Genomic DNA, 60,948 nt, shown 5'->3' with positions numbered 1-60,948 from the left:
CCCTTCTTCAAAAGTAAATCCCATTGATTTCAACTGCTAACACCACATGCACCACATTACCTTTGAGGAAACCCCATTGAACAGAGAGAGTGTTACTTCTGAGTAAACACATATAGAACAATGCCCATACACATGCAAAACATGGAAGGGGGAAGGTAGGTTTTTGGACAGGATGAATGGAGGGGGAATTGTCCAACTTACAACAACCAATAAACTGTAGGGGGAGGTACAAAGGAGATCAGTGGGTGAGGCCACGGTGAAAACAACAAGGTGTGAGTGAACCTCAGCGGGGTAATGGCAATGCGCTACAGGAGAGGCGTAAAGAGCCTTGCGACATACAAATGCACAAGTGTAAGTTTGCAAATTTTCATATGGTATATAAGCACTATATAAACGAAGTGGGATAATTCGAGGGAGAACCACAATAAAAGGGTACATGGGATGAAGGCTAAAGACTCATTCTTCCTGGCTGGCGTCCTTTTTCCTCCTTGCTCCGGAGAACTCTGTGCATGAAAGATCCTCTGGTTCAGACGCAGAGCACAAGGGCACCCTAAGGAAGGAGAGAAAGGGGGTGGTTTCTTTTAAGCATGCTCTTTCAACACTTCACTTTGAAGTGAAGGCAGTGCATGTGAAGATTGAGGGAGGAGCAGGTGAGAGAAGCCATTACTGGTTCAATGCCCACTAGGTAAGGTGAGACATGAAGAGGTGTACAAAATGATGCCTGGTGTGGAGAAGGTGGCTAGGGAGACATTTTCTCCCTCTTGCATAATACTAGATCTCCCACTAGGTCAGGCCCGTTGCTCAGGTTAACCTCCCTCTTTACCCCTCTTAGACCTAACAGATCTTCTTTCTCTTCCCCTCCCTTTCCTCCCCTTCTTCATTCACCCCTCCCTTCATCTATAATTAGGGTTGCCATACATCCTGGAAAACCAGGAATGTCCCGGTTTCCAATGGAAGGAAGGAAAGGAACTTCTCATGCAAGCACTGTGTCATTACTGACACTTGGAGGGACACCAGCTGTCACTGATGTTTTCTTGGCAGGCCTTATAGCGGGGTGGTTTGCCATTGCCTTCCCCGGCCATTATTCCCTTTCCCCCAGCTAGCTGGGTACTCATTTTACCGACCTTGGGAGGATGGAAGGCTGAGTCGACCCGAGCCGGCTGCCTGAAACCAGCTTCCGCTGGGATGGAACTCAGGCTGTGGGGAGAGTTTCAGCTGCAGAAACTGCTGCTTTACCGCTCTGTGCCACTTCCAAAATGTCCCGGCTAGTCAGTCAAGAATCCCGGATTCCTGTTCCAGCCAGCCAGAGAAATTCCAACCTCTGAAATGGTGCCTTGAGCCTGCTCAGTGGAGTGTAAGTCTCCATACTGAAGTCTCCTCTAGCTTTTGAGAACTAGTAGAGAAATGTAATTTAGTGTCTTTGTTTCCTGTTTGTTTGCTTAAACTGTTCTTTGCTTATTATTTATTTGCAGGTGCTTAAGTGCTTTAGGCTGCAATCCTATGCATACTTACCTGGGAATAAGTCCTATATAACTTAATAGGATTTGTTTCTGAGTAGACACACATAGGATTGAAGTGTTAGATAACTAAAGCTTAGATACATAGCTTTCTTTCTTTCCCTAGACCTTTATATATTGCTCAGTTTTTTTAAAAAAAAATCCTAGCACCCCACCAAAAAAATTGTCCCGGTTTTGTGGATTCAGAATATGGCAACCTTATGTACAATAGAATTTTTTAAAAAAATAAAATGGGAAACTAAGGGCCTTGCTAGACCTCAGTGAGAATCCAGGGGAGAGAAGGGGAGACCTCGCTTTATGAATAATGCAAGATCTCGCCCTTATTCAGATGCGAGCTGTGACAAGCTCTGGAGGAGAGCCGTCTTGGCCGCCATATTATTATTATTATTATTGTTAAAGCGGCAGGACACAGGAAAGGTAAGTAAGGTTGTTGCTGTTTTTAATTCTCCTTCCTCCACCCACCCACCCCAGCCCCGTTCTCCCGTTCTCCTCCCCCCCGGCCCACGATCTCCAATCCCCCCCTGATGTCCCCCCCCACCCGCAATTCCCCCCCCAATGTCCCCTGGGCCGTGATTCCCCCCGATCTCCCCAGCATCCGTTTCTTGCCCCCCATGTCCCCACTGCAGCCCATCCGCCGCTTTTCCCAGCTACTCGGGAGTAAATCCAGTAGCCGGGAAAAGCGGTGGACCTGGCAACACGCCCGCGGTCCCAGCCTCAGCCCAACCTGAGGCCAGGACCGCGGGAAGAACCATGCTACAAGCAGTGCCTGGGCGGCTTGAGGCCTGGCTGAGGCCAGGTTCCCCTGTGTGTCATCTGGACGCACAGGGACGAGCATGGGCCTCGCACCGCGCTAACCCCTGGTCTAGCCAGGCCCTAAGAAGGGAGAAAGAAAAGGACAAAATGGAAGGAAATCATCCGTGCAGGTGCCCAAGTTGCAACCTGGCTTCACACTGACCCACTGGGTTTATTATGTCATTCCTGTTGCCAGACTCCAATTGGGGAATAAGGCAGGGAGGGAGGCAGGGAGGGAGGGGACTTGGCCAAGGCCACCCTTTGATTCTATGGCCAAGATGAGACTTGAACTCAGCCCTCCAAGGGCCCAAGCCCCTGATCTGCCCACTGTAACGATATCTGCCTGGCTCACTCCCACCCTCAAAGGAAACCAAACGATGGATTTTTGTCTGTTGTTTCTGTTGCTTCGCTGGGCCTGGTTCTAGAGGGGAGGGGGATTATAATGCTGACCTACTCTACAGGATTGCTATAAAAAGATGACTAGCATTATTGTTGTTGTTGTTGTTGTTGTTGAAGTACAGTAACTCATAGAAAGGTGGGTTACACACTGCTGACATCTTACCTCCACCACTGAAGCACTTGCATTGACCCATCCAGTGCCTAGGATGGAAGGCACTGGGATTCCATCACGAAGGCGCCCTGGAAGAAAGAAATCCAATGGTTTGGGACTGATTGGAAGAGACGTTTTTCTGCAGGTGGAGGCTGATTCTGCTCTTGAGGGCCTGGGCGTCTCCCCTGAATCAGTTTCTGATCCTGGAGAACAGACTATGTTGACAAGAACACTTCCTGCACTCTTTGTAGAAATCTACACTACTTTATCTATAACGGTACATTTGGCTCTGATAACATCTCTTCATTGGCTTCCAATTCACTTCAGAATCCAATATAAACTTCTGTTGACCTACAAAGCTTTTCACTGTCTAGCTCCTTCCTATCTCTCCTCTCTCATCTCACACTATTGCCCCGCTCGTGCTCTTCGCTCCTCTGATGCCATGTTTCTCGCCTGCCCAAGGGTCTCTACTTCCCTTGCTCGGCTTCGTCCATTTTCTTCTGCTGCCCCTTACGCCTGGAACGCTCTTCCAGAACATTTGAGAACTACAAGTTCAATCGCAGCTTTTAAAGCTCAGCTAAAAACTTTTCTTTTTCCTAAAGCTTTTAAAACTTGATTTTGTTCTGACTTTATACTGTTAGTTTTACCCTACCCAGTGCCTGTTTACCCTACCCTGTGCCTGTTTGCATTCTCTTCCCCTCCTTATTGTTTTATTATGATTTTATTAGAATGTAAGCCTATGCGGCAGGGTCTTGCTATTTACTGTTTTACTCTGTACAGCACCATGTACATTGATGGTGCTATATAAATAAATAAATTAATAATAATAATAATAATAACATCATAGAATCATACAATAGCAGAATTGGAAGTGGCCTACAAGGCCATCGAGTCCAACTCCCTGCTCAATGCAGGAATCCACCCTAAAGCATCCCTGACAGATGGTTGTCCAGCTGCCTCTTGAAGGCCTCTAGGGTGGGAGAGCCCACAACCTCCCTAGGGAACTGATTCCATTGTCGTACTGCTCTAACAGTCAGGAAGTTTTTCCTGATGTCCACCTGGAATCTGGCTTCCTTTAACTTGAGCCCGTTATTCGGTGTCCTGCACTCTGGGAGGATCGAGAAGAGATCCTGGCCCTCCTCTGTGTGACAACCTTTTAAGTATTTGAAGAGTGCTATCATGTCTCCCTTCAATCTTCTCTTCTCCAGGCTAAACATGCCCAGTTGTTTCAGTCTCTCCTCGTAGGGCTTTGTTTCCAGACCCCTGATCATCCTGGTTGCCCTCCTCTGTGATATAAATAATAGTTAACCGTTCTCTATCAGAACACAAGCAGTAAGGTAACCTTTGCCTTGTCAAACATGCAACCTAAGCGAAGAGACCATATACACAGCTGAGGTCGAGAGGTAAGCACGTTATCTGGGAAGACCCAGCTCAGTCAACAGACAAATACACAATGAGTTTCTGCTAAGAGTAGTATTTGCAATGCTATGAGCTTCCTGTGGAAATATACCAAACCATGGCACTGTATGACTTAATACGTAACTTGTTTGCAATACAGTATAAAAGTCCTGGATGAGAAACATTCAGGACTGCTGCTGCTATTCCTAAATTTGAAGCAGGCAGTCTTTTCGCTGCGGAAATAAAGCCAAGGCTTTGATCTTACCCCGTGTCTATTTGTTATTTGGTTCCGGCGGCTAGACACGATCCTAGAGAGAGAGCTCAATTTGAGGGCTCTTACCACATCTGAACACGCTCCAGCTTGTCTACGTCCTTCTTGAATTGTGGAGCCCAGAACTGGACGCAATACTCTAGATGAGGCCTAACCAGGGCCGAATAGAGAGGAACCAGGACCTCACGGGATTTGGAAGCTAGACTTCTATTAATGCAGCCCAAAATAGCATTTGCCTTTCTTGCAGCCATATCACATTCATTCTTCAGATCCTTGAATCCTTGTTTGTTTGTTTGTTTGGAGCAGAAGGGGGATCTCCAGATGTTTTGGACTGCAACTCCCAGAAGCCCCCGTCAGCATGGCTAGTGTCCAAAATATCTAGAGATCTACTTTCTACTCACATGCTTTGGAATATCAAACTAAATTCCAAAGTAGTTTGCACTACATAAAAACAGCAGCAAAATACAGTGCATTAAATCTAATCATAAAAACAGAAGAACGTACTGATAAAACATCAACCAATAACCTTTTAAATGCCTATATCAACAAAAAGGATTTTCTCCGGCACCTAAAAGATAATACAGCTATTCCTAATGGCATTTCCTTGAGGACAGCATATCACAACTGGGGCACCACAGTCCTTTCCCTTGCTGATATCTACCTCACCTCTGATGAGGGAGGGGGAACGCAAGGGCATGTGAAGGGCATCCTAAAATACAGACCTGAGCCAGTGAGCTGAGGTTCATCTGCTCCAGCATCCTGCCTCATGGAAGCCCAGAACCAGGGCAGCTCATACTGGGTTCCATCACACCAATGATTCCATGCATTCTCACCATGCCTGGTGAGTGGATTTGCAGCACGGTACTCACATGACGCCGTGCCTGTCCTGCTGACACCCCGCCTCTTCCCCCACCTTTTCCATCTTTTCCCTGAATGCCTAAAATCTGGATTATTTTCCCTAAGCACATTAAATGTGCCCTTAAGCCTCCGTGTAGTGCTGTACTCTCACGTTTTCCTTTGCTGGGGGCGTGTGCTCTGACGGGAGCCTTGCTGTTGGCTTGGATGGATTTGCATCAAGTCCTGGCTGGGAAAAGTGATCTCTCCCAGCAGCTGGCTCCAAGCCTGAATAGAAAACCCCAACCTTGCATCCCAGGCTCAAAAGCATTTTTAAAAAAATTGTACAATGCCTGAATCTCTGCAGAGACAGGATTGTGCTCCTTCGATGCTAAAGGGTTGTTCCATTTTTGCCAGTCAGAAAGGCGGTCTGGTTGAAGTACTCAGCTGACAGGACCTGTCTTGTGAAACAGGGGTGGGGAGCAACCAATGAACTGGAGGGAGAAAGAGAAAGGGCAGGGTGGAGTGGAAGAGCAAAGGAGCGATAGAGCAGTGTATTCAGGTGAAAGGGACCATAAGCTTGACGTGCTTATGCATCGGAGGTAAAAAACATGGAGGCAAAGTGGGGGGGGGGGATTACGCGTGGTGGAGCCCAGTGTCCTCGCCTCACCAGCTCTTGCCATCCAGCCACTAGCAGCCAGTGGCAGACAGCCACAGAACATGGAAGGATCTCCAACTATCCTCTCCTCCCTTGCAGCCTCTGAACATGGAGATCCCTTTGAATCTGATGGATTTAGAAGAACCCTCTTCTGGTTCTCTTACCATTGAGAAGAGACAATATTCTTTCTTCCAGCAGGCTATTGCAGTGGGGCACAAAACTGGGTCCCTGGAGGAGGAGAAGGAGGAGATGAAAGGCAGACATCCATAAGCGGTGGCCATCACTCCAGAATAAGAATCATTGGGAGCAGGGCCGGTGCCAGACTATTTTGCACCCTAGGCAAGGCCAGCTACTTGCACCCCCCCCTAAATTGTGCGGAAGTCCGAACGTGTGCGCCGAGTGGAGAGCTGGGACCGGCTCACTTCGATTTGGGACCGAGCCGTCTGGAATTCACCAGGACTTACTTCCGTGCGAACGCAACCCGCTTTGCAGCCTGGCATCCCAATCCCCTCTGCACGTTTACTCGGGGGAATAAGGCTTCCGAGTAAGGAGGCATAGGCGGATTGGGCTGCACTGGTACCTCCCGTTGCAACGCTTTCTCAGATGCAAGTCCCGTTGATCTGTGGGCGCAGGATTGGGAAGCAAGAGAGTTTGCCTTGCGAGGAGTCCACAAGTCCCTAGCTTTCCTGGGGGAAGGGAGAGGGAGTCCCGCTTGCTTTCCTGCCTGGACATCGCGGCCCGTTTGAGGAGAGAGGTGAGGCGACCCAGTGCCCTTTCCTCGGGAGTAAGGCAGAAGCTGGCTTGGGCCAGGGTCGAGCTCGCCACGTGCTTTTTCTTCTTCTGGCGGCAGCCTCCCGGCTCTGGGAGGGTGGCTTCCAGGTGGCTAGAGCAGCTCTGGGAGGGCGGCTTCTGGGAGGAAGTGTGAACATGGAGCCGGCCCCCCACCCCAGCGTCCCTGGCTTCATTTCAGCTGGGCAGGCGCGGGGCGCCATCTCGCCCACCCAGGCTCAGCTGAATCCTCGGGCTGGGCTGGCTCACAGCCAACACGTGTGAGTGCTGCGCTGTGCAGAGCCCCTCTTAGCTTGGCGCTCTAGGCAGCCGCCTGAGTGACCTCTATGGTAGCACCGGCCCTGATTGGGAGGGAAATGATGCCACGGGAAAGGTCAGCTACCTTAGAGATGCCAACGCTTGAAGAATCCAGCTGCTGATCTTGGCTGAGGGGCAGGAAAAGACAAGATTGGGTCATCAAGAATATGACAGAGCCCTCCCTCCTCCCAATTCAAAATGTGCCTGGAAGCCGTTCTGAGCAAGGGTGACGAATTTAGGCGGCTGATAATCTTGCCAAGGTTAATTCTCAAGTTACTAGCCCTCACTAGTGGTTACATATTAAAAAAAAAATCTAGTGGGCACTGGGTATGTGGAAGCTTGACTTTTAATACTTGGACTGCCTGTGTAATATTTCTATATAGAGACATTGGTGTCGTTGCCTTTGTCTATCCCTGGCAATTATGGCAAGCAACAGGTCCAAGTTGCAACTGAACGTTCTCCTAATGCTGCCTAGTATAGCTACCCACAGTAGTTTTTCTACTGGGACCATGATGTTCTTGGAAGAGATGTTAAACATCCCCTTCCTCCCAGCTGAGAGAGGGGGATTAGATAAGGGAGAAAAGTCTCCATTGGAGTCCCTTTTTTTAAACACCCACCCAGACCCACAGAGGGGGTGGAATTTGGGGAGAATCATAGAATCATAGAATAGCAGAGCTGGAAGGGGCCTACAAGGCCATCGAGTCCAACTCCCTGCTCAATGCAGGAATCCACCCTAAAGCATCCCTGACAGATGCTTGTCCAGCTGCCTCTTGAATTACTCTAGTGTGGGAGAGCCCACAACCTCCCTAGGTAACTGATTCCATTGCTGTACTGCTCTAACAGTCAGGAAGTTTTTCCTGATGTCCAGCTGGAATCTGGCTTCCTGTAACTTGAGCCCATTATTCCGTGTCCTGCACTCTGGGAGGATCGAGAAGAGATCCTGGCCCTCCTCTGTGTGACAACCTTTCAAGTATTTGAAGAGTGCTATCATGTCTCCCCTCCATCTTCTCTTCTCCAGGCTAAACATGCCCAGTTCTTTCAGTCTCTCTTCATAGGGCTTTGCTTCCAGACCCCTGATCATCCTGGTTGCCCTCCTCTGAACACGCTCCAGCTTGTCTGCGTCCTTCTTGAATTGTGGAGCCCAGAACTGGACGCAATACTCTAGATGAGACCTAACCAGGTCCGAATAGAGAGGAACCAGTACCTCACATGATTTGGAAGCTATACTTCTATTAATGCAGCCCAAAATAGCATTTGCCTTTCTTGCAGCCATATCGCACTGTTGGCTCACATTCAGCTTGTGATCTACAACAATTCCAAGATCCTTCTCAGACACACACACACACACACACACTCCCAAGCTCCCATGGTCCCATATGAATCAGGGACATGTGTACTTAGACATAAGAAAAACGATCAAGCCTGGGTGATTGGGAGAAGGTTCAGTTTGGCCCTGGGGTGGAGGGATGGAGATGGTGGAGGCAGAGAAAATGCAATGGATCACTCACCTGTCCATGGATAGGGCCAGGGCCAGCCTGCCATCAAGCACAGAGAAGGCAGTGGTCAGATTCATGCTCTGCAATTACACAGTTGAGGAAGCCGAAATGGTCACAAGGGGGAGGAGGCTGGTCAGATTCCCACTTCTCCTGGAGACACCCCCTCCCAGGGGTGGTGAACGGCAGACTTGTGCCCACCAGGCAAGCATTTCTTTCAGATGATGCCACTTACGTCTCTCATGATGAGTATCGGAGAGGATGATTCATTTCCATTATTGCTGAACACCTCAGTTTGTACGGCGACCTGTGCAACGGCTTTGTCATTTGCAGCATTAACCAGGTGACCATGCAAGTGGAGAAGTTTAAGGTACAGGACTTTCTGGAGAAAGGACAGGATACATGGAAACCAAACAATATATTTAAAGGGGGTGAGGTCAAGATGTTTAAAAAACAACAACAGGTGGATTAGCCAGCTATAAGATCCCCAAGTAGGTGCCACTTACCCACTTGATTGTAGAACCCTGAAAGAGAAAGAAAGAGATTATCAGTAATGATGGCCGTAGTAAGACCTAAGGTTTATCCCAGGATCATCCCGGGTTCGTCCCTGCCTGAGCGCTGGATGCCCTGTGTGGCACTTAGATGAACAGGTTTGACCCCAGGACAATCCTGGGATAAACCTTAGGTCTAGCTACAGCCGATGCCTTGGGGGGGCTTCTACTTTCACCCTCTCTCCTGCGTTGAGTCTCCACAGCAATCCAGAGTTGGGCTGTGCTGAGGTTTTGTTTATTTGGGTGTAGGGGGGAGGTGTTTCACAGCAAAGGTTACAACGTTTTCTCAAAAAGGACACTGTTTTAAAGTGGCACTCCCTCTCCCCCCACCCCTTAAGAAGTGGCAAATATTTGTGGCTTGTTTTCACAGAGGAGGGCCTTCTCTGCTGTGGCACCCATGCCTCTTCGCGTATCCATGTTGTGTTGTTGTTGTTGGTTTTACCCTTTTAATTATTATTATTATTATTATTATTATTATTATTATTATTATTATTATTATTTCTTACCCGCCTCTCCATTTTGATCGAGGTGGGGAACAACAATAAATGATAAAATACATTAAACTGAATTACAACATAATATACATTGTTAAAAACATCCTAAACAACATCCTAAAACATCATCATCATCATATGCCGGAAAAGCGCGGAGGCATTCCAGTGGCCATTTGGGGTTCACCATCTGCCCAGACATGCCTCCGAAGCAGCTCCAGAGAAAGGCAACAGATGGCAGATGCCATCGTCACCTCGCTCCAAGTGGAAAAAGTCGGGATAAATCCATAACTTTTTTAATTCGGAGCTTCAGGGGAAAGCCGTGGGATGGCTCCGGGATGGCAGCTGCATCATACACATGACCTGCTGCCACTGTGGATCCACACCAGGTAAAACCCCTCGTCAAGACAGGCCCTTGGTTTGAATCTTTTTAGTTGGAAATGGCCTGGATCTGGGTTCCACCCTCAATGCAGGGTGGATTCCTGCATTGAGCAGGGGGTTGGACTCGATGGCCTTGTAGGCCCCTTCCAACTCTACTATTCTATGATTCTATGATTCTATGATCATATAAACAACAACAAAATGCTAACAATTGTTAAAGGACTTGGTCTGTGTCCCTTATTTGCCTGAAGCTTCATTTGACTGGAATGAGATGGAGGGCCTTCCTGGTGGGAATCTACACTGATGTTAACGTTTTGAATGGGTTACTGTGATGCACAGCATCACGTGACCCTGGGTCTCCAACGTTGCAAATGAGTTCTACTTACAGGTTCTATTTCTTAGTTCCAGCGCGGCTACAGATTCATGTGCCTCGTTCTACCGGTAATTTTCCTCTCGCAACCCAGAGCTGCTGGGTTTGCTTTGCCCACTTCCTGTTCTCCTTCCTTCGCCCCGTTTGCTATCTTATCTGCTACAGCAGATAAATCACACCAGCGTTCTACTGGGCAATCACTGACAATTGCATGCAAAGGACTCAGAAGTTTTCCACCTTAAAATCTGCTTATATTGTGAAGTACTCCCAGGCATCCTGCCTTAATTGTGCTCCTTTTGCAAAAGATTCGCCCCAGCCGCTGCTGTGGGCGCAGGAGCAGGATTTTAAACAAATGCTTACATCTGCGTAAGCTTTATAGATAAAGACACCAACATTGGCACAGTAATTCAAATACCAAATTTGAATCAAATTGGGTCATCGGTTGATTTTTTATGACTTTTTAAAAAAACATTTCCCCCCCCCCCCTTTGCAAAGGAGCTGAGGAGCGCTCAAAGGAGCACTATAGCTCCCTGCAGGAAAATTAACAAGGGTCCAAAGTCCAAAACTCATGACCAGCGGGGCTTAAATGGGGCTGTTGCTAAAACTTTTCAATTTGGTCTCCCATCCAAACTCTGACCAGACCCTGCCCTGCTCAGCTTCAGCAAAGTGGCTGGCTCCTACACATTCAGGCAATTCCCTGGGACTTGTGTTAAGATGTTTTGGGAGGGGGTTTGTGAGTGCTTATGACTATTGCCTTGCTCTGCTCTGCTCTGCCAGCTAGGAATGAGGCAGGCAGTGGACAGAGCAAACCCAGCAGCTCTCACAGAAGAGGGGGAACAACGGAAGGATGGAACCATGTGCCCTGAAGTTCCATTGCAGCGAAACGTAAGTCACGCTAGTGTGTCCCGTGATACAGAGAAACGATACAGAGAACCACGTTAGAAAGGGACACTAGCAACGGTATAAGACTAGTGTAGATCTGGCCCTGGTGGTGGCATCACCCATTTCTAGGAATTTCCATCAGGCCAAATCTCTCTTTTCATTATTGACACTGAGAGGAAATGGACCAGAATAAAGAAATAAATCTGTCACTCAGCTGCAAGATGAGAGGATGGTGGTTTTATGAATTAAAACCTGCTGTTATACTTATCTAAGAAAATGGTTATATGTACAGTGTTATAAAATTATGGATTCTATGGTTGCTGATTTATGCTCATGTTTACTCCAGGGGAGACAGAGTCTACACAGGCCTCATGGGGAGCCTCCACAGGCAGGATTAGGCCCATGTGCCAGAGGTCCCCACCCTTGCTCTAGCCATTCTCCTTACCTACCAAGCCACACAGCCCCAGAGACTACCCACCGCATCAAGGGTACAGTTGAACTCCTGAGGTTCCATATTGCCTATGACAGACATCACCATATTCAAGAACGCCGGATGGAGACTCTGAAAGTAACTATAGCTCTGAATGGAAGGCAGGTTAATGAAGACGGTGTCATTTGGGATGGAGAGGAGACCCCCTTCCGCTAACTCGAAATCAGCCTAGAAAGAAAGAGTACACGGTCAGTTATTAGATCCTCACAAAGGGAAGATCAGACACTTCTGCCTTAAAAACTGGGACCACAGCTAGACCTAAGGTTTATCCTGGGATCATCCAGGGTTCGCCCCTGCCTGAGCACTGGATCCCCTGTGTGTCACCTAGATGAACAGGTCTCACCCCTGGACGATCCAGGGATAAACCTTAGGTCTAGCTATGGCCTGGATTATGCCAATGCAAGTGTGTTGAGGAAACTAAGGCCTTAGCTAGACCTACCTGATAGTCCGCGACAGAGGAGGGAAGATCTTGCATTACAAATAACACAAGATCCCTCCTCCATTTACACGTGAGGCGCGATGGCCTCAGGAAGAGAGGCATCGTGCCCACCATTTTATTTTTATTTTTAAAGAAGATGGAGCATACAAACGCTATTGTGCTAAAGGTAGGGTTCTTTTTAAATTTAACTTAATTTCCCAGCTCCTCCCCACCCTACCCGTGATGGGCGCAGCTCCTGGCTCCGCATGAGGAATCGCGTGGAGCCGGGTCAAACCGCAGCAACGGGCCACACGTTCCATGGTATCGGGCTCAGCCTGGGACTGTGGAAAAAGCAGGCCCAAAGGGGAGGGCTCTATCCTGGGGCAAGGGAGGGATCATCCCTCCCTGATCCCAGGATCCCCTGTGTGTCCCATGATAAAGCCCAGTCTAGCTAAGGCCTAAAGAAAGGAAAGGAAAGGAACCTCTCGTGCAAACACTGAGTCATTACTGACTCTTGGAGGGACGCCAGCTTTCGCTGACGTTTTCTTGGCAGGCCTTATAGCGGGGTGGTTTGCCACTGCCTTCCCCGGCCGTTAGGCTAAGGCCTAAGAGAGATACTTATGCTAAAGGCACAGTAAAATATCAGGCTGATACTTACAGATATATCAAATTCGACAAAGGTATCAGTTATAGTTGGCAACTCTGCCAGCTGGTACTTCAGGGTCCCATATGAGCCAAAGGGAAGATCCACTACATGGAAACACAGGGAACCATCATGTCAAGCCGGGCTCAGCTCCGTCCATTCCCAACCCACCTTGTATGTTCTGCATCAGGGGTGTTCAAACCCCTGAGGGCCAAACTCCATGTTGGAGTAGCTGCATCTGGTGGTGGGTAGGGCTAAAGGAAAAAGTGATGGGGCCAAAACATACCAGTATGTTTTAGCTTAAAGCTCAATGGTCCATAACTCAACCTTAGAAGAGGCATTTCAGCCTTTACAATAGGAAAGGATTTGTACAAAATCCAGGAAAACACTAAAAACTGGTGGTCACTGGAAATGGGACAGAGATAGGGGAAGAGTGTGTGGACATTTGGGGAAGGCTGGGTTGAGATACTAAGTGGGCTGGATTCGGCCCCTGGTCCTGAGGCTGCTCAGGTGTTATGGTCCCAGCTATCATGTATCCAATGGAGTCATCCTCAGAGGAAGAGCCTGAACCATCAGAACCAGATAACCCCAGGGAACAGGTGGCTGCAGAGGACGAGCTGCCCAAGATGGTTCAGGGCCCTCAGGGGTGATTTCATCAGATTTGCATGTCAATGGGACAGAATGTCTAGGAAATAGGTGGACAACTCATGGCCCTCCAGATGTTTTGGCCTATAACTCCCATCAGCACTAGCAAGCATAGCTAATCGTTGGGAAGCATGAGAATTGCAGGCCAAAACATCTGCAGGACCATAAGGCCTTAACTAGACCTACCGTTTAATCCAGGACGGAGGAGAGAAGATCTCGTGTTGTGTTTAACGTGAGATCCCTCCTCCGTTTACACGTGAGGCGTGACAACCTCAGGAAAAGAGGCGTCACGCCCGCCATTTTAAATTATTTTTAAAGGAGACAGAGCGCATGAACACTCGTGCACTGAAGGCAAGTTTTTTTTAAAAAAAAAAAACTGCTTTCCCCACTTCCCCCATCCTAACCCAACGGGCACAGTGCTCCTGAGGAGCACTGCACCCCGTGCGCAGCTCCCAGCTCCATGCGAGTAATCACGTGGAGCTGAGTCAAACCGTGGAAATGGGCCACATGTCCCGCGGTCTTGGGCTCAGCCCGAGACCGTGGAAAAAGCGGGCCCAAAGTGTAGGGCTCTATCCCAGGGCAAGGGAGGGATGATCCCTCCCTGATCCCAGGATTCCCAGTGCGTCATCTGGACACACAGGGACAATCCCAGGGATCACCCTAGGATCAAGCCTGGTCTAGCTAAGGCCTCAGTTGCCCATTCCTGACTTAAAAGCCCCCTCAGAACTTGAGAAACATTTTGGAGAATGTGACTCATCCCTCTTAACTAAATATGAACTTTCCATGGGTAGATCTGTGTCTGTAGGAGAAAATAGAAGCATTTGGGGGGAAAGAAACAAGTGACAGTTTGAAGCCAGGAGAGAAGCTGATATAGCTGAGCTGTTAATTGTAGCTTGTAGGGAAACTCTGGGGTCTGCATGGATCTTTTTTTGGAGTTCAGCTGTGGGGCAGTTGATTTCTTGCTTGTAGGAGTGCACTTCATCTTCATCTGCACTTCATCTTCACCCAAACTCAACTTGCATATGTCAAACTCCCTTTCCAGAGGAAGCCTAATTCTGGTAACTGCTATCCCCAGAACTTCTGATTGTTCACAGAAGTGAAGAGAGAGTAACAGGATATGATTTGTGGGTGGAACTTACTGTAGTAATTAGAAGGTGCAGGAAGGAATCAGATGCAAAAATCTTACCATTTATCGTGGCCAATACAAGTTGTTTCACCCCATTCAAGACAACAGTCATTACAGGACATATCTGCAGGATAAAGAATGAGAAGCATGTTCAGAGGAGGGCAACCAGGATGATCAGGGGTCTGGAAACAAAGCCCTATGAAGAGAGACTGAAAGAACTGGGCATGTTTAGCCTGGCGAAGAGAAGATTGAGGGGAGACATGAGAGCACTCTTCAAATACTTAAAAGGTTGTCACACAGAGGAGGGCCAGGAACTCTTCTCGATCCTCCCAGAGTGCAGGATAAGGAATAACGGGCTCAAGTTACAGGAAGCCCGATTCCAGTTGGACATCAGGAAAAACTTCCTGACTGTTAGAGCAGTACGACAATGGAATCAGTTACCTAGGGAGGTTGTGGGCTCTCCCACACTAGAGGCCTTCAAGAAGCAGCTCGACAACCATCTGTCAGGGATGCTTTAGGGTGGATTCCTGCATTGAGCAGGTGGTTGGACTCAATGGCCTTGTAGGTCCCTTCCAACTCTGCTATTCTATGATTCTATGAAGAATCAGAGCCTGTAGACGACCCCTCTCACCCCATATCTTAGTTTATACTGGGTTTTCACAATATGTCCTTTAAGGTGAGAATATTCCATCATCCCTATAAGGCAATGGGTCAGGGAAGGGGACACAGGATGGAAGGTGGCTGAGGAGGTTCCAGAGAAGAGCAGGTTCAGAACCTTGGATACAACTACAGGGCCTGAAGGCTCAAATTCACCACCACGGAGAGCGGTCCTGCTCCTAGAGTCCTGACAAATCACCCCTTGGCTAGCTCAGAGCAACGGGTCGAGGTTTAAAGCCGGGCCAAGAGAGTCCTTCTGGGACCTTCTCCTCCTCAAGTGCTGCATCTGTGGCTTTGTAAATGGCCAGTGCCCTTTCCCACAGATGGATCAGACCAGTGTGGGTACATCTCGTTCAGCATCCTGTTTTCCACAGTGATGTACATCGGAATCTGAAGACTCCAAATAGCCATTACATAACATCAGTGGGAAGAAGAACGCAGCACCAACACCCAATGCTGGTGCATGCAAACATCTTTCTCTTCTTAATGTTTCCACATCCTTGGTTGCCGTGGCCTTACCTGGCGGTCTATGTTTGAAGTGATAGATTCCCGTATTGTGCTTAGCACAGATGCCGGAAGCGAACTGCAAAGTGAAACGGGAAGGACAAGACTGTTCCATTTATTATGCGTGGATCTGGTTTAGTACTCAACAAAAAGTTAAGGAGATATATATATATACAGTGAAACCATAATATTTAATATACAAAAATAAAATAAAGATTAATGATGATATTGTATTAAAAGTGCAATAACAGATTGCACAGACCAATGTACAGCTAAAATAGGGTGACCCTATGAAAAGGAGGACAGGGCTCCTGTATCTTTAACAGTTGCATAGAAAAGGGAATTTCAGCAGTTAATATTGTGGAAGAATGCTATAAATTTTGCCAGCAGGGACAGAAAGAAGGAGAAACCACAGATCAATATATTGCTGCTTTGAGGGAAATGGTTGTTTCTTGTAATTTTGGAGATATAGCAGAGGAATGATTCGGGATCAAATGGTGGAGAAGAAAATGATGCCTTGCATCAGACAACACCTGTTGCTAGAAACTGATCTTAACTTCACTCCCCTTTGAAAATACGCAGGGATTCAGCCTTTTCAAATGGCTTAGGTCATAGTGTTTAGCCCCCATATTCAGTGGAGTCATGTCTGCATCTGGCCGCCACACATAAAAGTTGAACCACTACAAAACAATGTTGCCAACTTATGGAGGCAGTCCTGGGGATGCTGTGGTCAACCGTATCAAAAGCAGGTGAGAGATCGAGAAGAATGAACCCAGTCACACTCTTCCTGCCCCTCTCCTGACAATAGTCATCTGTCAGGATGACCAAGTCCAATCCCATCCAAAAATTGGGCTTGAACCTAGAATGGAATGGTTCCAGATAATCAGTTTCATTCAAATGTGCCTGCAGCTGGGACTTTGGATGTCGCAGGAGTCCAACAGGTAAGTGTTTGTGTGTGCATATTTGTGTGGAGTCTGGCGGATTAGTCACCCCACCCCCACTTAGAATCATGGAATAGCAGAGTTGGAAGGGACCTACAAGGCCATCGAGTCCAACCCCCTGCTCAAGGCAGGAATCCACCCTAAAGCATCCCTGACAGATGGTTGTCCAGCTGCCTCTTGAAGGCCTCTAGTGTGGGAGAGCCCACAACCTCTGTAGGTCATGGGTTTCATTGTCATACTGCTCTAACAGTCAGGAAGTTTTTCCTGATGTCCAGCTGGAATCTGGCTTCCTTTAACTTGAGCCCGTTATTCCGTGTCCTGCACTCTGGGAGGATCGAGAAGAGATCCTGGCCCTCCTCTGTGGGACAACCTTTTAAGTATTTGAAGAGTGCTATCATGTCTCCCCTCAATCTTCTCTTCTCCAGGCCCAGTTCTTTCAGCCTCTCTTCATAGAGATTTGTTTCCAGACCCCGATCATCCTGGTTGCCCTCCTCTGAACACGCTCCAGCTTGTCTGCGTCCTTCTTGAATTGCGGAGCCCAGAATTGGACGCAATACTCTAGGATCTTTTACGTAAATTGCAGCCATAAAGCAGCCACTTACATAAGATTAATCTTGTTTAAGTCGCTGCTTTATGACTGTCATTTCTGTAGAAGAATGAGTGGCCATTCCCTCGAGTACCTTATCCAAAAAAGTGGTATTTATCATGGGACAAAAGTTGGAATAAATCTCTGAGTCCTGGAATGTGGTTTTCAAGAGTAATTGCATCACCACATCCTTCAAGGCAGGAGGGAACCACACCTGCATGCCGTGATCCAGTCAGTCTTCCAGTGCTAGCTCAAGGAAGTCGTGAATGGCAAGGTATGTGGCAGGTTGCACAGGTGCAAACATCTTGTATATGTCTCAGGTTCCAAAAGCTGAAACTGATCCCACAAAATAGGACAAGACAGTGCAGTGCACTGGGCACTTCAGCACACACTGCAGCAATAGTGGTGTTCAAGTCAGCAGGAAGGTGAGTGATTTTGTGCTCAAAGTGTTTGGCAGACACATCACAATGAGCCTCCAAAGTCTCCAATGCCTCATTCGTGGGAGTAGATGAAAGCAAACCCCAGACCACTCCGAGAAACTCAGCAGGACAGCTACTCAAGGATGCAATGGAGGCAGCAAACTAGCATCCCCAATATCATTCCAATCTGTCTCTTTGCCCAAACACAAGGTACAGGCCCTCATAGAGTGTCCTAGAAAAGAGGAGTTTCTTGGTGAACAGGATGGCGGTTTTATGGATTATGGCAACTGTGTTATATGGAGAGTCCAAGGATACAAAGCTGGGTCAGAAATATACCACCCAGTTCATCTACCTTGATCTTGGTGATGGACACCAGGTCAGCTTCTTCATCCACAATTAAATCATGGATTTCATAGAATCATAGAGTTGGAACAGGCCTAACAAGGCCATCGAGTCCAACCCCCTACTCAATGCAGGAATTTGTGGCCAGGCCATGAAGAACCTGTGGTAGGGGAAAGGGATCCAAGAGAGGGAAGACACAGAGCCACCTAAGTCTTCCAGCACCCTAAAATTCCCCACTCCATCACACCAAACCACCTGCTATCTACAAATACCATTATACTTCCCCCTTCCTATTTCACTGCCCTCCTACAATCACATCCTGGCTGATAAGGACTTCCTCAACACTAACAGTACAGCTCAGGTGTGCTCTGCCACCATGCAGACAACATCAATCGAAGGAGCAAGCAGATGTAAATCAAGTTGGCCAAGATACACTCAAGAAGGCCAAGGTGGCGAATTAGGGCAATAAGGTAACATGGGTCCATTAAAGATAAAGACACCCCTCCTGTGGCTAATTACTGGTTTGGCCAACCACTGAACTTTACACCCTGACTCCCACTCAGAAGAACCCCATTCACCACAGTTGGCCCCACTCAAGCTTTCACCCTAGGCAGCCACAGGTGTGTCTGATGAAAAGTCTGGCCACCCTTCAGTTCCCAGGTAACAGGAGGTGTGCCTCTAACCCCATACAGCTGAACCTGCCACCCACGGCTGGGCTGGTTCTGATCCACCTCCTTCTGGAGAAGTTCCAACCAGTCACAACAATTAGCTCCTAGCTGACGGCAGGAAACAGGTTGTCCTCAAAGTGAAGACAAACAGTGAGTGCAAAGAAAAAAAATCAAGTGGACTTCATGGTGGATGGTAATTGAGTAAGATGTAGATGTAAACTTTCAGTCTCTCTTTGCTCTATTGTTTCTTCTGCACTGCACTCTCATATTGTATAATGTCTTTTATTAAAGAATAGATAGATAGATTATCTATCTATTAGATAGATAATAGATAGATAGATAGATAGATAGATAGATAGATAGATAGATAGATAGATAATACAATGAGTCAAATACAAAAAAAAATACAAAAAAACATAGCTTTTCTACATGAGACCAGATGCATTTGAACAGAGCCAGAATCTCCTACACCAGTGTCCGGCCTCCAAAGAACTCCTCAGCATGCAAGGAACAGAGAAATTCACAACCACTGATTAACACCAACAAACAACAAAGGTTGTAACTATTACATCAGGGATATGACAGTACTCACCTTCTCAAAATGCTGATGTCAATGGCTCCAAACTGACAATCACATCCATGAATGATAACATCATAGGTACCTTCTGAAAAGTTTGCAAGTCCAGCTGTAACTTTGGACTTCAGTTCCAGTGAGATTTTGATCAAAGAAGAGGCTCCAAGCAAACTAAACACACACAAGCATGTACCAATCCACTCCATCACAATGTTCCAGTTGTGGTGCAGCTCTTACACTTCAAGAATACATAGCCAAAATTGCACCACATCAAATGGCAATAAATAGAATCACAGAATAGCAGAGTTGGAAGGGGCCTACCAGGCCATCAAGTCCAACCCCCTGCTCAATGCAGGAATCCACCCTAAAGCATCCCTGACAGATGGTTGTCCAGCTGCCTCTTGAAGGCCTCTAATGTGGGAGAGCCCACCACCTCCCTAGGGAACTGATTCCATTGTCATACTGCTCTAACAGTCAGGAAGTTTTTCCTGATGTCCAGCTGGAATCTGGCTTCCTTTAATTAGAGCCCGTTATTCCGTGTCCTGCACTCTGGGAGGATCGAGAAGAGATCCTGGCTCTCCTCTGTGTGACAACCTTTTAAGTATTTGAAGACTGCTATCATGTCTCCCCTACTTCTCTTCTCCAGGCTAAACATGCCCAGTTTTTTCAGTCTCATTAAAACACTCAGCCCTTGTTTATTTATTTATTTATTACATTTCTATACCGCCCAATAGCCGGAGCTCTCTGGGTGGTTCACAAAAATTAAAACCATTCAAAGTATAAAACAACAGTATAAAACCATAATATAAAATACAATATAAAAGCTCAACCAGATAAAAACAGAAGCAATGCAAAATTACAAATTTAAAACCATGTTATTTAAAATTTATAGATTGTTAAAATGTTGGGAGAATAAAAAGGTCTTCAGGTGGCCTGGCATTTCCCTTGTTTTCCCTCTTTCCTATGTCCTCACTATCAGTGGCAAACTACGGTTCCCATCATGCTCCCAGGGGAGATGGGAGGGCAAAGGTGAGTTAGCTGGATCAAAAGCAGCTCTTTACTACGGCTGACTTCAATACAAAACTAGAACTCTCACTGTCTTCTCTGACATCCTGTTCAGTGAATAGAGATAGGCTTCATTTAAGCATTCCAAAAGGTGAACTCCATCTCCCATGAACCCCTGAGATTTTGTGTCTTGACACCCCTTTATGCAGAGCATCCAGGCACCCGGGGTTGCACTCTCCCTAAAGGATCGGGTCCGTAGTATGGGGCTGCTCTTGGATCCAGAACTGTCACTTGAGGCACAGGTGAACTCAGTGGCAAGGAGCACCTTTTATCAGCTTAGGCTGATATACCAACTGCGCCCTTACCTGGACAGAGATAGCCTAGCTAGAGTGATCCATGCTCTGATAACCTCTCGTTTGGATTACTGCAATGCGTTATACGTGGGGCTGCCTTTGAAAACGGTCCGGAAGCTTCAGCTGGTACAAAACAGGGCAGCACAGTTACTAACAGGGACTGGCTGGCAAGATCACATTACGCCAGTCCTTTTACAACTTCATTGGCTGCCAGTCCAGGTCTGGGCCCGATTCAAAGTGCTGGTACTAACATTCAAAGCCCTAAACGGTTTGGGGCCAAGTTATCTGAAGGAACACTCCTCCCGTATGTACCTGCCCGGACCTTAAGATCATCCACAGGGCTCCTTCTCCGTGAGCCCCTGCCAAAGGAAGTGAGGCAGGTGGCTACTAGGAGGAGGGCTTTCTCCACTGTGGCACCCCGGCTGTGGAACGAGCTCCCCAGAGAGGTCTGCCTGGGGCCTACACTGTACTCCTTTCCTCGCCAGCTGAAGACCTTTTTATTTTCTCAGTATTTTAACACCTAATTTAACTTAAATTTTAACTTTGCTGTTTTAATTTCTTATTTCAATCTATATCAATTCCTGCTGTGTGGTTTTATCCTGGTTGTGCTTTTTATATTGTATTTTGTATTTGTGTTTTTAGACTGTTGGTTGTTTTATTATGCTTTTCATGGTTTTAATTTTTGTGAACCGCCCAGAGAGGTTTGGCTATTGGGCGGAATAAAAATGTGATAAATAAATAAATAAATAAAATAATCATGAATAAGGGAAGGGAAGGCAGTAAACCTATATAGAACAGTTGCTGGGGAACATGGGTGGGGGAGTGCTGTTGCACTCATGTCCTGCTCGTGTGTTCCTTGTCGACAGCTGGTCGGCCACTGTGTGAACAGAGTGCTGGACTGGATGGACCCTTGGTCTGATCCAGCATCCATCGAGGCTGGATTCTTAAAGGGAAAAAACCTGCTTCCAATCCAATCCTTGCACATAGAATCATAGAACCATAGAATAGTAGAGTTGGAAGGGACCTACAAGGCCATCTAGTCCAACCCCCTGCTCAATGCAGGAATCCACCCTAAAGCATCCCTGACAGATGGTTGTCCAGCTGCCTCTTGAATGCCTCTAGTGTGGGAGAGCCCGCCACCTCCGTAGGTCATGGGTTTCATTGTCATACTGCTCTAACAGTCAGGAAGTTTTTCCTGATGTCCAGCTGGAATCTGGCTTCCTTTAACTTGAGCCCGTTATTCCATGCCCTGCACTCTGGGATCATTGAGAAGAGATCGTGGCCCTCCTCTATGTGACAACCTTTCAAGTATTTCATAGAATCATAGAACAGCAGAGTTGGAAGGGCCTACAAGGCCATCTAGTCCAACCCCCTGCTCAATGCAGGAATCCACCCTAAAGCATCCCTGAAGCATCGCTTGTGCTCCCTACAACCTGAAATGCTCAAAGGGTAAGGCAAGAGAAGAGGTAGTGTGTTTCAGGGGGTTGAATACTGGCATTTGAGGATCCATTTTAAACATTACCTAGAGTATTTTAAACATCCCTGGAACCTTCTGGAATGGGCACAAGAAGTCAATTATTGTGGTCATAAATTACTTTTGTCTAATAAGGAAATCAACTAGCACAACTTTAGATAGCTGGACAAGATCCCACCTAGACTGGCACATTGCCTTCCTTTGCCAACATCTGCTTACTCACTTCCACTCTGGAAACTGCTGAATCACAATACTCACGCATTGCCAGTGATCTCCAGCTTTATGTCGGCAATCACATCACCACCATTTATTTCTGGCCTAAACACCAATGAGTAACCAGTAAGTTGGACACTGGCAATTTTTATCCTGAAGAGAAAGGATGGAAGACAATGAGACAGAGGAGATAGCCTAGGCAGCAGGCGTGGCTGAAACAAACTCCACAATTGTGACACAGTTTTCTAGCCAGAAGAGACGACTGAAGGGTACATTAAAATAGACACTTGCATTGAAGGAAACCCTCAGATCTTGTCCCACCAGGCCTTGAATGATGCATTAGTCATAGCATCTTGCAAGCCCCATCACTAGTACAGAGACAGGGCCTTCAAAGACCCCAAGTACAATCCAGCCATCCCCCATTTCACAATCTCTGTTCTCCACTTACCCACTGATTTTACCACCTGGACCAAGCAGACCTCCAATATTAATGTCTGGAAGCACAATGCGTTCTTTCAAGAGATTCTGGAGGAGCCCATCATGCAGTGTTCCAGATAGCATAACTGGAACAGAAACATCCATGAGATCAAGTGAAAGGAAGAGATTACTACATATGGGTGGACTTCAGCAACCAGTAAGTCAACTGCTGCAACTCCAGTGACAACATAGGAAGAGCCATGCTGGATCAGACCAGGGGGCTATCTAGTCCATTCCAGCATTCTGTTCACACACTGGCCAATCACCTAGCCATGGGAAACCTCAAGCAGGACATGAGTGCAACAGCACCCTCCCACCCACATTCCCCAGCAACTGGTGTACATGGACATACTGCTTCTGATACTGAGGCCATTGCTAGTCGAGGCCTGGTCTCCCTCCTGTGCATCCAGATGACGCACAGGGGATTCTGGGGTCAGGCCGGGCTAAGACCTCCCTTAAGCCGGGATAAGCGGATTCGCTTATGGCCCGACTTTTCTGCAGCCCCGGCCTGAGGCATCGGGGTGGGGGGGAAAGAAGGATGGGGGACAGGGCATCGGGCATCGGGGAAGGGGAAAAGAAGGATGGGGGACAGGGCATCGGGGAGGGGGGAGGACGGGCGAGTGAGCGGGCAGGGGGGCATCAGGCATTGTGTGGGGGAATCAGGGGCAGGGGGAGCGTGGACCCTATATTTATTTTTAAAAACACTTACCTTCTCTGGCAGCGTGCTCCTGCGCACATGGCCCTTTAATTAAAAAAAAATGGCGGACGCAACAGGGCTTCCCCTTGCCCCATCACGTCTTACATGTGGAAAAGGGTGACGGCGCGCACTAGCTGTAGCACGCCGTCACCCCGACTCCCGGCCGGATTATCAGGTAGGTCTAGCAAGGCCCTGAAAGTAGCACAGAGCCAGGACTAGTAGCCATCAAAAGCCTTCTGTGAATTTATCTAACATCCTTAAAGTTATCCAGATTGGGGGGGGGCATCACTACACCTTGAGGAAGTGAATTTATGCACTGGGTAAAAAAGTCCTTCCTTTTATCTGTCCTGAAACTCCCACCAATCAACTTCATGGGATGACTTCATGTGAACCGCCCAGAGAGCTTTGGCTATGGGGCGGTATACAAATGCAATAAATAAATAAATAAATAAATTTGGCTCTAGTATTTTGAGAGGGGGAGACATGATAGAGGTATACAATAATATTGCACACCTCTATCACCTCTCCACTGTTCCAAGCTAAACAGGCCTAGATGCTCTAACCTTCCCTTATAGGGGAGTTGCTCTGGGCCTGTGATCATTTTAGTTAACTTTTTCTGTACCTTTCCTAACTCAACAATATCCTTTTTTAGGTGCAGTGACATGAACTGTACACAGTATTCCAAGTTTGGTCAAACCATAGATTTTTTCTTATGAGGAGGGGATAATGTTGGCAGTCTAATTTAAAATTCCTTTCTCGATTATGTCTAACATGGAATCTGCCATCTTCATATGCATCTCCTTTCCCAGCATCTCCTCATACACAAATACGCAACCCTAAATATTTCTGGACTGTGTCGCTGAGCAGTTGACTCCCTCAGAGGTAATATTCTTCATCTAGGGACGTGAGGACGGGGCAGTGACATAATATTAAATAAGGTGACCCTATGAAAAGGAGGACAGGGCTCTTGTATCTTTAACAGTTGTAGAGAAAAGGGAATTTCAGCAGGTGTCATTTGTATATATGGAGAACCTAGTGAAATTCCCTCTTCATCACACCAGTTAAAGCTGCAGGTGCCCTGCCCTCTTTTAATCTGGTCACTCTAGTATAGCTTCTGCAGCTTTAACTGTTGTGATGAAGAGTGAATTTCATCAGGTTCTTCATATATACAAATAACACCTGCTGAAATTCCCTTTTCTATGCAACTGTTAAAGATACAGGAGCCCGGTCCTCCTTTTCATAGGGTCACCCTAATAGCCTATAATATTATCCATTAGGTTTCCTTACTATTGTGTGTTGCTGCTCGGTTGTAGATAGACCTAATTGCAGGTGTTTTTCCTTGGGAGGGGCTCAGCAGGGCACAGATGAGAAGAAGTCCCAGCATCTTCCACATCTTTCTGTTCTCACACCTGTAGGAGAAACTCTGTTTAGATGTCCTTCATTTGAGGAGTAGATATTAAACAGATTTTTGTGGGGCTTGAGCCAACATGTGATAGCCTAACTCTGCTCTTAAACTGGCAGGTTTTTCAATCATTGAATTCCCCTGGTTTTTGAAAAGAAAATTTATCATTACAGTGTTGACAATCCTACCCTCTCCCCAACGCCTTCAATCTGCTTTCTTGTAAGTGGACCTATATGATTATTATTATTTATTTATTTATTTATTTATTTATTTATTTATTTATTTATTTATATAGCACCATCAGTGTACATGGTGCTGTACAGAGTAAAACAATAAAATAGCAAAACCCTGCCGCATAGGCTTACATCCTAATAAAATCATAATAAAACAATAAGAAGGGGAAGAGAATGCACCAAACAGGCACAGAGTAGAGTAAAACTAACAGTATAAAAGTAAGATCGAAATCAAGTTTTAAAAGCTTTAGAAAAAAGAAAAGTTTTTAGCTGAGGTTTAAAAACTGCGATTAAACTTGTAGTTCGTAAATGTTCTGGAAGAGCGTTCCAGGCATAAGGGGCAGCGGAAGAGAATGGACGAAGCCGAGCAAGGGAAGTAGAGACCCTTGGGCAGGTCAGAAACATGGCATCAGAGGAGCGAAGAGCACGAGCGGGGCAATAGGGTGAGATGAGAGAGGAAAGATAGGAAGGAGCTAGACAGTGAAAAGCTTTGTAGGTCAACAGGAGAAGTTTATATTGGATTCTGAGGTGAATTGGAAGCCAATGAAGAGATTTCATAAGTGGAGTAACATGGTCAGAGCGGCGAGCCAAGAAGATGATCTTAGCAGCAGAGTGGTGAACAGAAACCAAAGAACTGATGTGAGAAGAAGGAAGGCCAGTGAGAAGAAGGTTGCAGTAGTCCAACCGAGAAATAACCAATGCATGAACAAGATCTTGGCAGAAGAGACAGACAAAAATGATCGAATCCTGGCAATATTATACAGGTCAATTCCTGACAATATTATAAATGGTATTATAAATGCTTAGCTAACGGTAATCCTGATTTTGATGTTGGGAAAACTTCCACGAATAGAGGAGGCTGTCCATCACAGACCATCACCTCCATAAAGCATCAAAAATGGAGAGGAGTGTTGGAGTTAAGAAGTTCATCCTGACTTCACTTCCTCATATGTAGAGGTTACACATGATGAGAATGACTGAACAGTGCTGGACTCTCTCACGAAGAGAGTGTTCTTTTCTACACGAAGTGTTCTTTTCTACACGAAGCTTTTAAACTGTACCTTTACCGAGGCTTCCTGCACAGCTGTTTCTTTTTATTATTACTTGCCTGGAAAAGTTATTTTCTAGGAGAATACAGGAAAGGGTTGACTCTGTCAGGGCTGGAAAATTTACTCACAGAGGGTTAAGCCCTGGAAGAAGAAGAAAAAACTGGACATTTGCACAATCTCTGGATCCTCGATTCTCTACAGGTGTTACACATCAGTACTGGAACCATTCCATTCTAGGTTCAAGCCCAATTTTTGAATGGGATTGGACTTGGTCATCCTGACAGATGACTATTGTCAGGAGAGGGGCAGGAAGAGTGTGACTGGGTTCATTCTTCTCGATCTCTCACCTGCTTTTGATACGGTTGACCACAGCATCCCCAGGACTGCCTCCATAAGTTGGCAACATTGTTTTGTAGTGGTTCAACTTTTATGTGTGGCGGCCAGATGCAGACATGACCCCACTGAATATGGGGGCTAAACACTATGACCTAAGCCATTTGAAAAGGTTGAATCCCTGCGTATTTTCAAAGGGGAGTGAAGTTAAGATCAGTTTCTAGCAACAGGTGTTGTCTGATGCAAGGCATCATTGTCTTCTCCACCAACTGATCCCGAATCATTCCTCTGCTATATCTTCAAAATTACAAGAAACAACCATTTCCCTCAAAGCAGCAATATATTGATCTGTAGTTTCTCCTTCTTTCTGTCCCCGCTGGCAAAATTTATAGCGTTCTTCCACAATATTAACTGCTGAAATTCCCTTTTCTATGCAACTGTTAAAGATACAGGAGCCCTGTCCTCCTTTTCATAGGGTCACCCTATTTTAGCTGTACATTGGTCTGTGCAATCTGTTATTGCACTTTTAATACAATATCATCATTAATCTTTATTTTATTTTTGTATATTAAATATTATGGTTTCACTGTATATATATCCTTAACTTTTTGTTGAGTACTAAACCAGATCTACACTAGTACATGAAACGTTGTTTTTATAGTCATTGAACATTTTGTTTTTGAACGATTTAAAAGGTAGCAGTTTTTAAAACGTTTACTTATTTTTCTCTTTCCTTGGGAATGCATTCCTTTTGGCCATACTAAGAAAACAAATTCGTTTGTTCTTTTTCCCCGTCTGCCAATTTCCCCTCCCACTTCCCATTCTCTCCACTGGCAAACAAACCAGGAAGCAGCCTCTCAAAACTGAAACTAAAAAAAGCCTGCAAAAAAGAGGCTTGCGGGAAAAAACGGCTCCAGGAATACAATTGGCTAATTAAGAATTGCAGGAAACCCATTTAATACGATGAAATCGGCCACATCATACCACATAGAACGACTTATTTCAGAGAAGTTCAAAATAAAAAACAGAGAACAGACAACAATAAAACGTCTCAAACTGAATGTCATGTGGCGAAATACTACCAAATCCACACTTAAAAATGGCAAGACACTTTCTAACTTGACTAGTGTAGATCCCTTCCTGGACTGTAAAATGTCAAGGCCTCCTAACTCATCTGTTAATTAAATAATTGGCTGATGAAACTGTGTGCAATACCATGTATGAAATGTATATAAAGTTGCTGTGTTACTGCTTAATCTCTGCTAAGTCAATTCCTGACAGACTCCTCTGGTCTCCTTGCCTTGTTGCTAAATTTGCATGGGTGCTTAATTTGTACATGTGCTTAAGTTCTTTTTTATCTTGATGCTTTGTCACTGGAGCTCCCTCATAAAACTGGCTACTTTTATAAGCCCTGGCTAGCTTGCCCCAACTGCTTCTGCAGCCAGTCAAAATAGAAAGACTCATTGAAAACACAAGAGAGAGCGTGACTCAACTACTGGGCAGGATCTAGACCAGTGGTTCCCAAAGTGGGCGGTATTGCCCCCTTGGGGGCGGTGGGATTGCATAGGGGGGTGTTAAGAGGCAAAGGGACGGCAGGGGGGGTGCTGGCAGGGGGTGCTAACAGGCAAAGGGGCGGCAGGGGGCCCTTCGAGGTGGTCTCTCCAGAAGGTCCTAAAACCCAGGGACCAAGCAGGAAAGAGCGGCAAATTCAGCTGCTCTCCCCACACCGCTCCTGCTCAGGAAGGACTTTCTCACTCACGCAGCCGCTCTCTCCTCCTATCTCAAGCCCACAGCAGCCCTACCAGAAGTAGGGGGTGGGGGAAGCGCCGACAGGAGGCAGCAGAGCAGGAAACAGCAGCGAATTCAGCTGCTCTCCCACTCTTCTCCTGCCTAGGAGGGCCCAGGGCTTCTTTCCTGCTGGAGCCACCACCGCCCACTCGCTCGCTCGCTCCCTCGGCCAGAGCTGCTCCCTCCTACAAGCTGCCCCGGAAGACCTCTTGCGATAGTTGCTGCACAAGGCGGGAGCAGCAGCCATGTGGCGGAGAGGAAGGAGCATGTGGATGCCAAGAACAGCAGTCAGCCGGCAGGCTGGGTGGGGAGCAGGACTGCTTGTGCTGCTGCAAGGCATCACCAGGCTCCCTTCCCCTGTCAGGAGTTGCAGATTGGGGGCATCTCCCCTCTGAGCTGCTGCCTTCCTGTCCTAATCAGCCCGGCAGCTATTGTGAGGCTTGGGGGAAGGGGGGGTTGGAGAGAGTGAGGGGGGGCTTGGAGGGAGGGGTTGGAGAGAGAGAGAGAGAGAGAGATGCTGTGTGTCTGTGTGTGTGCTCCCACCCCCCAAAAAATCTGGACTACAACAGGATTGGGAGAGAAAAGAAAAGGGGGAGGGAGAGAGAATTGCAATTTCCCAGGTCCTTCATGGCTAAAGAAGATTCAGCAGCACTTTTTTCCAGAATGCTTGCTGAAACCATTCCTATCTGCCCTTGCTTATTTCAGGGTGTCCAGCACCCTTTTTTCAAGCGTTCTTTTGGTAAACATGGTATGTGTGTATCTTGTGTCACCATAAAAACAGAGCTGCAACACAATCCTAAGTATGTCTATTCAGAAGTAAGCCCCACTGAGATCAATAGAACTTACTCTGAGGTAAATGTGCATAGGATTCAGCCTGAAAACGAAGAGAGGGTGAAGAAAAGACAGGAGAAAATGAATTGTAGAAATAGAACAGCAAGGTAACTATGGGATATTTAACCATATTTAAAGACAATAAGTACAGTAAAATTAGTGCCCCTCTACTTCAGTCCCAGCCAGATTTTCCATAAGAAAACTCTGTACCAGGTGGCAGGTAATTATTTTAAATTTTTAATTAAAATACATTATCCTTTCCTATAACAAAATGGTGCTTACTTCTAAGTAAGTGTGTTCCACTGAAGAAGGAAATCCTATTTGATTCCTGTACTCATGCTAGTGTGACATGATAAGTTAAAGGCACAATTTTATGCATGTTTAGACAGAAAAAATCCTTCAACTCCTAGAATCCCCTCTAAATGGGAAGCACCTGCCCCAGGCTTGCCGAGGGAGGGAGGGAAACGAGAGCGAACGCCTCTGTTTGCAGCCAGCATGGCAGGGCACACCAATTGGATTTTGAATAAAGTATTCAATTAATTGTTACTGTTTTGAATTTTATTGTTATTATCTTCCTTGGTGGGTCGTTGAAAACCATTATTCTGAATAATGATTTTTATAGTGTAGGGTAGGGGGGAACTGGGCATGAGTTTGTGGAACCAAGGGGGCGGTGACCTGAAAAAGTTTGGGAACCACTGATCTAGACTACTGTTTTAAATGGTTTATAACAGTAGTGACAACTGTTGGGGCCCAGGACACGTGCGCCATAGGCAGTTTCCAAACTGTTTTCAAAGTGTCATATCCTGCTTGGTGTAGGTCTGGCCCTGGTCTGCTCTAGCGACCTAGATTTCCAGCGAGTGGAAATCTAGGTCAATTTAGTCCCCTTGAGTGGAGATTTCTAATCAAGGGAGAAGACAGTAGACAATGTGTACTTGGTGGAGACAAAGGACACTGACCCTGTCCAGATGACACGCTAAGCCACAGTGGTTAAGGACCATAGAATCATAGAATAGCAGAGTTGGAAGGGGCCTACAAGGCCATCGAGTCCAACCCCCTGCTCAAGGCAGGAATCCACCCTAAAGCATCCCTGACAGATGGTTGTCCAGCTGCCTCTTGAAGCCCTCTAGTGTGGGAGAGCCCACAACCTCCCTAGGTAACTGATTCCATTGTCGTACTGCTCTAACAGTCAGGAAGTTTTTCCTGATGTCCAGCTGGAATCTGGCTTCCTTTAACTTGAGCCCGTTATTCCGTGTCCTGCACTCTGGCAGGATCGAGAAGAGATCCTGGCCCTCCTCTGTGTGACAACCTTTGAAGTATTTGAAGAGTGGTATCACGTCTCCCCTCCATCTTCTCTTCTCCAGGCTCAACATGTCCAGTTCTTTCAGTCTCTCTTCATAGGGCTTTGTTTCCAGACCCCTGATCATCCTGGTTGCCCTCCTCTGAACACGCTCCAGCTTGTCTGCATCCTTCTTGAATTGTGGAGCCCAGAACTGGACGCAATACTCTAGATGATGCCTAACCAGGGCCGAATAGAGGGGAACCAGTACCTCACGCGATTTGGAAGCTATACTTCTATTAATGCAGCCCAAAATAGCATTTGCCTTTCTTGCAGCCATGTGACTGCATCCCTTGTTGCTCCGGCCTCTTTCTTCATTGTTTCATCCGGTGTTGAAATTTAGACATTGCAGAACTGTTTTTTCATCTTATTATCGTCTGTCAAGCAAGTGCCACACACATTGTGCTTTGTAGTACCAAATACTACACCGTATCCTTGAGTGCCATCTATTGGAGATGACATCAGATCTAACTACACCACTTCCTGCAGATCTAGGCAATGAAAAATACAACTTCAGGGCCCTCAGGATTGTAACAGAGGCTACTGTCCAGCGTCTAAGTAGGGAATGATCATATAATGTATTTCCTGCAGTGGTCAGTTATTGATATAAGAGGTGCCACAAATCCCTGGCACACCTGGATCCCTGGAACACACCGGCCTGGAAGCCAGACCCTCTCCCTTGAAATCCTCCACCCCAATCACACATGTGGGAGGTTTGTGATCGAAGGAGCTCTTCGCAACCGAGCTAATTCTGTCATGATTTGGATTAGGCTCAAATTAATTCCTTAAGCTTGGGCTCATGCTGACACAAGGACCCATTGCACCCCCAAAGTTTCCTCAGGTCCTGGATTTGTCTTACTGCTGATTATTTGAAATTCTTTTAGATATACTATTATACTTAATGTTGTTCCCCGCCTCGACCCAAAGGGAGAGGTAGGTTAAAAAATTATTATTATTATTATTATTATTATTATTATTATTATTATTATTATTTTAGACTGTGTGTGTGTTCTTTCTGTTTATATGTTTGTCTATAAAAGGTTTTACATTTTGTATAAAGGCTTTTAATGGTTTTTAATCATTGTAAACTGTCAAGAGAGCTTCAGCTGTTGGGCAATATAGAGATGAAATCAAGACCATGAATATAGTGGAAAGCTTCCCCTTCCCAAAGCTTCTCATAAACTCTCCAACTCCTCCACCCACCCACCCAAATATAATGCTGAGGAAACTTTAAGTAAAGCAAGAAAATACAACTGGAGTGGAGGTGGGGAGAAGAGACTATACAAAAATAAAGTTTTGCTACACCAACGGTGGGAAAACTACGAACTTCGAGATGTTGGACCACAACTCCCAATGTCCCTGAACATTGGCCAAGTTGATGGCGCTGATGGGAGCTCCAATAACATTTGCTGAGGGAGGGGGGATGTCAGGGGTGCTGTAGGGTGGATTCCTGCATTGAGTAGGGGGTTGGACTCGATGGCCTTGTAGGCCCCTTCCAACTCTGCTATTCTATGATTCTATGACTATGATCTGCACAATGCTTTTTGAGGAAGTGTTCCCAGAAACTAGTCAGACATGATCAGAGACCGCAAAGTTCCTTTTCAACCAGGGCCTTTAAGAATCCTTTGGGATGTTCTCCACCTGTCCCTGGAGCCTTAAAAAGATCATGCTGCCTTGCCTTGTACTGAACTAATCACATTCCAAAGAACGTGGCAGTGATGAAATTATTCACACTTGGGTGTTTCCAAATGAGGCACTTATTGTGGCAACGTTGTCACACTGCCTCATTCACAGAATGACTGGGGAGTCCAGATGATGTCTTCAGTTCATAACACTCATGTGTTTATCCCAAAAAAAAGATCAGTCGGGAAAGAAAAAGGCAGAATAGCTGCCCAATGCCTTTCCATTGGCGCTGCTAGGAGCCCTCCCTCTGGAAGCACCTTGAACTCATAGATTGCAGAGACTGTGCGTGTGTGCGCCCAGTTCCACACACTAGGGATGTGCATTGCAGATGAGGTCAAGATATTCATATGGGAAGGAATCCACTGGAATCAATTTAGAACAACGAGGGAGTTAGATTGGGGGCTTCTTCATTCATTCATTTATTTCATTCATTTATTACATTTATTTTCTGCCTAATAGGAAAAGCTCTGTGGGCGGAACACAAAGGCTAATTCTTGCTGGCTGGCCTCTTTTTCCTTCTTGCTCCAGAGACCTCTGTGCATGAGAGATCCTCGGGTTCAGACACAGATCACGAGGGCACCCTAAGCAAGGAGAGAAACGGGGTGGTTTATTTTAAGCATTCACTTTCGGCACATCCACCCTCAAGAAGAATGGGAAATGCGAGAGGGAAAGGGGGTAGAACTCAGTGTGATGGAGCAACTGCATTGCAGGAGGTCTCTGCTTTGATCTCAACTCCTCCAGGTAGGGCAAGGGAAAGAATCCTGTCTGAATCCCTGGGGAGCCATGGCTGCCAGTCAGTGTCGACAATACTGGGTTAGATGGGCCAATGGTCTGACTCAATATAAGGCAGCGCCCTAAGTTCCTGTGCCCCATACAACAGTGTGTATGATCGATATCCTCCTTCGCCTTTCCTGTTGGCTAGGGTGGCCAGAGGTCTTTGCGCCCCGTTTTGATCCTGTCTTCCGGTGACATTCCTCATGTTAGCAGTGAACTCAAGGAAAGCAGGCCCTGCTGCTGAGAAGTCCGAAGGCTCCCCTGGAGTCAGGCAGAGGAAGCTGGGAAGGATGGATTTCTGCCTGTTGCCTCCCTTGCATTCTGGGCCTGCTTTCTAGACAATGTTCGGCAAGGGGACCTGGAGAAGTCCGGAGGACGTGTAGAAATCCACTTGAGGACCTGTGATGACTAAAATATTGGCATTGGGAAGCCCCTGCTTTGAATCTCATCTCTTCTTCCATGAGATCGCCGTCCTATCAGCCTCAGTTCATGTCACCCTCAAGAGGGACTTGATAATACTGACCTACATATTTTACAGGGCTTTTGTAATGGTTACAACCAGATGACATCTGCAAAGCGACAATGGTGATGATGGTGGTGATGGTGATGGAAGAAAATGGAAGAAAATTCGTCCATTTTCTTCTGCTGCCCCTTATGCCTGGAACGCTCTTCCAGAACATTTGAGAACTACAAGTTCAATCGCAGCTTTTAAAGCTCAGCTAAAAACTTTTCTTTTTCCTAAAGCTTTTAAAACTTGATTTTGTTCTGACTTTATACTGTTAGTTTTACCCTACCCAGTGCCTGTTTACCCTACCCTGTGCCTGTTTGCATTCTCTTCCCCTCCTTATTGTTTTATTATGGTTTTATTAGAATGTAAGCCTATGCGGCAGGGTCTTGCTACTCTGTACAGCACCATGTACATTGATGGTGCTATATAAATAAATAATAATAATAAAATAATAATAATGATGATAATGATGATGATTCCTCTACTGTTCTATGAGTCTATAGGTATGCTTTGAGGTGGACTCCTGCATTGAGCAGGGGGTTGTATTCGATGGCCTTATAAGCCCCTTCCAATTCAACTATTCTATGATTCGATGATGATGATGATGATGATGTAACTCAAAGGAGAAGGGCTTACTGGGCTTACTCCTTAGCAAGTGTCCTTAGTGCACACCCTCAGATCTGCAACCTTGGCACTTGAAGGGATCTTTCAAGATTGAGCCCTGAGCACCCCAAATCATAGCACCTTGAGTGATTCACTGGATTTGGCAACGGAAGACATTATTATAAGGTTAACTTTTTTTTCAAACAAACCAGCAGTTCTAATTCTTAAGTCAGGCACATTGAAAGCAATGGTTCATTGCAACTGACTTGCAGGTTGTGGGGGGTGGAGAGACGAAGTCTTGGCAGCAAAGAAAAGGAGGGAGATCAGTGGGGGGCCTGGCAGTGAAGGAGGCCGGTGGCTGAGCTTGTGAGCAAAGAGAGTCCGCTAGCAAGCTGCTCTCTGGAGACTCACAAGCCTGAGGGAGAGGAAGAAAAGGGAGCAGAGAAAAGCTGGGGAAGGGAGGTAATGAAGGGAGAGGGGGGGTCTGGCAAGCTAATGGACTTGTGGGGAAGAAGTTAGTAAGGGGGTTCTTACCTGTCTATATCTGCCCAGTCTGGGATTCAATGAAGTTGGAGGCAGTGCGGAGCCTCCAGAAAGGAGGAGGAGGAGAAAGAGGAGGCAAAGGCGATCACAAGATTACTCTTGTGAGAGGAAGTGAAGCTTCTTTGGGTCAAAGAGTCCTAAATTTGGGGTTCTCTGGGTGGTGCTTTTATGCCCAAAACTAGAGCTTAATGATTAAAATCTAGACTACGACAAGAGTCCTGGCTCTACCAAGTGTTCTCGCTGGGAATCAAATCAACAATCTTTCCTTCCTCTCAGCTCAAACTAGCAGGTAAAAAATTAACATGCTGTTGACCAGATTTTTCTGTTGACTTTCCCCTGGGCAGACAGTCCATAACTTTAAAGTAAATTGAAAACAGGATCAAAGGGGGGGGGCAAGAGGTCAAGGGATTTAAGTCTGAGAAACAACGGCCAGGCCAGAGGGATGATAGCTTTGCATCATGGACACCCTTCTTCTTTGAGTGTCAGGCCTGGCTATTAGGAGACTTCTCCTGAGCTGGGAAGAAACCTCACTTTTCTATGTCAAGACCAGCAAAACGTCGGGTTGTCTGGCAACACTTACCGCAATAATCTGGGTAGTGACGTTAATTAATGGAACATGTAGCAAGTCCAGCAGTGGGATTCCATCATGAAGGAGCCCTAGGAGAGAGAACAAAATCCAGTGATTTTGAACTGATTGGAAGAGGCCAGTTTCTGCAGATAGAGCCTGGTCCTGATGTTGATGCCCTGGTTGTGAACCCCAAATTACTATCTAGGTTACAAGAAAACCTCTTCCACTCCTTGTTTGTTTAGAACGGTGGTTCCCAAACTTTTTCAGGTCACCGCCCCCTTGGTTCCACAAACTCATGCCCAGTGCCCCCTACCCTACACTATAAAAATCATTATTCAGAACAGCGGTTTTCAACAACTCACTAAGGAAGATCATAACAATAAAATTCAAAACAGTAACAATTAATTGAATATTTATTCAAAATCCAATTACATTTTTTTAGCTGATTCAATTAAAGATAATGGATGAACTTGATCCAGTGATATCCCCTTTTCAAAGTCCGATAGTCATTTAGCAAGAATATTAGGTATCACATTTAGTAACTAGGGTAGAGGACCTCACTATTCTGTAAATTCTTAATGTGCTGGATGGGCTTGATGAAGTGATACCAGTTTCCCAATGTCTGGTTTAAAGTCTCTTCGCATGAGTCTTAAATCACCACGTTTAGTCATCTGGAGTCGATTTCTTTAGACCACACTAAAACCACGTTCCACCAAATATGACGTTGGAAATGCAACCAGGAGCTTCTGAACCACTCTCCATAGTGCAGGACAGCGATCAGAAATTTCCTTCGGTAACCAAAACTCCTGGTACAGAAAAGACCACCTCTGCCTCCTAGCGCCCTCTGCCACCCCCTTGCATCTTACCACCCCACTATGCAATTCCACCACCCACTTTGGGAACCACTGGTTTAGAATATCAAACTAGAATCAAAGGCGGTTTGCCTAAAAACAACAGCATACAATGTACTAAAACTAATAATGAAATGGAAAAGTTAAAATGGCTGGAGAACGTACTGATAAAACATCAACTCATAACCTTTGGAATGGCTGCATGAGCAAATAGGCTTTTCTCTGGCACCTGAAAGATAATACAGCTGTCGCTAGAGCATTCCGTAACTGGGGTGCCATAGCCCTGTCCCTTGCTAATATCTGCCTCACCGCTGATGAGGGAGGGGAAAAGACAAAGGCAGCTGAAGAGGATCCCAAAATACAGGCTTGAGCCAAGGTCCATCTACACCACAATGCTGCCTCCAGAAAGCCCACAATGGGGGCCACACTGTTCTTCCTCTCTCCTCTCCTCCCAGGGCCGGTGCCAGACTATTTTTTGCCCTAGTCAAGGCCAGCTACTTGCACCCTGTACAGCACCATGTACATTGATGGTGCTATATAAATAAATAAATAAATAAATAAATAAATAATAATAATAACCCCCCTCCCCAATTGCACGGAAGTCCGAACATGTGCGCCGAGTGGAGAGCTGGGATTGGCTCACTTCGATTTGGGACCGAGCCATCTGGAATTCACCGGGACTTACTTCCGTGCGAACGCAACCCGCTATGCAGCCTGGCGTCCCGATCCCCTCCGCACGTTTACTCGGGGGAATAAGCCTTCCGAGTAAGGAGGCATAGGCGGATCGGGCCGCACTCGTGCCTCCCGGTGCAACGCTTTCTCAGATGCAAGTCCCATTGATCCATGCGCGCAGGATCTGGAAGCAGGAGAGTTTTCTTTGCGAGGAGTCCACAAGTCCCTAGCTTTCCTTGGGGAAAGGAGAGGGAGTCCTGCTTGCCCGCCTGCCTGGACATCGTGGCCTGTTTGAGGAGAGAGGCGAGGCGACCCGGTGCCCTTTCCTTGGGAGTAAGGGAGAGGCTTGCTTGGGCCAGGGTCGAGCTCGCCATGTGCTTTTTCTTCTTCTGGTGGCGGCGGCCTCCCGGCTCTGGGAGGGCAGCTTCCGGGCAGAAGTCCAAACATGGAGCCGCCCACCCCCCACCCCAGCGTCCCTAGCTTCGGTTCGGCTGGGCAGGCGTGGGGCGCCATCTTGCCCATCCAGGCCCAGCTGAATCCTCGGGCTGGGCCGGCTCACAGCCAACAACGCGCATGAGTGCTGTGGCGCCCGGCGCCCCTCTTAGCTTGGCGCTCTAGGCGGCTGCCTGAATGGCCTCTATGGTAGCACCGGCCCTGTCTCCTCCCCTGCTCTCACCACTCAGCCTGTGGCATCCAGCGGTAGACAGCCTCTGGACATAGAGATCCGAGATCATCTCCTTGTGGCTTTACCAGAACCCTCTTCCTGCCCTCTTACCATTGAGAAGAGGCAAAAGGATTTCTCCCAGCAGGCTACTGCAGTGGGGCACCAGACTGGCCACCTGGAGGAGAAGGAGGACATGAAAGGCGGACGTCAGCAAGCTGTAGCATAAGAATCCTTGAGCGGAGAATGATGCCGTGAAAAGATCAGCTTACCTCAGAGATGCCAACACTTGAAGAAACCAGCTGCAGATCATGGCTGAGGGGCAGGAAAAGATGAGATTGTCACAATTAAAACATCAAAAGTAATCTCCTTGTGGTGGGTAAAATGGGTTTGGGGGTAGCAACAGTCTTATGATCGCAATGTCCATACACACAACAAGAATCCCCCCTTGCCTTGACTGAACTCTTTCCCCCAACCTGATTCACAATCCCATCAGATAAACTGTTTTTGAGGGCTCTGTTCCATTCCCAGTCATGTTATTGGAAGATGGCAGATCCCCCCTGCCACGACACAGGCTCTGAACACCAGACTCAGCCGCGGCTACTCCCTGCTCAAGCCAAGCACCACCGCTTGATACGCCTGAGGCGAGGGGGGAAAAACCACCTTCCTCCAAACTATGTGGAGAAAGGGGTTAAATGGAGAAGGATTTCAATATATAAAATAAAACACTGTGAGTTATATGCGCTGAGGGGAATTGTTGACAGAGTGGGTGTTAAATGAATAAACTTCAGATGTTAAATGCCAAACAGACACATGGGATATTTGTGGTAGTTAAAACAAAATAATTGAAATTTATTTTAAAAAGTTCAGAAGCTTTGTTTCAAATTAAAACATTTTGAAACCTTTTTTGAAACCTTTCATCCAATCCTTTCACTCATTCACATACACGCTTTCCTTTCTCTCACACAATCACTCTTGAGCTTTCTTTATTATCAGTGTTGTTTAATATACATCAACTATCTGCCCACCACACTCCAAAGACACCACTCTCTACTCTGAACCTCAAATTCTCCAGAGCTTAAGTACTCTAAACACAGAGAGCACTAAAGACTCTAAGAGTACCTAAAAAGTCTCCCTCCATCCCCTCAGTCCTTCCCTTATATATCACTCCTCCCCCCTCCCCAGACATTCTAACTCCGCCCACTCAGGCCAACATTCTAAAAACCACAGACTTACAAACTCCAAACATACATTTGGGAACTGACTTGTGGGGTGTAATGCCACACACCCCTCTTCCCAATCCTCTGGGGATCATTTGCAAGTTGACCTAAATGATATGCCCAGGGCTATAAGGAAAGTATTGCAATGACTCTCACCACGCTAGCAGAAGCACAGGACACTCACTGCCCTAATGGTTGTGAGGCAGTGTTGAGGGTCCCACAGGATCTCCCCCTGCTCTGCACCAATTAGATTTGGGTAAAGAGCAGAAGTGAGGGAAAATGGGAGGGAAGGTATGTAGCAGATCAAGGGCCATTCCAAACTGGGCCTAACTCAAAATTGGTGAAGGGGATTGAATTTCCAAAGCCTCCAATTACAAATATTGCCACCATCACTAATAGCTACACAGGGGAAGAGGCTTTGGATACTTCACACTGCTCCCTTTTTATATCTTGTTTAGAACCCATGTGGTGTAGTGGTTAGAGCATTGGACTGGGACTTGGGAGACCAGTCCCCCACTCAACCATGAAGTTCACTGGGTGACTCTGGGTCAGTCACTGACTCTCAGCGTAACTGTCATATCTAGCTTTGCTCTCCTTAGGTTGGGGGAAGAATCAGATTCTGAAGCAGAAGAGGTGGAGCCAGAAACATACCTGCCTATACCAAGTGGGGGAGGTGGCTCTCATGGGCTCTTCGCCAGCTGGGAATGAACCTTCTCCTGAGCTTCTCTCCACAAGTGTAAACAACACACAGTCAATGGGAAATCAGTATTCTTCTGAGGGGGAGGGCACTGAGAAGCTAGCCGATCCTAGAGTACGCTGCATATTAAAATGGGCAGAGCTAAAGGAAGGTGAGAGAAAGTCAGCCCAGCTAGCATCTCGTCAGAAGGGGGACCTGTTCTGTTGGCCAGTGCCATTCTACAGCTGAAGGTCACCCACTGTGTTTTGCTGTGGCTTTTTTTGTTGGCGCCACTGGGCACTTTGAAAGGACGGTGGGTTTTGTGGACAGAGTAAAGACCTCTTCAAGATGGCAAAGACTGCAGGCCCTGTGCTACCTTTCCTTGTAGATACAATCCTGTCATTTCCTTCATCTATGAAGATAATGGCGAGAAAACAGATCTGAGATTGAACTCTGGCGAGGACAAAATGCAGTGGGTCACTTACCTGCCATTGGCCAGGATCAGGATAAGCCTGCCATCAACCACAGAGAACGAGATGGACAGAGAGAGGGCCTGCAAATACAAGACACACATTTGAGAAAGCCCAAATGGTCACTCAAGAGCAGAGGCTAGTCGGATTCCCAGTGCTCATTGAGAGAGAAGCCACCAGTGCAGAAGGGCCCTGAGGCAACACAGGCTCTGAACAACAGACCCAGCCGTGGCTACTCCCTGCTCAAGCCAAGCACCACCGCTTGATACACCTGAGGCAAGGGATAAAAACCACCTTCCTCCAAACCAGCCTTCCCCAACCTGGAGCACTCCAGATGTGTTGGACTACAACTCCCAGAATGCCCCAGACAGCTCTGCTGGCTGGGGCATTCTGGGAGATGCCGTCCAACACAACTGGAGCGCCCCAGGTTGAGGAAGGCTGCTCCAAACTATGTGGAGAAAGGGGTTAAATGGAGAAGGATTTCTATATATAAAATAAAACACTGTGGGCTATATGTGCTGAGGAGAATGATTGTCAGAGTGGGTGCTAAATGTGTAAACTTCAAATGATACATGCCAAACAGACACATGGGATTTTTGTGGTAGTTAAAAACAAAATAATTAAATTTTATTTTTAAAAGTTCAGAAGCTTTGTTTCAAATAAAACATTTAAAAACCTTTTTGAAACCTTTCATCCAATCCTTTCACTCATTCACATATACGCTTTCCTTTCTCCCACACAATCACTCTTGAGCTTTCTTTATTATCTGTATTGATTAATATACATCAACTACGTGCACAGCACACTCCAAAGACACCACTCTCTACCCTGAACCTCAAATTTCCCAGAACGTAAGTACTCTAAACACAGAGAGCACTAAAGACTCTAAGAGGACCTCAATAGTCCCCCTCAATCCCCTCCGTCCTTCCCTTATATATCACTCCTCCCCCCTCCCAAGACATTCTAACTCCGCCCACTCAGGCCAACATTCTAAACTCACCACAGACTTACAAACTGCAGACATACATTTGGGAACTGACTTGTGCGGTGTAACGCCACAGGCCCTTTGGTACCAACCAGAGAGTCTGTGTTTCAGTGGGTGATACTTACATCTCTCACAATGAGTATCGAAGTATTAGAACCATCTGCATTCTTGATGAACACTTCTATTTCCACATTGAGCTTCACAGCAGCTGTAACACTTGCAAACTCAATCAGTGGACCGTCCACGAGGGAAACTTTAAGGAACAGGATGTTCTGGAGAAATGACAGGGTAGGAAGGTAATAAACAATACATTTACTGAGGGGGGGCAGGGTTATGTCAAATTGTTTAAAGCCAGCTCTGCACCCCTGAAGAATTAATCAGCCATGACGTCCCTAAATGAGTATCACATACCGTGGAAGTGATTCCAGAAGAACCCTGGAAAGAAAAAGAAAGGAAGAAATTCTCAATATTGAGGCTTAAGGTTGGTTGTGAAAAGTTCTGTTAGGATCAGACCCATTCTACCTAGTGTTTTGGATGGGCTTTTGGAGCCTCAATCAGACAAGGAGGAGGAGAAGGAGAAGGAGAAGGAGAAGGAGAAGGAGAAGGAGAAGGAGAAGGAGAAGGATCAAGTCAGGAAGCAGGCAAGGAGGTTCTCCAAGTCTCTCCAGGAGTCAAGGAAGAATCTTCCCATGAGCTTATCAGACAGTACACCCGGGCTCAGAGATCACACACACCCCAGGAACTCAGTCTTTGTCAGAGGGGAGTAGAACATCAGAGTTGATAGACCACAGAGTCCTCCACAACATCAAGCAGGTGGAGTTGAGAGGAGGTGGGAGGCAGTCTGCTAGGTTGGCCACTCAGCAGAGGCTTCATCTTGAAGACCCTCCCTGAAGGAGGGATTCAGTAAAAGCCTGTCGGGCACTGCTGGAAACTGTCCATATTTTTCTCCAGTTCCTCACATTGGAACTGACACTGCTCTTGAAATGTCCTACCATCAGAAGGAGTTGGATGCATGTAAGGCCATGTTTCTAAAGAAGTCACTCACCCCAGATGGAATCAAAGCCAAAATAGCATCCTTCAGTGCAGCAGCTCCAGAGAACTGGAGAGGGAGGCAGAGGAAGAAAGGAAGAACATTAAATCTCATGTATCTCAAGAACTGTGTCCTCGATACATAGAGTCTAAAAGAGGCTTCTCCAACATGTCCACCGGAAGAGTTAGATTTGACTCCCATCATCCCCATTCATCATTATTAAGGTGGCTGGAGATGATAGGAGTTATAGTCCAACACTTCTGGAGGGGACCAGGTTGGGGAAGGCTGTTCTAAAGGCTATATCTTTCAACTTGATTAAGTATCATGGGAAATTGTTATAAAATGACCATAGAGGCAATTCATTCAAATGTGTAAGATTTATTCCATTCAAAAGAGCAAATATCTGGTTTTGACTAACAGCTGCCAGAGATTTTTTTCCCCATGTCTGGTGGCAAAGCAAAAGATGAGTTAAGTTCTGGATGGTGCTGGTTGGGGCTATAAATGAAATGTTTCTACTCTATTTGACCCCAGAATCTGTTTTGTGTCTCCTTAATTATGTCTGAAATACTTTCCCCACACTAATACAAGAACCTCTTCGTACATACTAACTACCGCAAGCATATCTATAACAATGGAGAACCAGAGGTAGACCCAAACTAGAAAGAAAATTTGGAATTTCTTAACTGAGGCCTCAGCTAGACCTAGTTGGTCTTGCGCAACAGAGGGGTGAAGATCTCACAATATTTTTATCTCGAGATCTCCCCCTCTGTTTACACGTGGCGCGCAATGACCTCGGAGGGAGAGGACGTTGCAGCCGCCATTTTTGTTTTGTTAAAGAAGAAGAGAGCACAAACCCTCGTGTGCAAAAGGTAAGGTTTTTTATTTTAAATAATTTTTCCTGCTCCACCCCACCCCACCCCCGATGGGTGCAGAGCTCTGCACCCTGTGCGCGGGTCCCGGTTCCTCGCAAGTAACCGCGAGGAGCTGGGACAAACCGTGACACACATTCCACGTTCTCGGAATCAGCCCAAGACTGCAGAAAAAGCGTGCTCAAAGGCTAGGACGAGATCCCGGGGAAAGGGAAAGACCGTCCTCCCTGCTGCCGGGATCCCCTGTGCGTCATGTGTCTAGCTATGGCCTTAGTTTAACCAAATGACATTCCAAAAACTTGGAGTATCAATTAAGTCACAATCTTATGACCCCTCTGAGGTCTGACATTGACCATGGCAAAACTGGGGCATACTGGGAAACATATCATAGGTGGATTGGGAGATGATTTGGTTCTGCAGATATGCTTCCAACGTAGAAGGGAAACATATATGAACCCTGGAGGTGGCATAGATAATTCCCCTCTCTTTGGTTGCAATGAGAGGCAAATCATCATTTCAGGGTTAGAGTTAGGGTTAGGGTGCAGCCCTCTACAGGCCAAATAAGATCAGGAGGAAGGAGTGACAAAGGGGTTCTTCTACGTAACTTCTCTCCAAAACTCAAGGTAAAGTGGTGGGGTCAGTGGAAGAAGCCTAGCCCCCCATAAACCCAATGGGGAATCTCCGTGGCTTGGACTAGGCCCATGGGCCAGAATTCCCCCTACCCTTCTCCAGCCACTCTGCTCCCAGACCGGGCCACACAGCACCAGAGACAACTCACTGCATCAGGAGTGCAGCTCAACTCCTGCGGCGCTATCTTGACTACGACAGAAAGCACAATATTCAAGAACGCCGGATGGAGACACTGGCAGTGACCGTAGCTCCCGATAGAAGGCAGGCCAACAGAGTTGGTGCCATCTGGGATGGAGATGAGACCTTTTCCCACTACATCGAAATCGACCTGGAAACAAAGAGCACACGGCCAATTCTTAGATCCTTATAACGGGAAGGTCAGACAGTTGTGCCTTTGAAGTTGGACGGCATCCATGTGGGTTGGCGGAGGGGGAAGAAACAGAGGTATTTGTGCTAAGGGCACAGTAGAACATCTGTAGTTGATACTTACAATTACATCTATCCCAAAATAGGCAGTGGTTATAGTAGGCATCTGTGCCAGCAGGCATTTCAGGGCCCCATGTGAGTCAAAGGGAAGAACCACTACATGGAAACAAAGTGAACCATCATGTCAAGCAGCACTGGAGAACATACAGCATTTTGGTGCTTTTCCTGCAAATGGAGAACTGATGGATTGGGCTTGCTTAGAGATCAGATCTACTAAACTAGTTCTGTTGGGTTGGCTCACAGATGCTGTTGAGGGAGAGACGCCTCCCATTTCCAGGGGTGGATTTGCCTCTTGCCTTTTAGTGCTAGAGCAGTGTTCCAATAAGTGGGTGGAGGGAAGAGGGTCCCTTAACACAATCCACATGCCCCTCCCAAATTATGCCCTCTGTAGACTTCTAGGAACTTTAACTGAGGTGGCCATTGCAAAAGATAGTGAGGGGAGATGCCTCCCAGTCTACTTCCAGATAAAGCCAAATCCTCTAAGTCCGGCCTCCCAGGATGTCTCATCACTCATGGAAGTAAGGAGAACAGAATAGGATGTGACATAAGGGTGAAAATTAGAATATGCAGGAATGGTCCTATGCAAGAATCTCACCATTTACTGTGGACAGCAGCGGTGCTTTCACAGCGACAAAGGCAGCAGACAATATGGGACAGATCTACAGGATGAAGAACGAGGATTAGAGGCTGTGAAAAACCCTACTCCTACTTGCACCTTGTCATTTAGGGTGTCTTGTTCCATGGTGGGTTCCATTGTTGTCCTTACAAGCTGACAGCTCGAATGAGGGCACATGGGGTACAAGTTGGCTGAACTGGTTCAGGACAGGAGTGCAGCCTTTTCCAAAACCCAGGGCCTTCCTAGACGAGGCCTTAGCGCGCCTTCTGTCCCGGCTTCCCTCCTGTGTGTCCAGATGACGCACAGGGGAATCCGGAGACAGGCCGCACTGAGGCCTCCTCCAACGCGCCATAAGCCAATTCGCTTATGGCGCGCCTTTTCCCCAGCTCCGGCCTCAGGCCGGAGCTGGGGAACATCTAGGGACTCCTGCAGCTTTTTGCGGCTCCTCGCTTACTCGCGAGGAGCTGCAAAAAGCCGCGGACCTGGCACAGCACTCATAGGAGTGCTGTGCCCATCGGCGGGGGGGCGAAGGCTGGGAGGGTGGGTGGCAGGGTGGGTGGCACGGGGGGAGGGCGGGTGCGATCGCGCCGCGCGCCGCCCGAGCCCGGGCAATGCCGCACCTGCCCTCCCCCTGTGCCACCCACCCTGCCACCCACCCTCCCAGCCTTCCCCCCCCCCCCCGTAAAAATAATAAAAAAAAACCCCTTACCTTGTCCGCTGTCTTCGGGCCGCACCCGGCCCCTTTAAAATAAAAAAAAATGGCGGACGACGCAGGGCTTCCGTCCTCCCTGCGTCTCCGCCGTCTGTAAGCCTGGGGGAGGCGCGCTAACAGTAGCGCGCCTCAGCCCTGCCTCTAGCAAGGCCCCCAGAGAGAACTGAGGTTTCAGCACCATGGAGAGGAGTCTCACCACTAGAACACTAACAAGGCAGGATCTAGACTACTGCTTTATAGTGATTTATATCAGTACTGACAACTGCCGGGACACATTCCAGATACCATTTTCAGAGCACTTTCAAAATGTTATATCCTGCTTGGGGTTGATCTGGCCCCAGCACTCATTTAGAGCAACTGGCTGGATTTGTTGCTACCACCTTTTTTCTCTCTGCTCAGCTCTGACACCAGATGTGGGCTAGGCTGAGGAAAAAACTGGAATGAAATCACGGCGGGGTGATAGTCGACGAGAAGGGCCACGTTTTCTCACAGGTAATCTGTCGGGGGCCGCGTATCAGTGATGAATGTGTCTCTTCCCACCCAGAAGACTGCCAGGGAAGAGGTCTGAACATATTGTAGATCGCAAGCTGAATAGGAGCCAACAGTGCGATATGGCTGCAAGAAAGGCAAATGCTATTTGGGGCTGCATTCATAGAAGTATAGCTTCCAAATCACGTGAGGGACTGGTTCCTCTCTATTCGGCCCTGGTTAGGCCTCATCTAGAGAATTGCGTCCAGTTCTGGGCTCCACAATTCAAGAAGGACGCAGACAAGCTGGAGCGTGTTCAGAGGAGGGCAACCAGGATGATCAGGGGTCTGGAAACAAAGCCCTATGAAGAGAGACTGAAAGAACTGGGCATGTTTAGCCTGGATAAGAGAAGATGGAGGGGAGACATGATAGCACTCTTCAAATACTTGAAAGGCTGTCACACAGAGGGAAGGGCCAGGATCTCTTCTCGATCCTCCCAGAGTGCAGGACACGGAATAAAGGACTCAAGTTAAAGGAAGCCAGATTCCAACTGGACATCAGGAAAAACTTCCTGACTGTTAGAGCAGTACGACAATGGACTCAGTTGCCTGGTGAGGTTGTGGGCTCTCCCACACTAGAGGGCTTCAAGAGGCAGCTGGACAACCATCTGTCAGGGATGCTTTAGGGTGGATTCCTGCATTGAGCAGGGGGTTGGACTCGATGGCCTTGTAGGCCCCTTCCAACTCTGCTATTCTATGATTCTATGATTGTGTGTAGAGGGCTTTTGAAATTAGGCAAAGGGCCACTTGAAACTAGGCCAAGGGCTGCATGGAGCCCCACAACCACAGGTTATCTCCCCGTGCTAGGCAGCAATGTCCTGCCTCTGAAGAACCCATATTGTCATTACAGAACATAGAATCATAGAATCATAAAATAGCAGAGTGGGAAGGGGCCTACAAGGCCATCGAGTTCAACCCCCTGCTCAGTGCACGAATCCACCCTAAAGCATCCCTGACAGATGGTTGTCCAGCTGCTTCTTGAAGGCCTCTAGGGTGGGAGAGCCCAAGACCTCCCTAGGTAACTGATTCCATGAATAGCAAGAAGCACACAGCAACCCCATCCAAAGCTGTCCCATGTTTGCTCATCCTTTGCTGATGGATGACAACCTGACAAAGTAGTTCTATCAGTGGGCTTACCTGGAGATTTATGCTTGAACTGACGGCGTCTTTTATGGCAGTGATCGCTGATGACAGAAGCGTCCTACAAAGTGAAACAGCAACCACATGACTTTTCCATTCCTCTATATGGATCTGGATTAGCAAATTGGATGCAAATGCTGCTCCCTGAACTTAATATTCTCTGGCCAGATGAAAACCTATAGCTAAGGGAGGGGCACCTGGCTGGAGCACAGGATCCTTGGTGATGCTATATTAAGTGCTGAAATGACACATTCGCCCTGTAACGTCATTCAAGGCGTGTATCTTCACGTGCAAGTGAAAGCAGTAAGAGCGAGTGGCAGTAAAAAGAATAATGTACACATGATCACAACAAAGAAGAGTACACGTGAATACACATCCAGAGTGGCAGGTCACAGGTGTTTTGTGTATGTGCCTATGATTGGGTGAAGTAATGAATGCATGGAGACCGCCTATGCCTCTATGGCGTTTTCTTCCAAACCACTGAGGTTGCAATTTGACTGCACTCCATCGGTTGCTGGTGATTAGCATACAACCAATTTATAGGAATGGACACTTAGGCCATTGCTAGACGAGGCCTTAGCGCGGTGTGAGGCCCGGTCTCCCTCCTGTGCATCCAGATGATGCACAGGGGATTCCGGGGTCAGGCCGGGCTAAGACCTCGCTTGAACCGGCATAAGCTGATTCGCTTATGGCCCGGGTTTTCCGCATCCCCGGCCTCAGGCCGGGGCTGCGGAAAGTCTAGTGACTTCCGTGGCTTTTCCCAGCTGCTCGCTTCATGAGTAGCCGGGATAAGCCAGGTACTGGGCCCATCAGGCCGGGGGGGAATCATGGGGGGGAGATGGGGGCCGGGGGAAAGACCGACCCGGCAGGAGAGAGGTGTGGGGGGAGAAGAGAGGGCACGGGCATCGGGCATCGGGGATGGGGGTGGGGAGAGAAGAGCGGGCACGGGCATCGGGGACGGGGGCAGGGGGTGGGGGAGAAGAGTGGGCACGGGCATCAGGCATTGGGGATGGGGCAGGGGAGAAGAGCGGGCATGGGCATCGGGCCTGGCAAGCAGGGGGGAAGAAGAACGGACATGGGCCTGGCAAGCGGAGGGGAGAAGATCGGGGATGGGGACTGGCCTGGCGGATGGGGGGAGGACGGGCAAGCGAGCAGGAGGGGGGCATCAGGCATTGTGGGGGGGAATCAGGGGCAGGGGGAGCGGAGGGCTTTATTTTTTAAAAAAAATCAGTTACCTTGTCCAGTGGTGCGCTCCTGCGCACATGGCCCTTTAACTTGGGGGGGAAATGGCGGACGCGACAGGGCTTCCCCTTGCCCCGTTGCATCTTATGTGTGGAAAAGGGCGATGGCGTGCGCTACTTGCAGCGCGCCGTAGCCCCAACTCCCGGCCTGATTATCAGGAAGGTCTAGCAAGGCCCTTAGTCATTTTAAACTGATAAAAGCTTTTCTTCCCCCCCTCCCCCCATTAAAAAAATACAGGAAACATGACAGGAAGTAACTTCATGAGGGAAAAACCAATAAAACTAGGAGCAAGGTTTGTGGAACTAGGAGCACATGACAAAATGGCAGATTCAAGGGAAAGGGAACGGGGAGACCAACTGAGAAGTATTGGCATTAGCAAACCATTTGGGACAATGTGCCCAGCCATAGCTTGGGGGAACTGAGGATGAATTATAGGCGGGGAGCCAGAATCATCTACACCCATCTCAGACCTAAAGGTTCCTCAGCACACAAAGAATAGGGAAACTAACCATAAGAATGTAAGAAAAGCCCTGATGCAGGATCAGACCCAGGGTCCATCTAGTCCAGCACTCTGTTCATACAGGGGACAACCAGCCACCAACCAGGAACCTAAAAGCAAGACCCAGGTGCAACAGCACCTTCCCACCCATGTTCCCCAGAAACTGGTGCACACAGGCTTACTGCCTCTAAAACTGGAGGTAGCACATAGCCATCAGGACTAGGAGCCATTGATAGCCTTCTCCTCCAGGATTTACACCAGCAAAGAGCAAAAGTAGCAAATGTTACAACAAGCTGACCCCAATACTCACCTATCCAAGACGCTGATGTCAATGGTTCCAAACTGACAACCACATCCAAAATATTTCAGGTCAAAGTTCCCTCCTGAAAAGTTAACAAGTCCATATTCGACATAGGCTGTCAGTTCCACTGAGATTTTGATCACAGAGGGGAGTCCAAGCAAACTAAAAAGATACGCACACAAATATACTCTGTCACAATGTTCCACTTGTAAGGCAGCTTCTACACATAAACAATACGTAGCTGAATCAAATTCCATTTCAAATGGGGGTGGGGGAAATCATCAAAACACACTTTCTTCAGGTGGCCTGGAATTCTCCTTGTTTTCCCTCATCCTGTGCCCTCAGTATCCATGGTAAACTATGGTCCCCCTCATGCTCCCAGAAGGAGAGATTGGAGGGCATGAGGTAGGCTGGCTGGATAAAAAGCACTTCTTTCCTATGTGTGTGACTTTAATACAACACTACAATTCCCATTGCGGTCTCCGATATGCTTGTCAGTGCTAACGGATGGGCTATGTTTAAGAACTGTAAGATCGCTCAGGAGAACTGCGTCTCCCATGATACCCTGAGCTTTTGTGCCCTGAAACTTAATTACCCAGAGCATCCAGACAATGGAGAAGGAAGAAAAGAAGCAATTCCAATTCTTGCACACCACTGCTGCGGCAAGGTGGTGAGGCCTGGAGGGGATGAGCAATGGGTGGCTACAACTTCTTCTCCAGGCCAGATTTTAATCCAGGGAGGTGAAGAATTTCAAGGCTTTCTCATTTGCAGTTGCTCATAAGATAGGGTGACCATATTTTGGAAACCAAAAAGGAGGACAACATGGTCGCCCCCCCAAGGGGGGGTGTCCAGCACCAAGGGGGCGTGCCCACCTGAACATAGCCTTGGTCACATGTCTGATTTTACAGCACACATTTAAGACAAATCTGTTCTACATAACATCTTAATGTTAAAATCACTGAAATAAAGAACAAGTGAGAGATTCAATGTCATTTTGATTTGTGGATGTCTTGCCTCTGCTGAGCTCCAGATACCCGACTGCCCACCAAATCTGCAACAGGAAAGGTGCCCTGCTTGCCCAAGACTTCTTACCTAAAGACTGGAGATCCCCTTAATGCCAAGGGCTGAAACTGCTCAATATGCAACACCCCAAAGAGGAGGTTTGACAACCTGAGTTTGAAGGATATGGCTCCAGCAGTTTTAAAACACAATAATTTTAAAACTTTGAACTTTTAAAAAAATCCTAAAAAAACAATGGATGAACAAATCTGATTCAAACTTGGCATGGCTAAATCTCTCCTTAAGGGCTATCATGGTGCCAACTTTCAGCCCTCTATCTTTAAAAATGTCATTTTTAAAAAATAATTTTAAAACTTCAAACTTTAAAAAAAATCCTAAAACTCAATGGATGGACAGATCTGTTTCAAACTTGGCATAGCTAAATTCCTTGTTAAGCGCAATCATGGTGCCAAGTTTCATCTCTTTATCTTTAAAAATAACATTTTAAAAAAATTAAATCCTCAAATTTTTTAAAAAATCCTAAAAAGTAATGGATGAACAGTTTCAAATTTGGTATGGCTAAAGCTCTACCTAAAAGCTATCATGGTGCCAAATTTCAGCTCTTTATCTTTAAAAATGACAATTTTAAAAATAATAATTTTAAAACCTCAAATTTTAAAAAATTCCTAAAATTATCAGTGGATGAACGGATCTGCTACAAATTTGGTATGACTATTTGTCATCAAAAACCCGGACAAATCCGAGCAAATCCGGTCATATGGTCACCCTACATAAGAGCCTCAGAAGGGTTCTGTCTCACCTGTGAACACTCTTCTGATACTTTGGTGGTCCTACTTCTAATTTGTTTAATATTACTGAAAGCTCCTGGAATGGGCATTGAGACAGGATCTGCTTTAACATGGTTTATCATAGAATCATAGAATAGCAGAGTTGGAAAGGGCCTACAAGGCCATCGAGTCCAACCCCCTGCTACAGTAGTAGTGGCAACTGTTTGGGCCCAGGACACGTGCCATAGACAGTTTCCAAACCATTGTCAAAGTGTCATGTCCTGCTTGGTGTAGAACTGGCCTGGGAATCAGTATGACTGGGGTAGCAAATCAGGTTTGGTTTGGTATTTTAAGCAGACGTATGTGTTGCAAACTCACAATAAGGAAATCAACTTGGACCCATTGGCCTTATAGGCCCCTTCCAACTCCACTATTCTATGATTCTATAAACGTCACACATCTTTAAATAGCTGGACAAGATGCCTCCTAGATTGGCACATTGTCTTTCTGTGGCAACATCTGCTTATTCACTTCCAAAGTGGGGAAATACAGCTCTGGAAACTCTTGAGTCGCAGTACTCACAGATCGCCAGTGATCTCCAGCCGTAGGGTGAGAGACAGCCTGCCACCAATTATTTCTGGCATAAGGACACATCCGTTACCAATAATTTGGACATTCACAATCTTTTGCCTGAAGAGAGAGGAGGGAAGCCAATGCGAAAGAGGAGAAAAGCCAGACAACATCAGTGGGAGAACAGAACCACACTACCGTGTCAATGTTTCGTGGGCAGAGACGAGTCATAGAATAGCAGAGTTGGAAAGCGCCCACAAGGCCATCGAGTCCTCAATGCAGGAATCCACCCTAAAGCATCCCTGACAGATGGTTGTCCAGATGCCTCTTGAAGGCCTCTAGTGTGGGAGAGGCCACACCAGGGTTCTTCAGAGGCAGGACATTGCTGCCTAGCACGGGGAGATAACCTGTGGTTGTGGGGCTCCGTGCAGCCCTTGGCCTAGTTTCAAGTGGCCCTTTGCCTAATTTCAAAAGCCCTCTACACACAATCATAGAATCATAGAATAGCAGAGTTGGAAGGGGCCTACAAGGCCATCGAGTCCAACCCCCTGCTCAATGCAGGAATCCACCCTAAAGCATCCCTGACAGATGGCTGTCCAGCTGCCTCTTGAAGCCCTCTAGTGTGGGAGAGCCCACAACCTCACCAGGCAACTGAGTCCATTGTCGTACTGCTCTAACTGTCAGGAAGTTTTTCCTGATGTCCAGCAGGAATCTGGCTTCCTTTAACTTGAGCCCGTTATTCCGTGTCCTGCACTCTGGGAGGATCGAGAAGAGATCCTGGCCCTCCTCTGGGTGACAACCTTTTAAGTATTTGAAGAGGGCTCTCATGTCTCCCCACCATCTTCTCTTCTCCAGGCTAAACATGCCCAGTTCTTTCAGTCTCTGTTCATAGGGCTTTGTTTCCAGACCCCTGATCATCCTGGTTGCCCTCCTCTGAACAGGTGAATCATACCACTCTATTGAACTAGCTTATTGCAGTAATCAAACCCCCTTCCATTTAGCATGTTGCATTAAGAGCTACCCATGGTTACACGAGTTCCCAAAATGCTGAGCAACTATAGCCATTAAAAGCCACACCCTTAACAGATGTATTAGTTAGGCAGTTGTGGACCTAGGGACCCAGATTTTTCTGTTCACTGCAATAGATGCAACTGAAGCTGCTATGAGACTGAAGCTATAATTCCCTGGCACAAGTTTCCAGCTGGCAACCAAAACCACCCACAAAGAATTATGGAGTTGGGTCATCTGGTCCAAACCCCTGCCATAGGGAAAGCATGTTAAAGCATCTTTCCTTTTTAGCCAATTAGGGCTCCAATACTATATCCACATACGAAGGTGTTCCCAGACACCCCAATATTCTGCTGTTTTTGACCTGAAAAAGGAGGACTTCATTTCTGCTTGGGAAAGCCCAGGAGAAGCCTGCCATTCTAAAAGCCAGCCTTATCACCTTAGTCTGAACTGTTGAATATATGGCCATAGCTAGACCTAAGGTTTATCCTTGGATCGTCCAGGGGTCAACCCTGTTCACCTAGGTGACACACAGGGGATCCAGTGCTCAGGCAGGGGCGAACCCTGGATGATCCCAGGATAAACCTTCGGTCTAGCTGTGACCTACGTTTCCATCCTTTCCCATAAATTACTCCTGGGTTAAGCAACTGTGTCTTTAATCATCAAAGCTCCTCAGCCCTAAAGTTATCAAGCTTTGAGACACTCAGCCCTTGACATTAAAATATCCCTCCAGATGTCAAGGTTGCATGTCTAAAGGTACACACATAGGTGCAAAGTGACACTTAATAATGCCACATTAAACTCGACAGACACAACCTGGGTCCTGGCAGTGCCTCCAAACGTAACCCAACTCTTTAGCGGGGTGGCGGAAACCAGGGGATAGGGGTTCATATATACAGTTGTGGAAGAAGAAGAAAGATCCAGACCAGAAATCAGCCTGGTGGTGCCTCCAATAGTGCTATATTCCATAAAGGTTGGCCACGTCTTTAAAACCTACCTGTAGCTGTGCAGCCCAGACTCAGAAGTAACTGTAGGCCTCAATTACTGACCCTGGGTTATAGAGCAGCTGCTGAATAACAATGGGTGGAGAATAGAATGCTAACACTCTCCTCTTTCCTGGTCTTTGCTCAGCCTCCTCAGGACCCGTCTCTATCATGCTCTCTCCAAAGTTCCTTCAGAACTTCTCTTCACAGTATCATTTCACACTCTCCCATCAGAATCTCGCTACAGTGACTCATCAGAGGTCAAAAGGGGTCAAGACGGAAGGCTGGGCACACACTCCATTCTACCCCACTTCCATCCTGCAAATATGAACTTCTGCCTCTCATAGGCTAAACCAGAGTGTGGGGGGACACTTCAAAACCTACAAACACTTTATGCTTCTTCTGGGGCAGAGCACATGTTACACATTCTCGCTTACCTAAAAAACAAACTTGGAGAAGAGAAGATTGAGGGGAGGCATGATAGCACTCTTCAAATACTTAAAAGGTTGTCACACAGAGGAGGGCCAGGATCTCTTCTTGATCCTCCCAGAGTGCAGGACACGGAATCATAGAATCATAGAATAGCAGAGTTGGAAGGGACCTACAAGGCCATCGAGTCCAACCCCTTGCTCAATGCAGGAATCCACCCTAAAGCATCCCTGACAGATGGTTGTCCAGCTGCCTCTTGAAGGCCTCTAGCGTGGGAGAGCCCACAACCTCCCTAGGTAACTGATTCCATTGTCGTACTGCTTTAACAGTCAGGAAGTTAAAGTTAAAGGAAGCCAGATTCCAGCTGGACATCAGGAAAAACTTCCTGTCTGTTAGAGCTGTACGACAATGAACCAGTGACCTAGGGAGGTTGTGGGCTCTCCCAGGCTAGAGGCCTTCAAGAGGCAGCTGGATAACCCTCTGTCAGGGATGCTTTAGGGTGGATTCCTGCATTGAGCAGGGGGTTGGACTCGAAGGCCTTATAGGTCCCTTCCAACTCTGCTATTCTATGATTCCCCCAAAATGCTGTGCAAATCCTGAAACGGTGTGACCAAGCAAACCCCATGGACAGACGATGCCTGTCAAACAGCTGGTGGGCTCTTATCAAAGTGTAAACTCCTGTTAGTATGGCCCTTCTTGCCCTTTCCATCACAAAATTGGCATGCGCCATCTTCAAGTCCATCTGTCCTATACTGCCAAGGGTCATATCAGTCTGTTCATTCCTTTTCTCAATAGAAGCCATAGAGCTTACTGCCTCCCACCCATTCTGGTAATAATGGCAGAATGTGATTCAGACATACCATAGAACCGCTACACTAACGGCCCTATCATTTCGTTTACCTGAACTGGTACATGTGTGGCTCACCTGGCAAGGAGAGCAACTGTGGATATATGGACAGACCCTGTTCAGCAACACGTTTAAACGTTTATACATCCCAGATGAGTGTTCTGAATTTCAAGAATTAATTTAGGAGTGGTGGTACCCGAAGCATCTCTCAAGCCAGATAAGATGACACCATACATTGCTCAAGCAGCTTTAGAGAATAACAAAACTTTGAAAGAATTATACAAGCAAAACATGTCGCCATATGCGATATCACGGAGATTATTGGAAGCGTAATAGACACGGTGGCTAATACATTTCATAATAAAATTAAACTTAAAGCTCACCTTCTAATTCCTTCGAACGAAACAGTCATCATTAAGATATCACATTTACCTAACTGGCTTGCATGGCTGGCATTGCAAGTCTTACCTAACCATGTTTAGAGGACGTCTCATTCTCCCAGCGTCTCTCTCTGCTCAACCGTTCTAGCATTCTACCTAACATTAACTCAGGTCCTTGATCTTCAACAAACATCTACGCAAGTGTGGTATAGTGGTTAGAGTGTTGGACTGGGAGTCGGGAGATCCAGGTTCTAGTCCCCCACTCGGCCGTGGAAACCCACTGGGTGACTTTGGGCCAGTCACAGACTCTCAGCCCAACCTACCTCACAGGGTTGTTGCTGTGAGGATAACCTGGAGAGGAGGAGGCTTATGTACGCCACCTTGGGTTCCTTGGAGGAAAAAGGTGGGATATAAATGCAATAAATAAATAAATAATTGATTCAAACAAGAACTTCAGACTTAGCCAGAGCACCAACACCTCAGGTCTTGACCCACCCTGCCTTGAATAACCCATTGCTCATGCACTGCCCCATAGACCCGAAACATTTAAAAAAAAAACACCTCCACATCACAATCTCTGTTTTATTTATTGTATTTATTATATTTTTAGTCCACCCAATGTTCTCTAATCGGATGCTGTTCTCCACTCACCCAGTGACGCTACCGACTAAACCAAGCAGTCCTGCAATCTTAACGTCCGGAAGCAGAATTTCTTTCAGGCGAGTCACAAGATCCCCATGGAGTTGCATTGCAGCTGTAACGACTGGAGCAGAAATATCCACGAGAGCAAGTGAAGGAAACAGATTGCTAAATACGGCAAAATCTGCATATTCACTTCCAAAGGCAGGGAAGTGCAGCTCTGGAAACTCTCGAGTGACCAATTCCTCGGCCCTTTGGCCATTGAACGATGGGGTTCCTCAGGGCACCATCTTGTCTCCAATGTTGTCCGACATCTACATGAAGCCACTGGGAGTTTCATATAGAAGTTTGGGGCCAAGTGCCATCAGTATGCTAGTGAGACACAACTCTGTCTCCCTGTAACATCTGAATCAAGAGAGGCTGTGCATGTTCTGGATTCAGTGCGTAGACTCAGGCCATAGCTAGACCTAAGGTTTATCCCTGGATCGTCCAGGGGTCAAACCTGTTCATCTAGGTGACACACAGGGGATCCAGTGCTCAGGCAGGGGTGAACCCTGGAGGATCCCAGGATAAACATTAGGTCTAGCTGTGGCCACAGGGGATCCAGCACTCAGGCAGGGGCAAACCCTGGATGATCCCAGGATAAACCTTAGGTCTAGCTGTGGCCTAAATCATTCATTCATTCACTTTTCCCAGTATCTCCTCATATGCAAACACCCATAACTACATATATCTGTCACAGTTGATATCCCTCACTACTCTTAATTGATGATCTGGAGAGAGGGATGGTGCACAGGTGGAATAAAAGGATCCCACAAACTTGCTTACTTTCGCTTGTTTTAGCTGGGCTGAAAGTAGAGCTAATTCCAGGTATGGTTCCCTGTGACGTCCTCAGCAGGGAACAGAAAACAAGCAGTCCCAGAATCTTCCGCATCTTTCTGTTCCCACACCTGTAAGAGAAACTCTGTTAGAACAATCTGTCTGCAGTTCACCCAGGGAAAGTATGGTCCCCCCCAGCTCAATGAAGGGTGGTAAACTAAAGTTTGCTATTGAACACATAGGTCCAGCTCGCAACACAATGACCCCCCAGGTGTGTTTTTTAAACCCCTGAATTTTCAGGAGCAAGCCAATGTGCTAGTTCATGTGGTTTGATCTTTCCCAGCAGAAGAAGCGAAAACACCTGGGTTGTTTTGTGAGACATCTGAACCTGGAACTCTGGAGTGTGTCTCCAACTCTGGCTTGTTGGGGAAGAAATAAGCCAGAGTGCAGAGTTCAGACATCATGTGAAGCTACTCAAGAACAAAGTTTCCCTGGGTGGTTTTGATTCCCCACAGGACCCAAAGAGGAGCAAAGGAGCGGCGCTCAAAACCATGGTGACCTGTACGATAGCTCATTCATGATACGTCCTTCATGGTTTTCCTTTTGCCTAGCTTGAAAACAAAGATAGATCACCTTAGAATCATAGAATAGCAGACTTGGAAGGGGCCTACAAGGCCATCGAGTCCAACTCCCCGCTCAAGGCAGGAATCCACCCTAAAGCATCCCTGACAGATGGTTGTCCAGCTGCCTCTTGAAGGCCTCTAGTGTGGGAGAGCCCACAACCTCCCTAGGTCACTGGTTCCATTGTCGTACTGCTCTAACAGCCAAGAAGTTTTTCCTGATGTCCAGCTAGAATCTGGCTTCCTTTAACTTGAGCCCATTGGTCTGTGTCCTGCACTCTGGGTTGATTGAGAAGAGTGTGACAACCTTTCAAGGATGCAGAAATCAATGTGCATGGGGTTCCCAGGTAGACACCTGCCTAGACCTGCTTAGCTTCATCAAGGTTGCAGACTCCCATGCCGTCTTCTAGGGAAGCCCTTCTTTCAGTCCCACCATCTTCACAGGCACGCTTGGTGGGAACATGGGAGAGGGCCTTCTCAGTGGCTGCTCCAGTGCTTTGGAACTCTCTTCCCGGGGAAGCTAGGCTGGCTCCCTCCTTGATGGGCTTTCGGAAGCCGGCTAAAACTTTGTTGTTCCAGCAGGCCTTTGGAGAATAATCTGGCCCTCCATCTATGTTAATGTCCTATAATTTTGTTGCGTATTTTAAATGTTTATGTCCCCCCCCCCTTAATGTATGTTTTAAACTTTGTAAGGCCGCCTTGAGGCCCAGCATTGGGCAAAAGGTGGGATACAAATAAATATTATAATAATAATAATAATTCAAAGACAGCGCCGAAAGGCCTTAAGCCCACATCCTAATCCAGAACATACTTTTTGTTTGCTTTTTAATTTATTTTTAAATACTTTCCCCCTTTACACTCAGCTTAAGCAAGAGTTCTCTGAAAGGAAAATTCTTGCACACCAAATTGTGAAACTTTGATCCTAATAAAGGTATCATTTTACTTTGCTCACGAATGTTGCTCACATGGACCAATACAGTTAGACAACTTTGTTCCAGTTTCAGAACACCCTGGTTCTGTATTTATTTAAAATTTTATTATTATTTAACATATTTTTTGGCTGCCTTTCAGGACAGAAACCCTCCCAAGGTAACTAACAGCCCACAACTAAGGGGTAGGCCCGGCCATCAGAGACCCTGTGCTTTTGCTGCATCTGGCTAATGGCAGCTAATCCCAACACACAGTGAAAGAGCAGGGTTTCCGATGACCGGGCCCATCCCCTGCCCTCAGCCCAGCAGACAGCAGCCCATCAGGGATCACCATCTAGCTGGCCAACCACCCAGATGCAGAAAAAGTGGATGGAGTGAGGTTAGACAGCCAAAGGGCCACGTTCGCCTCGCTCCACCTTGAAAAGTCAAGGTAAGTCATAGAATCATAGAATCATAGAATAGCAAAGTTGGAAGGGACCTACAAGGCCATCGAGTCCAACCCCCTGCTCAATGCAGGAATCCACCCTAAAGCATCCCTGACAGATGGTTGTCCAGCTGCCTCTTCAAAGCCTCTAGTGTGGGAGAGCCCACAACCTCCCTAGGGAACTGATTCCATTGTCGTACTGCTCTAACAGTCAGGAAGCTTTTCCTGATGTCCAGCTGGAATCTGGATTCCTTTAACTTGAGCCCGTTATTCTGTGTCCTGCACTCTGGGAGGATCGAGAAGAGATCCTGGCCCTCCTCTGTGTGACAACCTTTCAAGTCCTTGAAGAGTGCTCTCATGTCTCCCCTCCATCTTCTCTTCTCCAGGCTAAACATGCCCAGTTCTTTCAGTCTCTCTTCATTGGGCTTTGTTTCCAGACCGTGACTTTTAAAATGCAGTGCTCCTCTGGAAAGTCCCAAGGTGGCTGTGTGGTGGCTGCTGCATCATATAATCGACACAGTACCACCACAGAGCCACCTTGGGGTTTCCAGGGCATATAGACAGCCCCTAGGACTTACCAACTATGTGAAATGCACCTGAAGAATTATGTGTAGCAGCAATTGCCCTCGCTCCTGCAAGGAAGGTTCCTCAGAGCCAGTGGATGCTTCGCCTCTTCCTGCTTTCCAGTGTCAGGATGCGACAGCCAGCTTTTTATGCCTAAAACTCACCAAAGAATGAGGAAAGGATTATGCAAATACCTGATCCCTGTTGGGATTTATGAGCTGCAGATAGGGACATTTGTTTTAACAGCCCCACAAGAGAAACAGAAAAATGTGGAACTCATTCTTGACTAACAGGTTGCCCCATAAAATCGCGGATTCAGTCCTAAAGCTGGATACCTCTTTTCCATGGTGGCAGGACTGCATTTTCAGTGGTGCACCTATCCCTGCCTTCGAAGAGTGTTCAGAGATTTCTGCTGGTCCAAAAAAAAAAAGCCCTCCCTGGACCCCCTGGACCTTAATAACTACAGACCAGTATCAAATCTTCCATTTTGGGGCAAGGTGAGCCCCAAAATGGAAGGGCAGTTGCCTTCCCAACTCCAAGCAGTTTTGAATGATACAGATTTTGTAGACCCATTTCAAACCAGCTTCAGGGCAGGATATGGAGTTGAGACAGCTATGGTTGCCTTAGTGGATGATCTATGCAAGAGTATTGACAGGGGGAGTGTGTCCCTGCTGGTACTCTGGACCTCTCAGTGGCTTTTGATACCATTGACCCTGGTATCCTTCTGGATAGCCTGAGGGGACTGGGAATTGGGGGCACTGTGCTTCAGTGGTTCCAGCCCTATCTCATGGGGAGGTTCCAGGTGGTAATGCTTGGGGATAGCTGCTCCTTAAAGAAGGTGCCATCCTATCCCCAATGCTGTTTAACATCTGGGAAGAACTTCCTTCAGCCAGCCTTTCGATCCTCCCAGAGTGCAGGACACAGAATAACGGGCTCAAGTTAAAGGAAGCCAGATTCCAGCTGGACATCAGGAAAAACTTCCTGACAGTTACAGCAGTACCACAATGGAATCAGTTGCCTGGTGAGGTTGTGGCCTCTCCCACACTAGAGGCCTTCAAGAGGCAGCTGGACAACCACCTGTCAGGGATGCTTTAGGGTGGATTCCTGCCTTGAGCAGGGGGTTGGACTCCATGGCCTTGTAGGCCCCTTCCAACTCTGCTATTCTATGATTCTATGATTCTATGCCCTCAGGCCCTGCTTCCCAGGGATATCTGCATGGCCATGGTGTAATGCCAGATGCTGGACTAGACGGACCATAGTCTGATCCAGCAGGGCCCTTTGTACATTCTTATACATAAGTTATTCTTAGACTGTTATGTTCTAATATTGCTCTTATCAATGCAAAGGGGTTACTTCAGAGTTCATGGCTATCTCCTCCTCTTCCTGCATTCTAATGCCAGCCTGGAGCTGGCCATCTTTACATGTCTATAAACCACCAAGGAATGAGGAAAAGAATGTGCAAAGAAGTGATCTCCCTTGGAGTATAACGGGTGGGGGTCATAAGGGTCATCTTTAACAGTTCCCCAAGATAACCAGAAAAAATGTAAATCTTAAATTCGTTCTTGCCCTTCCAGTCATTGACAAAATTTGCATGTTTGTATTCACCACTGATATTAAGTTTTTATAAGTATTCCTGGAGCTCTCCCCTGCTGACAATGTCAGCAGAAAAAAACACCACCACCACCCCTTCGCTGGTTTCCTTTTCAATACAGACCAAGAAAGATTCCTGTTGCTGTTCACATAGAATCATAGAATAGTAGAGTTGGAAGGTGCCTCTAAGGCCATCAAGTCCAACCCCCTGCTCAGTACAGGAATTCATCTCAAAACATCCCTGACAGATGGTTGTCCAGCTGCCTCTTGAAGGCCTCTAGGGTGGGAGAGCCCACAACTTCCCTAGGTAACTGATTCCATTGTCGTACTGCTCTAACAGTCAAGAAGTTTTTCCTGATGTCCAGCCGAAATCTGGCTTCCTGTAACTTGAGCCCATTGGTACATGTCCCGCACTCTGGGTTGATTGAGAAGAGATTCTGGCCCTCCTCTGTGTGACAACCTTTCAAGGATTTATTTATTTGTTTGTTTGTTTGTTTGTTTATTACATTTATATACTGCCACACAGCCGAAGCTCTCTGGATGGTTTACAACAGTTAAAAACAGTAAACATTTTAAAAGTATACAATTTTTTTTTAAAAAAACATCAGACTGAAG

General features: G+C 47.0%; 1 protein-coding gene across 2 annotated transcripts; it reads right to left on the bottom strand.

The window, feature by feature from the left end:
• Positions 1-352: 352 nt before the first annotated feature.
• LOC134413307 (uncharacterized) lies at positions 353-34,823 on the bottom strand. Of its 2 annotated transcripts, XM_063147471.1 has the most exons (17): positions 34,581-34,823; positions 26,250-26,331; positions 24,794-24,915; positions 22,781-22,895; positions 22,378-22,485; positions 19,306-19,458; positions 15,773-15,836; positions 14,657-14,720; positions 12,841-12,932; positions 11,753-11,932; positions 9,106-9,123; positions 8,835-8,981; positions 8,615-8,682; positions 7,192-7,234; positions 6,185-6,248; positions 2,872-2,948; positions 353-550 (listed from the first exon to the last, which is right to left on the bottom strand). In XM_063147471.1, the coding sequence occupies exons 3-17, from the start codon at positions 24,897-24,899 to the stop codon at positions 527-529; spliced, it is 1,323 nt and encodes a 440-aa protein (XP_063003541.1). In that variant the 5' UTR covers positions 24,900-24,915; positions 26,250-26,331; positions 34,581-34,823; the 3' UTR covers positions 353-526. The 2 variants fall into 2 exon arrangements, with proteins under 2 accessions (XP_063003541.1, XP_063003540.1); XM_063147470.1 differs by lacking the exon at positions 26,250-26,331.
• Between the last annotated feature and the right edge of the window lie 26,125 nt (positions 34,824-60,948).

The sequence above is a fragment of the Elgaria multicarinata genome, chromosome 1 (assembly GCF_023053635.1).
Source record: "Elgaria multicarinata webbii isolate HBS135686 ecotype San Diego chromosome 1, rElgMul1.1.pri, whole genome shotgun sequence".
In the NCBI taxonomy this organism is placed as follows: Eukaryota; Metazoa; Chordata; class Lepidosauria; order Squamata; family Anguidae; genus Elgaria; species Elgaria multicarinata.
The sequence above is the reverse complement of the archived record's forward strand: the minus strand, read 5'-3'. Positions and strand labels throughout refer to the sequence as shown.

Coding starts and splice junctions, on each gene's coding strand:
- LOC134413307 (XM_063147471.1), bottom strand. CDS start 24,899: ATGTGGAAGATGCTGGGACTTCTTCTCATCTGTGCCCTGCTGAGCCCC. Junction 15,837..19,305: donor GACATCAGCATTTTGAGAAG/GTGAGTACTGTC, acceptor TTCACTTTGCAG/TTCGCTTCCGGCATCTGTGC. Junction 12,933..14,656: donor TGTATTGGCCACGATAAATG/GTAAGATTTTTG, acceptor GTTTCCATGTAG/TGGATCTTCCCTTTGGCTCA.